Genomic DNA, 72,089 nt, shown 5'->3' on the forward strand with positions numbered 1-72,089 from the left:
GGGCTGTAGTCCATGGAGTCACGAAAGAGTCAGATGTGACTTAACAACAACACCCACAGTGTAAGGCTCTCTATGGTCCGGCCCCGCTGTCCATGGCTTCTCTCCCAGTTCCTGACCGCTTCCTATGCATGTCCCTGCCTCTAAAATTGCCCAACACCATTTCCACCAAGAAACCTTACCTGTGTCTGCCTACACCCCTATCTTATACACGGACAGAGGAATCTGGAGGGCTACAGTCCACAGGGTCACAAAGAGCTGGACTAAAGTGACTTAGCATGCACGCACACAACCACCTCCCCATCCAGTGCCTCTCTGCATCACTTACCAAGGTGTGATATACCGATCTATTCCTGTGGCTATCTCCACTCCCCAGACAGCCCCCTGAGAGTACTAACTGTATAATGTATCATTTTATCCTTCCTTGACATAGAGTGGGAGAAGGAAATGGCAACCCACTCCAGTATTCTTACCTGGAGAATCCCATGGACAGAGGAGCCTGGCGGGCTACAGTCCATGAGGTTGCAAAGAGTCAGACACGACTGAGTGACGAACACACACTTGGCATATAGTAGCTACACAGTAAATGTTGGGAGAAGAATGGGACTGACTGTGTCAGTCAGGGTGCTGGCAGGAAGAAAACGGATCATTCCAGTTGGGCAATTTAATAATGAACAGGGCTATTTACAAAGTTGTGGGCAGGGTGTGGGAAAGCACAAGGGGTTTGCAGTGCCCAGACCTGAATGGGAGAGGGTTACTGAAATCCAGAGAGAGAAAGAGAGAGACAAAGACAGAAAAGACACACACACACACACACACACACACGAGAATAGTGTGAAAAGGGCAGCCACACTGGGGCCATGGTCTTGAGTTGAGGGATGCAGCCAGCCTGCAGGGACCCCACAGGGAGGAAGAATGAGAGGGGCGTGAATAGTCCAGCCTTGTCTTCTTCCCCTCCAGTCTCCTGCCTGGTCCCAAATGACAGAAGCTAATCTGAAACCCAGAAGAAAGATGATGGGGCACATACAGGCCAGTCTTCAGGACACAGCAGAGTGGAGAAGAGTGAGAGCAGATGCATAGGAATAAACAGAAACCATCGCCGCGTCTTCTGGTCTTATTTTTTCAGACCCTTGGGTTCCTGAGTGCTACAAAGATCCCCTGTTTAATTTTATACTGTTTCTCTTCCTCTTCGACCTTTAACTAGTCCTTCTTTAACAACAATATCACTGTGTCCCTATTCTTCTCTCTAAAAGTATCTAGTTCTTGTCCCCAGGTAACTTCTTCACACCCTTAGCCCAGCACCTTCACTCCACTCTTGATCTGATTTTACTCTGCAGCAGCAGCAAAGAATTCCAGACTCCATTTAACAAAACACCTTAGGAGAATGAAAACATGGCCAAATAATATGGATGATGTTGAATCACATTGAAGTTACCAGCTAACCTGAGAAAACTTTCAACTTTTAAGTTGTCCTTTAAAGACCTAACTTTGATAAAACTTGTCACTTTGAAGAGGAAACTTTTAAATAAAGAGATTGTTGTGGCTTGGTATGAATAACTTTTAAAAACAGAGTTGTCATCTAAGTTTCCCTCAGCGGTGAATAAACAGTTTGCCACCAAAGTACTTACTCAAATACTTTGTGAAGTACTTTATAGTTATTTTGTGTGCTCAGACACGTGGTGTCCAACTCTCTGCAACCCCGTGGACTGTAGCCCGCCAGGCTCCTCTGTCCATGAGATTTTCCTTGCAAGAATACGGGAGTGGGGTGCCATTTCCTCCTCCAGGGGATCTTCCCAGGCGTCAAACCCACACCTCTTACATCTCCTGCATTGGCAGACAGATTCTTCTTTTTTCTACCTTTTTAAAAAAATTAATTTATTTCAATTGGAGGATAATTACTTTACAATATTGTGATAGTTTCTGCCATACCTTGACATGAATCAGCCATGGGTGCACATGTATCCTCCCATCCTGAACCCCCCCCCCCCCCACCTCCTTCTCCACCCCATCCCTCTGGGTTGTCCCAGGGCACCGGCTTTGAGTGCCCTGCTTCATGCATCAAACTTGCACTGGTCATTTGTCTCACATATGGTAATATACCTGTTTCAGTGCTATTCTCTCAAGTCATCCCACACTCGCCTTCTCCCACAGAGTCCAAAATCTGTTCTTCACATCTGTGTCTCTTTTGCTGCCTTGCATATAAGATCGTTGTTACCGTCTAAATTCCATATATATGCATTAATATATATTGGTATATATTATTATACACATATTAATATATATTAATATGTATTGGTGTTTCTCTTTCTGACTTACTTCACCTTGTTTAATAGGCTCCAATTTCATCCATCTCATTAGAACTGACTCAAATGCATTCCTTTTTATAGCTGAGTAATATTTCATTGTGTATATGTACCACAATTTCCTTATCCATTCATCTGGCAGATGGATTCTTTACCACTGGCACCACCAAAGATACTTTACTCAAGTACTTTTACACCAGTGCTATGAAAGGGCTTCCTGATGTGGAGGAGATGGGGTAGGGCATGAACAAGACAGCCTTCCAAAAAACCTGAGATTCTAGAAACATGTACATATTGGCGCAGATTTGTATTGTCCCTGAGAGAGTGGGGAGAGGTGTGGAGGGCCAGGGAGAGAAAACCTAACCCCCACTCAACAAAGAGATCAGGAGCCAGTGCCCTGTTTGCCGTTTAGGTGCTGATCTTCTGCGAGGCAGCGTTGCAGTTTTGTGGTGTGTACAGAAGTCCAGTATTCTAATGTAAAGTGTAATAAGCTGTTTGCTTACTACAAGCAGTAGCTTGCTTTGTGGAATAAGTGGACCATTTTTTTAAACTTCTAGATGTTGACTGTGTGTTGGTTACTCTCTGTTTACCGCCCCCCCCCCCCCCCCACCTTTCTTGGCCTTGCCCTGTGCCCCAAGAAGCTCCTGGCCCTTGGCTTCCTGCTGACTTTGGTGGCACTGGAAGATCAGAGGGCAGGAAGAAAGAGGGGTCATCGACCCATTTATCCCACCATGCCCCCTTGCTGGACCATGGTTTTTACAGTGGCTGTGTTCCTTTTCACTTCCTTCCCCAACTCAACTCTCCCAGGACGAGTAAGGCCAGGTCCCCTTGCTTCTACAGGCCTGCATGTGCTTCTTCTTGCTCCTGGTCTTCGCCATTCCTTGTGGGGTTTTTAACCTGAACAGACTGAAGAGTCTGCTTGCTATTTACCCTCTGTAAATAGTGCCTGTATTGATTCAAGTCCCTCTCTTGAATGAAAGACTGCAAACCAGCTGTTTCCTGCAGGACCATGACAGAGACAAGTGGAAAAACACTCTTGCCTAATACTCCTGTTTCCCCAGCCTTCCTGCCTGTGCTTCCTTAGGCAATGTTAAGAATGAGAACTATGCGAAGCAAGAAGGAAAATCACAAGCAGGAGAAGTGAACTCCCACATCTTCATCTCTCCTCTCCCTCTAGGCGAGAGATTTGGGAATCAAAAAGCTGTCAGATGACTGAAATAGAGTGACTCACAGCTGACACAGTGACTCATGGTATAACCCAAGCCCAGGCAATGGTCAAAGGCTTCTTAGCGAAAGAAAACTAGGGTTGCAGTTTTGAAAGGAACACAGTCAAATCCCTGTTAATGGGAGGAATATACTTTCCTCCTGTGTTGTCTTCAGGGCAAAAACCAAAGGTCTGCTTTTCTGAGGCATGTCTGAGGGAACTGCTGAGGAGATTGGCCCTGGCTCTGGCGGTGGAGCCGGCCCCTGTAACCTCCCTGAGCCGAAGCTCCCAGAGTCCATCTGCACTCAGAGGGAAGCAAGGAAGGACTTCATCTGTGTCTGGCACAGCCGAAGGAGCCCCTGTGTGGGAGGAGGCAGAAAGGAACTCTTTCGGAGGAAGTAGACCCAGGAGAAGAGGAAGATGTGTGGGGAGAGCAGAGGGAGTGAGGCGAGCACCTGGAAGAATATTAGAGTGCGTTGTTATTTCCTTCTCCAGGGGATCTTCCTGACTCAGGGATCGAACCTGCATCTCTTTCTCTCCTGCATTGGCAGGCAAATTCTTTACCACTAGTAAAAAATCTACTTAGGAAGCCCTAAATCTGCCTGACCTTTCACTTAATTTTTGAATTTGATAAAAGGAGCTGGGGGCTGGGGGCTGGACTTCAAAGTAATCAGTCTGCACAAAAGGGCATGCTGGCAGGCAAATTATCTCCAGGAATTAGTTAACCCTGGGAGGGGTGGTTTCCAGTCTTCAAGGATCCAAATGCCAGTGAATTAAGAATGCAGAAAAGAAAAGATGCTCAACATGGCTAATTGTTAGAGAAATGCACATCAAAACTATAGTGAGGTACTACCTCACACTGATCAGAATGGCCATCATTAAAAAGTCAACAAATAGTGAATGCTGGAGAGAATGTGGGGAAAAGGGAACCCTCCAACACTGTTGGTAGAAATGTAAGTTAGCAGAGCTACTATGGAAAACAGTGTGGAGGTTCTTCAGAAAACTAAAAACAGTAAGACAAAACTATAATTCCAAAAGAAACAGACACCCCTACCTTCACAGCAGCGGTATTCACAATAGCCAAGACTTGGAGGCAACCTAACTGTCCATCAACAGATGAATGGACAAAGAAGATGTGGTGTCTATAAATACAATGGAATGCTGCTCAGCCATAAAGAAAAGGAAATAGTGCCATTTGCAGCAACATGGAGGCATCTAGAAATTATTACTAAATGAAGTAACTCAGAAAGAGAAAGACAAATACCATATTATCACTTATATGTGGAATCTAAAATACGACACAAATGAACCTGCCTATGTGAGAGCTGGACTGTGAAGAAGGCTGAGCGCCGCAGAACTGATGTTTCTGAACTGTGGTGTTGGAGAAGACTCTTGAGAGGCCCTTGGACTGCAAGGAGATCCAACCAGTCCATTCTGAAGGAGATCAGCCCTGGGATTTCTTTGGAAGGAATGATGCCAAAGCTGAAACTCCAGTACTTTGGCCACCTCATGCAAAGAATTGACTCATTGGAAAAGACTCTGATGCTGGGAGGGATTGAGGGCAGGAGGAGAAGGGGACGACAGAGGATGAGATGGCTGGATGGCATCACTGACTCTATGGACATGAGTTTGGGTGAACTCCGGGAGATGGTGATGGACAGGGAGGCCTGGCGTGCTGCGATTCACGGGGTCGCAAAGAGTCAGACACGACTGAGCGACTCAACTGAACTGAACTAATGAAACAGACTCATAGATGTAGAGAACAAACTTGTGGTTGCAAAGGGGGAGGGGGAGAGCAGAGGAATGGAATGGAAGTTTAGGGTTAATAGATGCTAACTACTACCTATAGAATGGATAAACAACAAAGTCTTAATGTATAGCACTGCTGCTAAGTCGTTCCAGTTGTGTCTGACTCTGTGCAACCCCAGAGACGGCAGCCCACCAGGCTCCCGTCCCTGGGATTCTCCAGGTAAGAGTGCTGGAGTGGGGTTCCATTTCCTTCTCCAAATGTATAGCACAGGGAACTAAATTTAATATCCTGGGATAAAGCATAATGGAGAAAAAGAATGTAGATAGGTGTGAAACTGAGTTACTTGGTTGTACAGTAGAAATTAACACAACATCATAAATGAACTATACTTCAATAAAAAATAAAGACTGTAAACTTCCAGTTATAAGATGAATAAGTACTAGGGCTGTAATGTACAACATGATAAATATAATTAACTCTGCTGTATATCACATATGAAAGTTTTAAGAGAGCAAATCCTGAGTTCTCATGTTTATTAAATTTTAGATCTATACAAGATGATGGATGTTCACTAGACATAATCATTTCATGATGTATGGAAGTCAAATCATTATGCTGTACACCTTGAACTTATACAGTGCTATATATCAATTATATCTCAATTAAACTGGAAGGAAAAAAAGAATATGGAAAAGAAGAAAATATAGTTAATACAGAGAAAAGGTGTTTAAAGACACACTCCTGGACAGACTGACAAGGTTAGAATAGACAGCCTAAAATCAAGTCGAGAATTAGCAAAGGAAAGAATGCTCTGGAATGCTTATGACCAAGCTTTCTTCCACATAAATCAAATTTTATAAGCACATTGGACTATTTGGATGGGACTTTATAGTATGTGAAGAACCAGGTTATATTATCATTAACGAGGAGCTAAAAACATTGTTTACTTCTGGAAAACTTTATGGGACGCTTCATTGTTTGCTTTGTAATAACAGGAATAAGTGCTGTAATTATAGTCTTCTCTCTCACTGATGCGTTTTTTGAAGGGTGTTCACAGATGGAGTGTCTCAGAAACATATTTCCAGAATTTTGGCTCACAGATGTCAAGATTTTATTAAAGTATGGAGGGATCATACTTGTCCAAAACAGAACTCTGAAAGTAGACCAGACAGGATTTTTTTAATTGGCCAAATATTTGACTAAATAAATTTTATCTACAAATAGCTTAGACAGACCTCACTGAATCATGGAAAGCCTTGATTACAATTTCTGGAAGCAGGTAAAGCTCTGTTTTAGAGAGAAAAACCAAATGGTGTAAATCCCAACTTTACTTTTGTTCCAGAATAATTTAATATGGCTTCAGTCATTTATATATTGCTCCAAGTCTCGATCCTTGACATTCCAGTCAACATGAAGCATTTTGGAATGAGGGAACATACGCTGTTCCAGGACTTCAATCTGCTGTGTAATCAGACAATTTACATGGGTCAAAAGCTGGGAGAGAGTTTGCTCCTCTGTGACAGAATGGTTTCAGGCTAGATCAGGATTCTTAACCTGATGTCTATGGATAAAATCTGAATGGGAGAAAAACTGTACCTTTATTTTCATTCATTTCTAAGTAAAATTCAGCAATTTATTTCATTATGAATGAGACAGCAAGCTCCATTAGCATTCACAGTGACTGTGATTTTGTCACCAATAGAAACCACTGTTAGTCTCCCATCCCACGGAGTGCTGTTGCAGGCATCTCAGCTCATCATTTGTGCTCAGCACTCTTAGAATAACAACAGTTATTAAACCCGTAGCTAGATCTTATAATGCATTAATAATGAAGCACCTATAGTGTTGTATCACAAATGGTTTCCTTGTTAATTTTGATAACCCCACTTCATTGTGACTGGTTTCCTTTGTAATCAATCCCATGTTTAAAAATATTTATGCATTTTAAAACAATATTTGGAGGGGAGAGGTCCACAGCCCTTATTAGGCCTTTTAAAGGAGTCCATGGCACACAGAGGTTAGAATCCGTAAGGTTTATAAAATCTTGACCTCTAAGGCTTATGCCTGCCCTTAAATCTATATTTTGAATAGTTGGATTCAGAAAGCCAGGGGAAGGCTATCAATTAAATCAGCCTCACATCATACAAAGTGCAGTCACAATCTTTCTGTGATAGGAATACAAAAAACAACCCTTGAAGAACTTGATATATCTCTTGGAAAACAAACCTAGAAAAATCTTATATCTTCTTAACCCAATTCAGTTCAGTTCAATTCAGTCGCTCAGTCGTGTCTGACTCTTTGTGACCCCATGAATCGCAGCACGCCAGGCCTCCCTGTCCATCACCAACTCCCGGAGTTCCCTCAGATTCACGTCCATCGAGTCGGTGATGCCATCCAGCCATCTCATCCTCTGTTGTCCCCTTCTCCTCCTGCCCCCAATCCTTCCCAGCATCGAAGTCTTTTCCAATAAGTCAACTCTTCGCATGAGGTGGCCAAAGTACTGGAGCTTCAGCTTTAGCATCATTCCTTCCAAAGAAATCCCAGGGCTGATCTCCTTCAGAATGGACTGGTTGGATCTCCTTGCAGTCCAAGGGACTCTCAAGAGTCTTCTCCAACACCACAGTTCAAAAGCATGAATTCTTCGGCACTCTGCCTGCTTCACAGTCCAACTCTCACATCCATACATGACTACTGGACCCAGAGCTATTGCTAAATGCCAAGTTGTCCTGAATGTCATACTTCCTCAAGAATAAAAGTCTGTGTCTTAATTACTCTACATATTGATGGTCTGATGGTCTGGTAAATATGTTCTATAAGCATAGCCAGGTCAGGCAAGAGCATCAGGCAGGCCCTGTTTGTTATGAGTATCCTGTTGTTGTTTAGTTGATAAGTCATGTCCGACTCTTTTGCGACCCACCAGGCAGCAGGCTCCTCTGTCCGTGGGATTTTCCAGGCAAGAGTACTGGAGTGGCTTGCCATTTCCTTCTCCAGGGAATCTTCCCAATCCAGGAATCAGACCTATGTCTCTTGCATAGGCAGGTGGGTTCTTTAACACTGAGCCACTTGGGAAGCCCATGCCTCTCTATATATACCTTTTTCCCGTACTTCGGCTGTTCTCCTTTCCAGTAGCTACTTTTTGTACAAGAATGCCTAGTACTCAGACCTGCCTACTACTGTTAAGGTGCCAGATGAAGACTTGACCTTTTTTTTTAAACCCCCTTTCAGTATGGGGGCTTCCCTTGTGGCTCAGCTGCTAAAGAATCTGCCTGCAATGTGGGAGACCTGGGTTTGATACCTGGGTTAGGAAGATCCCCTGGAGAAGGGAAAAATGTTTTTGTCAAAAACAACAGGATGATCTCTGTTCGTTTCCAAGGCAAACAATTCAATACCACAGTAATTCAAGTCTATGCCCCAACCAGTAATGCTTAAGAAGCTGAAGTTGAAAGTTTCTATGAAGACCTACAAGACCTTCTAGGACTAACACCCAAAAAGATGTCCTTTTCATTATAGGGGACTGGAATGCAGAAGTAGGAAGTCAAGAAACACCTGGAGTAACAGGCAAACTTGGCCTTGGAGTACAGAATGAAGCAGGGAAAGGGCTAACAGAGTTCTGCCAAGAGAATGCACTGGTCATAGCAAACACCCTCTTCCAAAAACACAAGAGAAGACTCTACACATGGACATCACCAGATGGTCAACACCGAAATCAGATTGATTATATCCTTTGCAGCCAAAGATGGAAAAGCTCTATACAGTCAGCAAAAACAACACTGGGAGCAGACTGTGGCTCAGATCATAAACTCCTAATTGCCAAATTCAGACTTAAATTGAAGAAAGTAGGGAAACCCATTAGACCATTCAGATATGACTTAACTCAAACCCTTATGACTATACAGTGGAAGTGAGAAATAGATTTAAGGGACTAGATCTGATAGACAGAGTGCCTGATGAACTATGGACAGAGGTTTGTGACATTGTACAGGAGACAGGGAGCAAGACCATCCCCAAGAAAAAGAAATGCAAAAAAGCAAAATGGCTGTCTGAGGAGGCCTTACAAATAGCTGTGAAAAGAAGAGAGGCGAAAGGCAAAGGAGAAAAGGAAAGATATACCCATTTCAATTCAGAGTTCCAAAGAAGGGAAAGGAGAGATAAGAAAGCCTTCCTCAGCGATCAGTGCAAAGAAATAGAGGAAAAAAATAGAATGGGAAAGACTAGAGATCTCTTCAAGAAAGTTAGAGATAGCAAGGGAACATTTCATGCAAAGATGGGCTCAATAAAGGACAGAAATGATAAGGACCTAACAGAAGCAGAAGATATTAAGAAGAGGTGGAAAGAATACACAGAAGAAATATACAAAAAAGATCTTCATGACCCAGATAATCACAAAGGTGTGATTACTCACCTAGAGCCGGACACCCTGGAATGTGAAGTCAGGTGCGCCTTAGGAAGCATCACTATGAACAAAGCTAGTGGAGGTGATGGAATTCCAGTTTAACTATTTCAAATCCTAAAAGATGATGCTGTGAAAGTGCTGCACTCAATATGTCAGCAAATTTGGAAAACTCAGCAGTGGCCACAGGACTGGAAAAGGTCAGTTTTCATTCCAATCCCAAAGAAAGGCAATGCAAAAGAATGCTCAAACTACCATACAATTGCACTCATCTCACACGCTAGTAAAGTAATGCTCGAATATCTCCAAGCCAGGCCTCTGCAATATGTGAACCGTGAACTTCCAGATGTTCAAGCTGGTTTTAGAAAAGGCAGAGGAACCAGAGATCAAATTGCCAACATCTGCTGGATCATGGAAAAAGCAAGAGAGTTCCAGAAAAACATCTACTTCTGCTTTATTGACTATGCCAAAGCCTTTGACTGTGTGGATCACAATCAACTGTGGAAAATTCTGAAAGAGATGGGAATACCAGACCACCTGACCTGCCTCTTGAGAAATCTGTATGCAGGTCAGGAAGCAACAGTTAGAACTGGACATGGAACAACAGACTGGTTCCAAACAGGAAAAGGAGTAGGTCAAGGCTGTATATTGTCACCCTGCTTATTTAACTTATATGTAGAGTACATGAGAAATGCTGGGCTGGAGGAAGCACAAGCTGGAATCAAGATTGCCAGGAGAAATATCAATAACCTCAGATATGCAGATGACACCACCCTTATGGCAGAAAGTGAAGAGGAACTAAAGAGCCTCTTGATTAAATTGAAAGAGGAGAGTGGAAAAGTTGGCTTAAAGCTCAACATTCAGAAAACGAAGATCATGACACCTGGTCCCATCACTTCATGGGAAATAGATGGGGAAACAGTGGAAACAGTGTCAGACTTTATTTTTGGGGTTTCCAAAATCACTGCAGATGGTGATACAGCCATGAAATTAAAAGACGCTTACTCCTTGAAAGGAAAATTATGACCAACCTAGATAGCATATTGAAAAGCAGAGACATTACTTTGCCAACAAAGGTCCATCTAGTCAAGGCTATGGTTTTTCCAGTGGTCATGTATGGATGTGAGAGTTGGACTGTAAAGAAATCTGAGCACCGAAGAACTGATGCTTTTGAACTGTCGTGTTGGAGAAGTCTCTTGAGAGTGCCTTGGACTGCAAGGAGTTCCAACCAGTCCATTCTGAAGGAGATCAGTCCTGGGTGTTCATTGAAAGGACTGATGTTGAAGATGAAACTCCAATACTTTGGCCACCTGATGAGAAAAGCTGACTCATTGAAAAAGACCATGATGCTGGGAAAGATTGAGGGCAGGAGGAGAAGGGGACGACAGAGGATGAGATGGTTGGATAGCATCACCAACACAGTGGACACGGGTTTGGGTTGACTCTGGGAGTTGGTGATGGACAGGGAGGCCTGGTGTGCTGCAGTCCATGGGGTTGCACAGAGTCAGACATGACTGAGAGACTGAACTGAACTGAACTTCAATATGGAGTGAGTACAGGTCTCTTTCATGCTAAATATTGATGGCTATTGATCATACTAACCATGAAAATTATTAATTCTATGATCACTTAGTATGTGCCAGGCACAGTTCTGTGAACTCTCCAGACACTTATAATTTTTATAGATGGGAAAACTGAGCAACACAGAATGTAAGCTACCTGCACAAGTGTCCATGGCATAGATGAGAGGCTTGGGTTTCAAACTCAAGTAATCTGATGCTACAGCCCTCACTCAGAGACACTGTGCTAAACTGCCATAATTTATTTAACAAATTCCCCATTTGTTGATATTAACATTTATGTTACTTATAGTTTTTCACTACTAGAAAATGAATGAATGCATTCATAAATAAATAATTTTATACATTTCTGGTTGTTTCTTTAGAGCAAATTTCTAAAAGCTAAACTGCTAGGTTAATTAAAAAAACAAATTGCTAACTTGCTTCATAAAAGATTATACTAATTTGATCAGAACTATATGATCATGCATTTGCCTATGAGGCTTCCCGTGTGGCTCAGCAGTAAAGAACCCACCTGCAGTGTAGGAGATGCAGGAGACTCGGGTTCTATTCCTGAATTGGAAAGATGCCCTGGAGAAGGAAATGGCAACCCAGGCCAGTATTCTTGCCTGGGAAATCCCATGGACAGAGGAACCTGGCAAACTACAGTCCATGGGGTTACAAAGAGTTGGACGAGACTGATTGACTAACACTTTGCCTTGACTTTAGTTTGTAAAAATACTGAATCACTATGTTGTATACCTGAAAGTTATATGACGTTGAACACTTGAAACTAATGATATTGTAAATCAACTATGCTGCTGCTACTGCTAAGTTGCTTCAGTCGTGTCTGACTCTGTGCGATCCCATAGACGGAAGCCCACTAGGCTCCTCTGTCTCTGGGATTCTCCAGGCAAGAATACTGGAGTGGGTTGCCATTTCCTTCTCCAATGCATGAAAGTGAAAAGTGAAAGTGAAGTTGCTCAGTGGTGCCGACTCTTAGCGACCCCATGGACTGCAGCCTACCAGGCTCCTCCATCCATGGGACTCTCCAGGCAAGAGTACTGGAGTGGGGTGCCATTGCCTTTCAATTTAAATATACATGTACAGAATACATGCATACATGAATGGGGGATAAAAAGAATGTTAGTTCTTCACTGAGCATGAAAAGACTGAGATTCTGCAACATCTGACAGTGTTTTAGTGTGGTGAGACCTAGGAGATTATCTGGGTTACTTTAGGTCATCAACAGCATTCTCAGCTCTTTCTGAGTACCTCCTGGTTTGAGCAGGGAAACCCTGTTCCTCTATCTTGTCCTTGAGATTCTCAAGCTCCTTTCTTCTGATTGCAATCCTGGATTGAAGAAAACAGGAAAAACAATTTCCTGCTAAGCATATTTCTGTTCTCAATTTCCTTATATGTTGTAACTTTTTAGCACACATGTGATTTTGAGAATCATATGTGTCTCTTGAGAGTCCCTTGGATTGCAAGGAGATCAAACCAGTCAATCCTAAAGGAAATCAACCCTGAATATTCACTGAAAGGACTGATGCTGAAACTGAAGCTCCAATACTTTGGCCACCTGATGCGAAGACATGACTCATTGGAAAAGACCCTGATGCTGGGAAAGATCAAGGGCAGGAGGAGAAGGGGGCGACAGAGGACGAGATGGTTGAATGACATCACTGACTCAATGGACATGAGTTAGAGCAAATTCCGGGATATGGTTAAGGACAGGGAAGCCTGGTGTGCTTCAGTCCATGGGGTTGCAAAGAGTCCGACACACCTGAGGGAACAACAAAAAATGATTAATATTACCCATGCTACCTAAAATTACACTTTGCCACAGCACCTCAAATTTGCACACCATAAAGATCTATTTTCCATATGCTTCAGAAATCACTGTGGTGAGGGTTGCTTACCTGTTTTTTGAGGTTCTCCCCCCTTGTTAGACCCTACATCCAATTAATGGGTCTATTCTACCCCCCTGAGAAATTCATTCATTTCTCTCCATTTCACTGTTACTCTAGTTCCAGTCACCTTCATATCAAGCCTAGATCAGCAAACAGCCATCCAATTGGTTTTCTTGTTTCTATCTCTTCCACGCAGTGCATTTCTCTCATTTCATCAAAAGATAATCCAAAAATGTCCACCTCAGCACATTCCCCTGATTAAAAGTCTGCCAGTGGCTCCAGGTTTGGCAGTTTGGCATGACATGCAAGGCGCTTCTGATCCAGCCCCTGCTTATCCACCCCCCAATCTCACCTCTCTCCACTCTCCTCCAGCAATCTCTGCTGCCATCATCCTGAATTATTCGGCGCCCCACAAATGCCATTTTCTCCCTTACTTTTTGATCTTGGGTTTGCATGCGTTGCTGCTGCAGACTAGGATTTGGTGGCCACATGACGCCCTCTTGTGCATGATGACTCAGTCCAGCCTAGGAAGCTGCATATCAGAAAAAGCCATTCATATTGACTCAGGAATCTTTTGCAAATATTATCATGTTTTTCACGACTGTAAAATTATACAGTTCTCAGGCCTATAGTAAAATAATCCAGGAAAAGACTGAGATGAATTGTCAGGTATTTTTGGTCAAAAAAATCACATTGACAAACAAAAAAAGATTATAAGAATGATGAAATAATATTGAAAAGAAAAGAGAAATGAGAAGCATGATAAAAATAGTGCTGAGAGAAAAGAGTCCGTTAATCTCAGATCAGATTTCTCGCTTACTATGCATGGTGCTCACCCCAAACTCAGAAACAAAGAAATAACATTCCAGTTTCTCACAGGTTTGGGTTTATATTATGTTTATGATGGAAACTTGGGATAATTAAGTAGATTAAGGTTTCAAAATGAGGTATCTGCAGAAGAAGGGACATATATATATATATATATATATATATATATATTTTAAATTACTCTGCTCCTGGGTGGTTGCATAATATATATTGAGCTGACATTTCTGAGTTTGGTTTGTTGGTCATATTTTGATTAGTTAATTGCATCGTTTGTATTTTCAGATTCATAGAGGGGAAATGTAAATCTAGAAAAAGTCACTTCTTCACAATATGGTGATTAATTAAAAATCTTTCTGCACATATGGCTGTGGAGCCTGGTGGTAGAGGACAAAGCCTTAACTGTCAGGAGGGATCCTGGGTAGCAAAATCTCTCTGTGTAGATTAGTTCCAGGCCCCAGAAGACTTCTGTCTGAGCTCTGTGGAGAGCATGGGGTGTGGAGATACAAAGTGAATAAGACCTGTCTTCCCAGGGCACTTAGCAGCCACCTGAACAACTCAGTTCTGGGGGCAGGTTTGGTGTAATCTGGACTCCAGGCATCGGTATAAGCCTAGTGGAAGACTGCAGTACCCCACAGGGCTGCTGCCAACGTATTTGGTGAGAGATAAACTGCCTTGGAACCCCTAGAATTTGGGGAGTAGGTAATTTAAAGGGGCTTCCCAGGTGGCGCTGCTGCAGCTGCTGCTGCTAAGTTGTTTCAGTCATGTCCGACTCTGTGCAACCCCATGGACTGCAGCCCACCAGGCTCCTCAGTCCATGGGATTTTCCAGGCAAGAGTACTGGAGTGGATTGCCACTGCCTTCTCCGCTAGTGGTAAAGAATCCGGCTGCCAATGCAGGAGTTGCAAAAGACGCAGGTTCAATGCCTGGGTCAGGAAGACCCCCTGTAGGAGGGCATGGCAACACACTCCAGTATTCTTGCCTGGAAAATTCCATAGACAGAGGTACCTGGTGGGCTATAGCCCATGGGGCCGCAAAGAGTAGGACACGACTGAGTGACTAAGCATGCAGGCATACACACAACCTCTGCGTAAAATGGGCTCCAGGCAACAAAATTGAGCTGTTACTCAAAAGTAGATTGAGAAGGCCAGTAGTGGCTATAAATACTATAAGGCAAACTCTTCAAGTTATTTGGTATAAACCTAATCCTTCTTTATTTTTCAGTTTTCCCCCTTTATTTTGAACATATAGAATTAGAAATCCTAATAAAGATAAAATTATGTGAAAATGACTTTAAAAATTGAAGTATAGTTGATTTACAATATTGTGTTAATTTCTGCTGTACAGCGGTGGTTCAGTTATACACATACACACACACATATGCATTCTTATTCATAATCTTCCATTGTGGTTTATCACAGAATATTGAATTTCGTTTCCTGTGATATATAATAGGACCTTCTTGTTTATCCATTCTATATGTGATAGTTTGCTTCTGCCTGCATGCTCAGTTGCTTCAGTCATGTCCAACTCTTTGCAACTGTAGCCCATCACGCTCCTCTGTCCATGGATTCTCCAGACAAGAATACTGGAGTGGGTTGCCATGCTCTGTTCCAGGGTATCTTCCCCCACCCAGGGATCATGTCTCATGTCTCCTGCATTGGCAGGCGGGTTCTTTACCCCTAGGACCACCTGGGAAGCCTTTTTCTCCACTATCATGGGGCAAAAGCACCTCCTGCACGTAGAAAGAAGAGATGGCCAGTGTCCTAGGTCCTTGCAACTCAAAATGTGGTCCTTGGATCAGCTTGTGAGAAATATAGAACTTCAGGCTCCAATGCAATCTTCCTGAATCATAATCTTCATTTTAATAAGCTTCTCAGGTGATTAGCAAGCAATTTAAGTTTGAGAAGCACTACCTTAGGAGAAAAGCACCACTTTGAGGAGTTGAACACCTGATAATCACAACCTAATGACCACAGTCTGGTCAGCTGTGACTCTCCCAGATGCTCATCTAGTGCCAGGTACAGGGGTCTGTGTTTCTCCAAGGATCTGTATCTCAAATCAGTGAGATTTTTGGAAGGCTAGCAGTTATCCCGACAGGCATCCTCTAAGAAGCCTCTGTATAATTCTTGTATAAATACTATCAGTTCAGTTCAGTTTCTCAGTCATGTCTGACTCTTTGCGACCCCATAGACAGCAGCATGCCAGGCCTCCTTGTCAATCACCAGCTACCGGAGTTTACTCAAAATCATGTCCATTGATTCGGTGATGCCATACAACCATCTCATCCTCTGTCGTCCCCTTCTCCTCCCACCTTCAGTCTTTCCCAGCATCAGGGTCTTTTCCAGTAAGTCAGTTCTTCGCATCATGGTGGCCAAAGTATTGGCGTTTCAGCTTCAACATCAGTCCTTCCAATGAATATTCTGGACTGATTTCTTTTAGGATGGACTGGTTGGATCTCCTTGCCGTCCAAGGGACTCTCAAGAGTCTTCTCCAACACCACAGTTCAAAAGCATCAATTCTTTGGCGCTCAGCTTTCTTTATAGTCCAACTCTCACATCCATACATGACTACTGAAAAACAATAGCTTTGACTAGACGACCTTTGTTGGCAAAGTAATGTCTCTGCTTTTTAATATTCTGTCTAGTTTGGTCATAATTTTTCTTCCAAGGAGTAAGCATCTTTTAATTTCATAGCTTATTTCATGGTTAATTAATTTCATAAATACTATGGCTTTTTAAAAAAAATTGACTTATGTTGGAAAACAAGGTGAGATTTGGGGTTCCTAGTTTATCACCAGAGAATCACCAGAGAAATGTTAAAGTTCTTGATGAAAATATATGCATGGGACAATGACCAACACACAGAAGGTACAGTGGCATTTTGCAATGGGCTGATTATAACCTGACAATTCAAAGCAGAAACATGGTATGCTGAGCTAGATGATGTGAAAGGTCCCTTTTTCCTAAATTAGCTAAAGTATGCTTTGAGCGCTGTTTTCACATTCATTCAATCAAAACAACCTTTCGATAGAAATATTTAGAGATTCTCTCTGTGTATGTCTCTATCTGTATCTACCTATCTCTGTTTATCTCCCTATCTATAATAGAGATGCCAGATACTATGTTAGGTGCTGAGAATATAATTAGGCAAAAACTGATCTCTGCCCTCATCGAACTCACAGACCTCTCCAAGTACTAAACTTGAATCCTGGACCTGAAATCAGTTCAGATCTGAGGAAAGGTAGATCCGGTGCCTGCTTATAGCTGCAGGGGGATGGAGCCACAGGGTGAAAATGTAAAAGGAAGATACTTGAGGAAGGGTCATTTCTTCGAAAACTGATATTTTACTGAGATTTTAACATCTGAAACCTCTATTCCTAGAAAACTCAGCCTAGTCATTGTCCGAGTATCTGTCTAACCAGTCAGCAACTTCTCCTAGGGGAAGAGATAAAGAGGAAGGTTGAGAGAGGAATCACAGATGACCTTGTCTAGAATTTGAAAATAAGAGATTTCTGTGTTGCCTATAAAAGACTAAGACATTTGCTATACAGGAAAAATAAATTTGTTCAATGTTCTAAGAGTATATTATGTGCCAAGACCTTAGGACCACATCAGTGAACCAAAAAAAGAAAAAAAAAGACCAGTGCTCTCTTAAAGCTTACGTTCTAGTTGATGGAGATAGGGGGAATACAGGTTTCTCCTAAAGACTGAAATATGTTAATCTCCATGTTCCTGCCAAATACCTCAGGATCAAAGCCCTGAGTTAGAGCTGCAAGGCTGTCCCAAGCAGACAATGTCATAATTAAAGAGACTGTGTTGGCGTCCATCTGCCCTCTGGCAGGGCACAAGACAGCACCCTCCATGTGGGCACAGAGCAGAGGCTAGAGAGTGAGGAGTCTGGGTCATGCCCCTAGTAAGCTACATAATGGGATTGGGACAAAGCTTGTGAATCCAAGTCGTAAGACAGGTAGGATCATTATTATATAAACCTGGGTGACTTTTTTTTTTTCCTGTGTTCTTTCCACAGTTTTAATGTTTAAATTGCACAAGTAATATTTATTTATTTTGGAGGAAAAAGTCTGGGATGACAGACTGATTCCATTGCAACAGCTGTTCTTCATCCTCTGAAACCAAAGCTGGTCACTGACTCATCTCTCTTGCTCTTTAAGTTTCCTGAGCCACAGTTAGACTTCGTCCTTTGTGGCCCTAAACTCAAGAAGACACACATCAAGCTCTTTAAGCCCTTCTAACTAGCCTTGAAGTGAAGGGACAGTTTCCTTCTGCCTCTCCTTGGAAAAGGACAGAGCAAGTTTTGCCCAGCTCTGTCCAAAGAAATCTTCCTCATAAAACGGTCTCTCTTCACTTCCACAATCTTTGGACAGCCTCCTTGTGGGTTTTTGAGCTATATAACATGTCCTGGGTCACCTACTTTGATATCTCTGGCACCACACTTTGGATTTTTCACATCTACTATTTTACGGAGCTGGTATTCATTTTCCACAGCTGCTGCAAAGAATCACCACACTCTTAGCAGCTTAACCAACACAAATTTATTATATTGCTTTTCTGTGGGATAGAAGGCTGATACTGGTCTTACTGTCCTAAAATTAAAGGGTCACATTTCTTTCTGGAGATTTTAGGGGAGGATTCCCTCTGTATTGTTGTTAGCTAAACCCAGGGTAGGCAAGGTGCAAGCTAGAAAGCTGGAAGAAGATGCGAGGAGCCATAGGAATTACCAACAGGTTTATCCTCTCCTGGCTGGCATAGCAGCAAGGCAGCAGCAGCAGACATGCTGTCTTCTCTAGTGTTGACCCAGTGGGCACAGCTGTAACTCCACACCACTCAATGCGACTGGACTCGACTACAAGAGCTTTTCAGGTGATGCTTACATAGGTCATTGCACATGCATGGTGCTGTAAGTGATTTCAGCTGATGCATAACCATGTATCTACAAAACACGGGGCAAGAGCCACAGGCCCTGGGGGCGAGAGAGCCATCTTGGCTACTTTGCTCTTTCCCTACACCCTTCCTGCCGTTTCTAGCTTCTACCCACTCCTCAGATTCCTTGGCTGTGGCACCCTCCTCCATCTTCAAAGCAAGCAGTCATATGTCTCTCTGCGCTTTTCTTCCACCACCACATTTCTTTCTCTGACCCTCTTCTTCTGCCTCCCTCTTCTACTTTTAAGTACCCTTAAATCGCCTATCTGGATAATTGAGAATAATCTCCCAGTTTTAAGGTAGCTTTGTTATCAACCTTAACTCTATTCAGTTCAGTTCAGTTCAGTTCAGTCGCTCAGTTGTGTCCGACTCTTTGTGACCCCATGAATCGCAGCACGCCAGGCCTCCCAGTCCATCACCATCTCCCGGAGTTCACTCAGACTCACGTCCATTGAGTCCATGATGCCATCCAGCCATCTCATCCTCAGTCGTCCCCTTCAGTTCAGTTCAATTCAGTCGCTCAATCATGTCCAACTCTTTGTGACCCCCATGGACTGCAGCACGCCAGGCCTCCCTGTCGATTGGCAACCTCAATTCTCCTTTGCCATGTAAGGTAAGGTAACATATTCACAGGTTCTGAGTGTTGGGATGTGAACATCTGTGGGAGGTTGTTAGTCACCCTACCATAGTGTTTCAGTCAAAACTTTGTATTTATACAACCCGATACGATAATAATTGTGTGGTGAACATAGGTTTATGGACATAAATATTCTTTTACATCTTTTGTAATATATTGTGTTCTAATGGGTAAGAGGTTGGGCTTCCCTGGTGGCTCAGTGGTTAAGAATACACCTGCTAATGCAGGGGATACTGGTTCAATCCCTGGTTGGGAAAAATCCCCTGGACAGGGGAATGGCAACCCCATCCAGTATTCCTGCCTGGAAAATCCAATGGACAGAGGAACCTGGTGGGCTACAGTCTATAGGCTCACAAAAAAGTCAGATATGACTTAGCAACTAAACAACAACATATTGGTATACCATACATGTTTAACAATTTCTGTATTGTTGGACAGTTAGGTCATATTCTATAGTTTATCATAAATAACACTGCAGTGAACATCTCTGTTTAATTTTGGCACACATTCCCTGGTGACTTTTGTGTCAAGTAACCCACTCCAGTACTCTTGCCTGGAAAGTCCCATGGACGGAGGAGCCCGGTAGGCTGCAGTCCATGGGGCCGTGAAGAGTAGGACACAACTGAGCGACTTCACTTTCCCTTTTCACTTTCCTGCATTGGAGAAGGAAATGGCAACCCACCCCAGTGTTCTTGCCTGGAGAATCCCAGGGACGGGGGAGCCTGGTGGGCTGCCATCTATGGGGCTGCACGGAGTCGGACACGAATGAAGCGACTTCGCAGCAGCAGCAGCAAGCTGCTCTTACATTTCCCAAGACCCCTTTCCCTGCATGGTTTTGAGTTAATAAGAGCCATAAAACAATTTTTTTTTAAATGAGATCTAGATGGTAGGAATGAAGCAGCAGTCCTACGTATACCTGGAAGACTGGTGCAGGGTCAGACACTGTCGCAGCTCAAGCATATCGTCGTGGCTCTGCTAGCTCATCTTGTTAGAAGGGCCAGCAGCCTGTGGCAGCTCCAGTCAGTTCTTCACGGGACAGTCCCCGGCCTAACCCATCCAGCTCCCACCAGATCTCCTCTTTCGACTTCTCCATGTACCGACCCAGGTACACGTGCACCCTGTGGAACCATGCACTAGGTCTTTTAGAAGTCTTCCTCATCACTGAAGCAGGATGCTTGGAAGCTGTGAGAGGCAAACACAAGTTCTGCTTCTGCTCTTTCAGTGTTGACTCACCCTGCGTGTTCCCTTTTGTCCTCACTCTCCCGCTTCATGTGCGTCTTCCCTTTCTAGCTGCTGCCCTGCTGACTGCAGGCCTGGCGCCAGATGAAGAGCCACAGTCTTACACAAACTGCACAACCAGCTCCCACAACTGTGGAAGGTCTCATCTCTACACAGATCTCTCTCTCTATCACTCCTAAGTGGTTCTGCTTCTCTGATCAAACCCTAACTGATACTGATTCATAACTATTTTTTTTTGGATACATGCCTAGAAATCTGGGAGGAGATAGTACATTCCCTAAATATTTCTTTTTTGTTCATGTGTTTATTTAGTGAAATCTTTTTTGGAAAAGTTCTAGCTTGTTTCTACTCACTAGGAAGACTCAAAGCAAGGTATTTTTGTCCACACCTGCACCAGAACTTTAATGGCAAAGCATCGGACCCCTGGGCCACAGTGTGCATGGCAGTTGCAAGAATCTAGAGGAGATGAAATTAAAAGGAGGTGGTCAGACTCACTTGCTGAATCATCCTTTGATAACACTCCAAGGTGACAAAACCTTTAAGATTCTCTTTTTTGTTAAAGACATGAATATTTCCTTTATGGTCTGTCTTCTTAGGCTGGAGTCCTGTCTCTGAATTCTTAACTATTGATAGACTTTGCTTGCTCCAACTTACTCCATATACCTATTTGGACAACCATTTACCTATGATTCCTGCATTCCCACCATCTGTGTTTGATTCACCTGCCGGGACATACCATTGACATACATGGCATCATCTAGGTTTGTGCAGCACGTGATCTGTACAACTATATTCATGAATTTTAAGTTACCCCAGGCTGTATCTTCCTATTGCTGACTTGATCTTTCTATTGTTTGTGGCCGTAGCTTTTGCATGCCATGATCTGTCTGTTGGCTGGACATTCATCCATGGCCATAATTAATAAGTTAGGTCCATTCCCGCAGTGTCTTCCCCAGCCAGGAAGGCAGATTAACTCTTCAATTCAGTTCAGTTGCTCAGTTGTGTCCAACTCTTTGCGACCTCATGGACTGCAGCACGCCGGGCCTCCCTGTCCATCACCAACTCCCAGAGTTCACTCAGATTCACGTCCATCGAGTCAGTGATGCCATCCAGCCATATTGTTTTTGCTTTGGCTCCATCCCTTCATTCTTTCTAGAGTTATTTCTCCGCTGATCTCCAGTAGCATATTGGGCACCTACTGACCCGAGGAGTTCCTCTTTCAGTATCCTATCATTTTGCCTTTTCATACTGTTCATGGGGTTCTCAAGGCAAGAATACGGAAGTGGTTTGCCATTTCCTTCTTGTGGACCACATTCTGTCAGACCTCTCCAGCATGACCCGACCATCCTGGGTTGCCCCGTGGGCATGGCTTAGTTTCATTGAGTTAGACAAGGCTGTGGTCCTAGTGTGATTAGGGTGACTAGTTTTCTGTGAGTATGGTTTCAGTGTGTCTGCCCTCTGATGCCCTCTTGCAATACCTACCGTCTTACTTGGGTATCTCTTACCTTGGGCGTGGGGTATCTCTCCATGGCTGCTCCAGCAAAGTGCAGCCGCTGCTCCTTACCTTGGATGAGGGGTATCTCCTCACTGCCGCCCTTCCTGACCTTCAATGTGGGATGGCTCCTCTAGGCCCTCCTGGGAACCAGTAACTATAAAATCAGCACATCCCAGACCACTGTGGGTTGGGCCACTCCCAGGTCCCACTGTGTTCCAAGCTATGACAAACTTAGCTTCTAGAAACTCCTCCAAATCCATCTGTTAGGTGATAAATTTCTATTTGAGCTGTGTCAAGATGATAATGTAAGTCTAAAGTGCTAAAACAAGATTCTAGTAACCTGCCTCCCCTTCAGTGACTTTATAAAGGCTTTCCTTGCTTATGTACAGAGTCATAAAAACCATTGGTTTGAGGACTTTGATTTGGCTGGCTATCTCCACTATAACAACAATTGCTGGCAAAGATGTTTCAATTGTACCCACCAACTATGAAATGAGTTATAGAGTTATTTTTCATGTTTCTCGTGTTTGCACTGACTCACATCTCCCCATATCTATCTTTGTGGGAACAGTCTTTATTTGGGGACAGTTAAGCACTGGGGATTTTTTCTAATTTGCATGATTCACCCAGGCTAAACTCATGGGAAAGTGTTTTATGGAAATGTATAATGATCTGGAAGTCCAGCCTTAGCTCTCTAGTTTGACATGGACATTAAAACTGAGAAGAGGGTTTACCTGGTGGCTCAGTGGTAAAGAATCTGTCAATTCAGGAGACGGGGGTTCAGACCCTGATTTGGTAAGATAACCACATGGCAGGGAGCAGCTAAGCCTGCGCACCCCAACTACTGAGGCTGTGCTTTCGAGCCCGGAAGCTGCAGCTACTGAGCCCAGGTGCTGCAACGACTGAAGCTGTGTGCCCATGTGTGCCCTGCAACAAGAGGAGCCCCTTCAGTGAGAAGCCTGCGCACTGCAGCTAGAGAGTAGTCCTGCTCACCACAGCTAGACAAAGAGCCTGTGCAGCAAAGAGGACCCAGTACAGCCAAAAAATAAATAAATTACAGAAATAAAAAACTGAGAAGAATAGCTCCATATACTTGGTCCTTAAATAGTTTTCCAAGATTAAACTTAGAACACTATACATTAGTGTTGATTGATTGATTGTTGATTGATTCTAGAGTGGTATGATTTGGGGGACAAGGATATTTGCCATCAGTCTTAAAATTGGGGAGGAAGTCTTTCAAGTGATGCTTCTCTGTAAGTGCTAGAATGACTATTTTAGTTGTTCAGAATGTTCTCCTTATCACTAAAATCCAGCTCCAAAGACTGGGGGGATATTTTCTTTGGCTGGTTTCTATCACTGGCATCTTTAATACACCAAAAGGGAAACTTAGAACAGAATGATAGTTCTATTGATGTGTTGGAAGCAGATTTAATTAGAATGTTTTGTGCATTTGAGCTGCTTTTATCTATGACAGCAAGGCACAATTTTCCTGTGTCTCACTTTTTATTTAGGATAAAGTAGGGGTTTAAACCAGATATTCTTTGTAATTCCTCCAATCCTAAAATAGCTTAATCTTTAAAAATGGTATTCATCTGTGGCCCAAATATTTAAAATGTCTGGTTAGTGTTTTCAAGGGCAAGTGCTAAAGAGTACATACGTTGCAAAGTCAATAACTTTAACTGTCAGATTTTCTAACATAGTGTTAAGGCTATAGGTTTAGTTTGGATATATTCTATAGGATAATAGTCAAATACTTGTCCAGTTTAATTAAACATAATTTAGTCAATGGCTCAAACATAAAAAGTATAATAATATATTCAGCTGGTCAAATATACATAAATTATCTAATCCCCAAAGACATTTAAAGTCTTTGAAGTAATGTGAGAGTGTGATTTGTTTTACTTTGAAAATATTCTGCATTTGATACGCTAGTGTCCTGAATTAGAAAACCTGAACGTCGTGAAAAATCATTTTCTATTGTTTGCTTCCAAAGGAATTTACTACTATAATTTTAAAACAAGAACAGAGTTCAGTTTCAATTAACAATGTACTAAGTTAATGATTAGCCTTCCCAGGTGGCAGAGTGGTAAAGAATCTGCAAATACAGGAGACAAAAGAGACATGGGTTTGATCCCTGGATTTGGGAAGATCCTATGGAGCAGGAAATGGCAACCCATTCCAGTATTCTCGCCTGGAAAATCCCAGGGACAGAGGAGCCTGGCGGGCTACAGTCCATGGGGTCACAAAGAATCGGAGGTGACCGAGCATACGTACACATGCACGTTAATGATTAGTGTTTATGTTCTTAAGTTTCAGCTATTTTAAAGTTTATGAATCCTAAAGAAGCTGGGCTAATTTTCTATCAGAAAAATATCACTGGAAAGTGCTATTAGTTTAAAGTGCAGAGAAAATAAGATAATGTAATCTGTTGCTCATTTTAGCTATGTACCATGACACCTAATCTATTAATATTAAAGAACTTCAGGCTTGCATACTTACTTAATTTACAATAAATGATACAAATTAATTGAGTAGATTAAAATTTTGGCAGCAATAAATCTTTATAAAGTTTGGTTCTTGATAGAGAAAGAAAAACAAGATAGTCTTTCATATGTAAAGAATAACACATGGGACAATTGAAAACCAGTTTAGCTTAATATTCCATGTGTACTTAACAAAGTTCTAGTTTTTCTCCAAACCCCATAAAATCTTCTTTTTAATGAGTCTGGTAAAATATCTAAATTGCAACACTGCATCTATACTTTGTCCAAAAAAATTGTAGTATATTTCATTTAAGTTGCATAAAGCAAATATTCTATGAACATTTCATTATTTATAAACAGTATTCTTTTGAATAGAAACATGGCAGTAAAGCATGAAGACCTTGCAAACTTTGGGATTCTTAAAAACCACCTGGAAAACAAGGCAAAGACCAAGATCAGAATATGGCTTCTCTGGTGGCTCAGATGGTAAAGAATCCACCTGCAATGTGGAAGAGCTGGATTCAATCCCTGAGTCGGGAAGATTCCCTGAAGGAGGGCATGGCAACCCACTCCAGTATGCTTGCCTGGTGAATCCCCATGGACAGAGGATCCTGGTGGGTTATAGTCCATGGGGCCACAAAGAGTCAGACATAACTGAGCGACTAAGCACAGCACAGCACAGCACAAGATCATAATAGTTCCAGGAAAAGGAAATACAAATTTCTCTTAGATGTATAAAAGGCATTGTTTTACCGTTAGTACAAGATACAAATTGAAATTATGAGATATTATTTTCAACTACCTGATAGGTAAGTAGAAATGCATTTGGTGAGAATGTGAAAATATAGGCATGCTCCTGCAGTTCTGGAGTTTAAATGGATACAAACTCTATGCTAGGAGTTGGGGGAGGGCATATGATCTAAGAGTTCAATATCTAGGAGGTTATAATACAGATATACTCAGGTGTGAAATGACACTGCAATATTGTAATGACAAATATTGGATAGAATTTAAAGGCCCATCTTTGGGGACCAGTTAAATAAATTTCATAAAATAGATCCTTAGGCAGCCTTTTGAAAGAATGAAAATGCTCTTTATGTATGGATCTGGAACAATATGCAAACATATTATTAACGACTTCCGAATGGTGTTATGACTGATTAGGGGCACAGAGACCCCTTTCTGTTACAGAACAACTAGACCTTGGATAGGACCCAACTCTTTGAGGCATTGTTGGTCTCTCAAGAGATCGGGGAGGTTTCTGAAGACCCTCTCATTCCAAAAATCAAAATAAAACTAGAGTTGTTCTGAGGTAAATAATGATAGTAGTAACACTGTTATCAGGATACTGAGGCTTTGGCCAGTAGCAGATTGAAAAGAACAAACTGAGTCAAGACCCTGAAGTGACCCCAGAACAATGGTTTCTTTGCCTACCCAAAAATAAGTTCCAGGTGGATTAAAACATAAATAAGACAGAACTATAATGCTCTTAAAAGAATGGAGGAGAGTATATCACAGCCCCCAGACAGTAAAGAATTTATAAAAGATGATGCAAACAATTGCAAGTACAAAATAAAGATTGATAAATTTAACCACATTAAGATTAGGAACTTTTGTTCCTCAAAAGACTGTATTTTTAGCTATTGTTAGGTATTATTAGAATAAAAAAGAAAAGTCATGAGAAGGTATTTGCAGTACGTATAATCAGCAAAGCCTAGTGAGCATTACTATTACAAACTGATAGCAGAAACAGTCAAATAGAAAAATGGGTAAGACTTTATTTAACAGGTACTATACAAAAGATGATATCCAAATGATCAATAAACATTCTCCTTAGTAATTAGAGAAGTACACATTAAAACTACAATGGGCTACACACCTATCAGACTGGAAAAAAATTAAAAATCTGACAATATTAAGTGTTGGAGAGAAAACTGGGACAACAGGAACATCCAAACAATGTTGGTGAGATGTAAATTAGTATCATCTTTCTGAAAATATCATGTGGCATCCAATAAAGTTGAACATATTTGTACCTCCGGCCCAACAATTTAAATTCAAGATCTATACCTTAGAGAAATACATGCAGATGTGCATCTGAATATATGTATAAGAATGTTCACAGGAGTATTGTTGTTAATTGGCCCAAACTGGAAATAACCCAAAAGCCCGCCAACAGCAGAATGGATAAATAAAATTTTGGTACAACTGAATATTATACAGTAATAAACATCAACTAAAATGCAGGCAAAAGGAATAAGCTGGAGATACATAAACAAATCTTATATACCTAATGTTGAGTTAAAAAAAAAAGCAGGATACAAAACAGTACGTTCAATGTGATTATATACTTTAAGTTTAAAAAGAGGCAAAAGTAAGTCCTTTTGTTTAAAAATGCACACAGAGGCAGTAAGGTAGTACATTTATAAAGAAAAGCAGGGAAATTACTATAAGCCGTTGGATGATGGTTACATCCTGGGGGATAGATAGAACTGTGATCAGAAAGGCACACACATGTGGGCTTCTCGAGTGCTGATAATATTCTATTTCTTGACCTGGAGGATGGGTTATGTGGTCGTTTTGCGGTTATTTTTTGAATTATGATTTTTCCCCCACAATGCATGTTATACTTCACAGTTTAATATTTCAAAAAAGAAGCTAAAGGAAATCACCACTAAGATAAACAAGCCACAAGAAAGTACCAGGAATGAATAGGCAAATTTCAGGGGAAAGTAGAACTTTTCAAGTATACATGGAAAATTAAGGCCAAACACTCCAAAAAAACAAACAAACAAACAAACAAACTGACCAGATGCTGGACCACAATGCAAGTCTCAACAAATTTCAAAATAATACTGAGCATATTCTCTGACCACAGTGGAATTAAGCTAGAAATAAAATTATCAGTAGAAAATTCACACATTTGTAAATTAAGAAACACATCTCTAAATTGTCCATTGCTCAAGCAAAAAATCATTAAAGGTGCTAGAAAATATTTTAAACGGAGTAACACTGAAAATACCACCTGTCACAAGTTGTGAGCTGCAGCAGAAGCCATGCTGAGAGGGATATTTACAGCATATAAAACTCACATATTAGGAAAGAAGGAAGGTGGAGAAACTTATGGTCTAAGAATCTCTCACGAGATTAGAAAAACAGCAGAGACAGGTGCAGAGCGCCATGTAGCAGGCACGTGGTTGCTTGTGGGCCAGAGGTGGCCAGGCAAGGCCCAGACATCCTCAGGGTGGCCTTCATGTCTGGTGGCACCACGACAGCCCCTCCTATCGGTTCCTTGAGGACACTTTAACTTGTCTGAGACTTGATGGCCTAGAGAGAGGAAGAAAATTTCTTCTCTCTTAAAAATGCTAGAAGACTGAGACAAGAGTTGGGGGATTTACATAAAGTGAGGAAGATGAATGTACAGTTTCTCTCACTAATGACACTTCTACTTTGCAGTAGAAATTAGGATAACTGAGAGTATTTAGCTAAGAAACTTCAAGTGTCATTTGATACTTGCTGCTGCTGCTGCTGCTAAGTCGCTTCAGTCGTGTCCGACTCTGTGCGACCCCATAGACGGCAGCCCACCAGGCTCCCCCGTCCCTGGAATTCTCCAGGCAAGAACACTGGGGTGGGTTGCCCTTTCCTTCTCCAATGCATGAAAGTGAAGAGTGAAAGTGAAGTCGCTCAGTTGTGTCCGACTCTTCATGACCCCATGGACTGCAGCCCACCAGGCTCCTCCTCCGTCCATGGGATTTTCCAGGCAAGAGTACTGGAGTGGGGTGCCATTGCCTTCTCCACGTTTGATACTTAGACCTTTTAAATTTGGTTCTAATATCACTTTATTGTTGGCAACAATGGAACTCAGCAGCTATCTCAGTAACAGTAAGAAACAGCAGAGGTGATGCCAAACATGTTCGGCAACTCTAGCTGTGCAACATCTCAGCAGCATGGACAGAAAGTCAGTCTTACAAACTAAAAAGTGAAACACGAACCGTGGTTTCTACTAGGAAGGAAGAACTGATTGTAGTTCTTGATCATTTCAACATACAGGTGGATAATCTCGTTTCAGCTTAACACAAGAGATGAGCGACCAGTTATAGCTGTCTAAATCGAGGGAAACAAATATAAATTTTCCATGAGAGCATCCCATCTTGAGCAGATGAAGAAAGGTTGTTTGTACATTATGGAAACAAAAGAAAGAACAGGGAGTAGATAGATCAAGGAAGAGTAATTTATTGAACTAAACCACCAGTATTTAGAGAACGAAGAATATTTTCAAAGTACTGCTATTTTAAGTACATTGAAGGCTAACTTAAGATTCTTGAAACATGAAATGGTTTGGGCAGTGGTCAATGAAACAGAAAAACAATAGCATGCTATGAGAGATAATACAAAAATTAGAGAAGATCCTGCTGCTAGACTCGACAGGAAAATGAAGAACAGCAGATCAAACTTAATGAAGCAGAAAAGAAAAAATACAAGGATATTCAAGATAAAACAGAAAAGATTAGTGAAGAGACAAATGCATGAACACCAGAATGTATGGTATTGAAAGCAGATAGATGTTACTCCTAAGAAAAGAGCCTATAATGAAACTGAAGTTTTATACAATCATTCCCTAAAAAAAAAAAAATCCAAATCTGTATAGACCATTAAAGAAAGATGATGAGCAGCTTTTCAAAAGAATTGAAGAACTGAAGACAAGGTACAATCAATCTTTGGAACTTGAGCTGAAAGGCAAAAATATTACCTTGGTTGAAAAAAGAGTGTGACCTAGTCATACTGAGTCAAGTAAATCAGACAGAGAAAGGCAAATATCGTATGACATCGCTTATATGAGGAATCTAAAAAAATGGTACAAGTGAACTCATTTACCAAACAGAAATAGAGTCACAGATGTAGGAAACATATTTATGGTTATTGGGCGGAAATGGAGGAAGGATAAATTGGGAGATCGAGACCAACATATATACACTGCTATATATAAAATAGATAACTAATAAGGACCTCCTGCACAACACAGGGAATTCTTCTCAAAACATGACTTATATGGGTAAAGAATCTAAAAAAAAAAACATGGATATAGAAGCTAATACAGCATTTTAAATCAACTATATTTGAATAAAAAATTATCTAAGAAAAGAGTGTAAAGGCCTTATAGGTTCAAAGAAGTTCAGTCAACCAAGAGATTGAACAGTTTCGGCAAGCCAAAGGAAACATACCAAAATTTAGGGAGAAGAATGAGATGTGAAGTATATACTAAACTATATAATCAGAGGCACCTGAAAGAAAGTAATAACGGTTGACTAAAAGGATTTGGCCCTCACGTTCCAACCCTTCTTGAAGCCAGAGATGATGCTTATTGATGTGAACATTTTACCTATAAACCTGTAAGCTCTTCAGGCTCTTTCATTCATCTTGGGGACACTGAGCTTGCTCTAGCTATTGAACCTTGCTTAAAAGGACTTCTGCAAGCCTATTGTTGCCATAGTCATGCTGAGGAAAGAATTCTTCAGGCACGGATGAAAAGGTTTTATTCACTAGGGACCTCACAGCCACAGATGATAGTTTCTGAGTTTTGGAATAAGACGTATGGTGTTAGATAGCGCTGCTTATCATCCAGTTTCCAACAGTTCTGACAGCTTTAGAAATAGAAAATGCAGTTGTTACAAACAGTCTAACTGACACGAGAGACATAGAGACAGTGTTACTAATCAAAAATAATCATGTAGCTTGTGCAGTAATGCAGTCCCAGAGCTACCTGAGAATTGTAGCTTTTACTGCTGATGGTGATCACATCTTTGTGGGATGTTATTATTTACCTGAAAATAAGACTTGAGTTCCCAAGCAGAAATGTGGATTTATTTCAAACTGACTTAGAGAAGAAGGTTGAAAATACATAAGCCCAGATAACAAATTTTCAGCAACACTTGTCTATTCCTGAAGAGTATATTAAACACAATGAAAGTTTTCTTAGAAGTTGCCAACTACATTGTAAAGTGTTAGGATGAAATTAAGAAAAACTCTTTCTAAAACGTAGGAACTTGAGATGTAAAAGAATCCTAGTCTGTAGATGTTGAAACCTTGGAAGATGAGGTTCAAGAAAATAAAATGAAAATGAAAATTGTTGAGAAAAATATGGAACAACAAAAGAAAGCATGGAGCCTCTTAAAAGTCTGAAATAAGAAGCAGAAAACAAGTATGTTGTAATTAAACTGAAAATTAAACAGTAGCAGATCCACTTAAAGATGAATTAAACCTTGCTGATTCTGAAGTGGCTAACCAAAAACAACAGAAATGGCATTGTGAAGGAAAACAGAAAGAATGTTTGGATACTTTAAATATCTTAAAAGGTTTTTTTCAATGTGGGTTATTTTGAAAGTCCTTATTGAATTTGTTACAATATTGCTTCTGTTTTACATTTTGGTTTTTTGGCCTCAAGGTATGTGAGATTTTTAGCTCCCTGGCCAGGGATTGGCCCCACATCCCCTGCACTGGAAAGCAAAGTCAACCACTGGACCGCCAGGGAAGTCCCCTGGATACTTCAAATAAAAATAAGTGAAAACTAGATAGGAAAGAAGAAGGACTAGAGGAGAAAATGTCACAAAAAAGAAGATAAATCTGTCCAGAGAAAATAGTAGAAAAAAAGTTTAGCTGTCGTCGTGGTTAGCTAGCGGAATGTCCACAGTGCACGGGCCTTCACTGTGAGTGTCCCTGCATTTCGACATCAGTGAGGAAGATCAGGTTGCTGATCTTCGTGCTTATTTGAAATCTAAAGGAGCTGAAATTTCAGAAGAGAACCCTGAAGATGGACTTCATGTAGATTTGACTCAAATTATTGAAGCCAGTGATGTATGTCTGAAGGAAGATGATAAAGTCCTTGAAAGTGTGATGAACAGCGCGGTATCCCCCTGTTGATCCTAGAACGAGACAAGCAGGAAGCTCTGATTCAAAGCCTGTGGGAGAAACTGGTCAGATTTCAGGAAGGTGAACGTCCATCTCTGAGACTACAGTTGCTAAGCAATCTATTCCATGGGATGGATAAGAAAACTCCTGTAAGATATATAGCCTCACTATAGTGGCAGCCTCTTGAGGGGCCATCCAGTATATTCCAACTGAGCTGGATCAAGTTAGAAAATGGATTTCTGACTGGAACCTCACCGCTTTAAAAAAAAACACACTTTTTTAAGACTACGTTATGAGGCACTTGTGGCTTGTAAGAAAAGTGATGCTGCATAAAAAGTTATGGTGGAATTGTTAGGCAGTTACATGGAGGACAATGCTTCCCAGGCTCGAGTTGATGCCCACAGGTATATTGTGCAAGCATTGAAAAATCCAAATACATTCCTTTTTGATCATCTTCTTACTTTAAAACCAGTCAAGTTTTTGAAAGGCGAGCTTATGCATGATCTTTTAACCATTTTTGTGAGTGCTAAATTGCCATCATATGTCGTTTCATCAGAATAATAAAGACTTCATTGATTCAGCTGGCCTATGACATGAACAGAATATGGCAAAAATGAGACTGCTTACTTTTATGGGACTGGCAGTGGAAAATAAAGAAATTTCTTTTGACACAATGCAACAAGAACTTCAAATTGGAGCTGATGATGTTGAAGCATTTGTTATTGATGTGGTAAGAGCTAAGATGGTCTACTACAAAATTGATCAAACCCAGAGAAAAGTAGCTGTCAGTCATAGCACACATCAGACATTTGGAAAACAGCAATGGCAACAACTCTATGACACAATGCCTGGAAACAAAACTTGAACAAAATGAAAAACAGCTTTTGAGGCTTTCTGACACCTGAATTTTTACTCTGTATAATTTTGTTCTGTTTGGAAAATCTAAATCATAGTAAAACATAGGCTGAAATCTGAAAAAAAAAAGTTTAGACAAAGAAATGAATAGATTAAGACAAAAGATACAGGCTGAACATGCTAGTTTTACAGATCAAGAGGAAATAATGGGGCAGTACTGAGGAGCATGAGAAACATATCTTGATCTAGGTAATAATGTAAAGATTTTTGAAAGGTTTATTAAATTACTAGAAGAAACAAGAACTCATAGATACAAAGCACATCAATAATTTAGAAGGTCTTTGTAATACAAATTGTACTTTGACAATTTATCTCAGCCAGCCTATTTATGGAAAAATGAATTTTGTCCACAAGAATGACGCTGTTACTGTATCAGTTCCACCTGGGGAGAGAAACAAAGTTCCTTTCTATAACAGCAAGGCCTTATCCAGAGGTGAATGTTTTCCTTTTTGTTTTTCCCATGGCTTGTTTCATTCTTTCCCTGTGGTCCATTGCTGAATCTCCTTTCAGATACCTGGACAAGTCTGATGTTCTACATGATCCAGTTAACCAAAGAACATAGTGAATATGATACTCAAGACAGCAGATTCCCAGTGTTTCAATTTATCTTGCTTACCCCTCAAAGCACAAACTCACATCTGTCAAGTAAACTGACAGACTGAGAATTCTTTGAATGTCTGATCCTGAAAGAGGATAAATCACATTGCCTTTCTCACCTGTAACTCAATATGAACAAGACAAAAGTTGATTTGTAACTTAGATGCCGTGTCCTCATGTTGAAAGGTTTGCAACAGGAAAAAAATTCAGGACTATTTGATGAAATAAAATGAAACCAAAGGTATTCTAAAATAAAAAACTCTTTTATGCATCTGACCAGAATAAAATATATAAATAAGCCTAGAAAACCAACTACAATCAGTAAATTAAAATTACTTTACGAAAATCAATTTCATAGTACTGGTTTAAAAATTTTTTTTAACTGCCTATTTTAAGTTTTCTTTTCAGAAGTAAAATTTTGTATATACATTCATGTACATATCTGTTTAGCTTGGGTTCATTTCTATGATATTTTGTAAGAATTAAAAGTTTGAGCACCTAGAAACAAACAAAAAGAAATAAAACCCAAAGAAAGTGAGAGAAGGATAAAATAAAGATAAAAGCAGAAATTCATGCAATAAAAACATACATTTGATGGAAAGAATCAACACAGCTAAAAGATGTGTGCTGTGTGAGAAGTCCCTTCAGCTGTTTCCGACTCTTTGCAACCCTATGGACTGTAACCCACCAGGCTCCTCTGTCCATGGGATTCTCCAGGCAACAATACTGGAGTGGGTTGCCATGACCTCCTCCAGGGAATCTTCCTGACCCAATGATAGAACCTGCATCTCTTATGTCTCCTGCATTGGCAGGCTGGTTCTTTACCACTAATGCCACCTGGGAAGCCCCAGCTAACAGATAGTTCTTTGAAAAATGAGGAGAGTGAAAAAGTTGGCTTAAAGCTCAACATTCAGAAAACTAAGATCATGGCATCTGGTCCCATCACTTCATGGGAAATAGATGGGGAAACAGTGGAAACAGTGTTAGACTTTATTTTGGAGGGCTTCAAAATCACTGCAGATGGTGATTGCAGCCATGAAATCAAAAGACGCTTACTCCTTGGAAGGAAAGTTATGACCAACCTAGATAGCATATTGAAAAGCAGAGATATTACTTTGCCAACAAAGGTCCATCTAGTCAAGGCTATTGTTTTTCCAGTGGTCACGTATGGATGTGAGAGTTGGACTGTGAAGAAGGCTGAGCGTCGAAGAATTGATGCTTTTGAAGTGTGGTGTTGGAGAAGACTCTTGAGAGTCCCTTGGACTGCAAGGAGATCCAACCAATCTATCCTAAAGGAGATCAGTCCTGGGTGTTCATTGGAGGGACTAATGTTGAAGCTGAAACTCCAACATTGGCCACCTCATGCAAATAGTTGACTCATTGGAAAAGACCCTGATGCTGGGAGGGATTGGGGGCAGGAGGAGAAGGGGACGATAGAGGATGAGATGGCTGGATGGCATTACTGACTCGATGGACGTGAGTCTGAGTGAACTCTGGGAGTTGGTGCTGGACAGGGAGGCCTGGGGTGCTGCAATTCATGGGGTCACAAAGAGTCGGACACGACTGAGCAACTGAACTGAACTGAACTGAATGACCATAATAAACTTCTTAAGAGAGTGAACAGGTAAAAACAGAAAACATCTCATCTTACCACACAGCTTGGATCAGCTGTGAACTGAACTTTTTGATGCTTTACCTGTGGTTACCATTATTACAAATCTTTTAGATAGTAAAAGATCTCAAAGGATATTATGAGACTTTATAACTTTTAAAAATTAGATGAAAGGAACAAATTTCTAGCAAGGCCCAGTTCTCCGAAACTGATACAAGAAGAAACCAGGTAATTCAATAACTCAAATTGCATCTGCAATTTAAAACCTTCTCAATGAAAGGAAGGGTTTGCTTCTACTATTATTTTTTTGTCTTTCTCATTGGTCACCTTGTCCTTCTTTACATGTCTAATAGTGTTTTATTATATGACAGACTTTGTATATGAAAGAAGGCTCCAGCTGATACCTTTCTTAGGCAGATAGATTGAAGAACAGATCACCTCAATAATCCAATCAGTGATTGAATTGATTCAGAGCTTTTAACTGAGAGTTTGTATAATCTCTGTTTCCTCAGCCCTGTAGCTCTGTCCTTCAGATGTCTGAATTTAGCTCTTTAGTATCCAACCCCATTGTTGGAGACCAAATTGTGCCTCCCCCACCCCCACCCCGACCACCCCCCAACAAATTCTTATGCTGAAGTCCTACCTCTCAGTCATCAGCATGTGACCGTATTTGGAGGGTCTTCAAAGAGGTTAAAATGAGTTCATCAGGGTGAGCCCTAATGCAACGTGATGGATGTCCTTATAAGAAGAGATTAGGACACAGACATACACACAGAAAGAAGGCCGTGTGAAGACAGGGAGACCACCATCCATAAGCCAAGGAAATAGACAGTATAGAAACCTAATCCTGCTAACACTTCGATCTCGGACATCTAGCTTCCAGAACTGCGAGAAAACAACCTTTCCTAGACTACCCAGTCTGCGGTATTCTGTTATGGCAGCACTTAGCAATCTTGCTGAGCTTCCCCAATGGCTCAGCAGGAGACACAGGAGGCAGGGGTTCTTTGCTGGGTTGGGAAGATTCCCTGGAGAAAGAAATGGCACCCCACTTCAGTATTCTTGCCTGGGAAATCCCATGGAGAGCAGAGCCTTGTGGGCTACAGTCCAAAGGGTTGCAGAGTCAGACACGACTGATGACTAAGCACAGCAAGCTACACACGCATGGACAGAAACCTGAGGGAGAGCCTAGTTGCGAATCTGTGAAAGCCTCTAGTAGGATTTTTTTTCCCCCTATTAGCATTTTTTCCTCTAAGCACCGCAAGACAGTGGAGATGAAAATCTGCCTTTCTGACCAGCACCCAGCCTCACATCACCCTCAGGAAATGTCTCAGGGGCATTTAGCATTAGCCTTGCATTTGGGCTTTTCCACTTTCTCATTGGTCACTTCAGCTCTGTGTGACTGCCAAAATTCTGCAGGTTTCTTTTGCTTCTAGTACAGTCTCCCTGCCTAAATCAAGCCCACCAGAGAAAATAAAAGACAGTCACTAGTTCACCTAGGATGGGTTCTTACTGTTGTGGAATTTTAGTTTACCCATTCCTCTGCTCCTCACCTCTCTGATAGCTTTACAAATATAAATTTGCAATTTATCCATTTTATTTTCTACTTGTTGCCACAAAAGCATTGGAATACTGCAAATTGATATATCCTATTTAGAAGCTAAGGTTTTTATTAAACAAACTGAGTCCAGCAAAATATAAAGGGATATATCACAACCAAGTTGACTCTACTTCAGGAATATGACTGTTTCAACATAAAAAATCAATGTCATTCACCATGTTAACAGGAGAAATGAGGAAAATTTATGATTATTTTAATACTGTAAGCATTAATAAATTTCTATATATAGTCATAAAGAAAACTTCTTAGCAAACTATAGATGGAAGGAAACATCTTTAAATTGTTAAAGGGTATTTATGAGAAAGGGACTTCCCTGGTGGCTCAGTGATAAAGAATCCACCTACAGTGCAGGAGTCTCAGGAGATGTGGGTTCGATCCCTGTGTTGGGAAGATTCCCTGGGGGAGGGCATGACAACCCACTCCAGTATTTTTGACTGGGCAGAGGAGCCTGGTGGGCTACAGTCCATAGGGTCACATAGAGTCGGACACAACTAAAGCAACTTAGCACGTAAGTACACATTTACGGAAAAACGAAGCTACAGGAAACAGTACTTAATAGTGAAATATTTCACTTTGAAACAACGAATATACTGAAAGTCCTACTAATACAATAAGGCAAGAAAAATAGATAACAGGGTTAAAGGTAGAGGAAATAAAATTGAATCCTTTGCATTCTTAGAAAATTAAATCCACAGATTGATACTAGAATTATTAGGTGAGGGCTTCCGTGGTGGTCTAGTGGTTAAGAATCTACCTGCCAGTGCAGGAGGCACAGGTTCAATCCATGGTCTGGGAAGATCCCACATGCTGCAGAACAACTAAGCCTGAGTGCCACAACTATGGAGCCAGCACTCTGCAGTTTGGGATCCAAAACTATTGAAACCCATGCACTGCAATAAAGAGTAACCCCTGCTCTCCAAAACTAGAGAAAAGCCAGCACACAGAAGTGAAGACCTAGCACAGCCAAAAATAAAAATAGATAAATAAAAAGAATTATTAGGTGAGTTAACAAATTTACAGGATACAGATTGCCATGCAAAAGTCAATGAAGTTGTCCTTGTTGAGCATCAAACCATTAACAAATGAAATCTAAAAAGATACCATTTATAATAGGATTAAAACATACCAACCACCTACAATAAACCTAAAGAAAGATGTGGAATACTTCTATACAGAAAACCTAAAAACATTTTTAGAGAAATTGAAAATGATCTAAATAAATGAAGAGATATACTCTGTGATGTATCAGAAGATTCAAAGTAGTAAAGATGTCATTCCTCCCTAGGTTTACCTGTAGAGTCAATGTAGTCCCAATCAAAATTGCAATGAGTTAATTTTTGTGGAATTGACAGGTAGATTCTGAAGTGGAATGGGCTTCCCTGATATCTCAGTTGGTAAAGAATCCGCCTGCAATGCAGGAGACCCCAGTTTGATTCCTGGGTCAAGAAGATCTACTGGAGAAGGGATAAGCTACCCACTCCAGTATTCTTGGGCTTCCCTGGCGGCTCAGTTGGTAAGGAATCCGCCTGCAATGTCGGAGACCTGGGTTCAATCCCTGGGTTGGGAAGATCCCCTGGAGAAGGGAAAGGCTACCCACTCCAGTATTCTGGCCTGGAGAGTTCCATGGACTGCATAGTCCATGGGGTTGCAAAGAGTTGGACATGACTGAGCAACTTTCACTTTTTCTGAAGTGGAAGGATAAAGAATATGTCAAGGATCAAGAATAAGCATGTGCTCCTGAGAAAAATGTGTGAGGGCAAAGTCTGCTGAATATTAAGATGTAAATCTAATTAATACAGTATGATATTGGTGAAGACATCAACAGAGAGATCACAGAATGGAGCAGAGTCCATATATAGACACCTGATTTAAGACAAAGGTGTCACTGCAAAAGTGGTGGTGGATTAGATTTTCCTATGAAAAGGGGAAGAAAAGAGACACCCTGCCATCTCACACCATAAGCAAAAATCAATTCCATGTTGATTGTAGCTTCAAACATAAAAGATAAGGATTAGAAAGAGCCCAGAAACAGACTCAGAAAGTGGATGAGAGATTTACTTCTTACTTTTGAACGTTTTTAAACTTTTGTGCCTGCAGTGGGACGGTGAGGTAGTTACCCTCTTACAACACATCTCAGTGATGCTAAGATCTAGACTCCTTTCTTGAAATACAGACCTCAACTTGGGAGAGACACCTTCAGAAACCACTTCAAAATAAGTTCCTTCCTTTGTGATGAGGACTTTGAGGCCCAGGAGCTTCAATGAACTGTGATTCCCAGGTTTCTTCTCCTTAGTCATGTACTAACAGAGTCCTATCCCAAATGGAGCATTTCCAGCTGCTTCCAACACCTTGGATCCTACTCCATTAAGGACATTCCCTACTCCTCTTTCATGAGTCTGTACTATTTAGCTGCTAAAAAAAAAAAAAAAGAACTTGGCAAATTCCCCTCCTTTCTAATATTTAATCTGTTGATTCTCCTTGGATAAAAAAAAGAATTTGGCAAATTCTCCTCCTTTCTAATATTTAATCTGTTGATTCTCCTTGGATCACCAATATATTTTTGAAAACTTCAAAGGTGAGTAAATGTCCTAGGTATTAACTGTAGTACTATATCCCAAATGATACTGCTTATTAGAATGACTGTCAGTGAATATTCACTCTTGAATTCACCTAAATATAACATTTCCCCTCATCAGAATTTTAGATTAATATCAGCAGATACACAAAGTCTTATTTCATTAATCTGTATGTAATTTTATTATTCATTGACATGGACATTTTATTACTAACTACACTGCCTGGTCTAACACACGTTTCTTCTAGCAGGTAAAAGCACAATTAACAATGCTGTTCTTTGAAGACAGAGCACCTAATGAGTTCAATGATCAAACTTAGGAGATAGCCACAAAAGTTGCTGTATCTAAATGTTTCAGTCCTTATTTAGCAGGCACGTCCTTGCAATGACTCAAAAGCATTCTTAGACATGTCTGTGTAGTCCACTAAGTTTAAAATGGGTAACAATTATTTATCAAAACACATTATCAAAATTCTAAGATAGATTCTGAGACAGAAAAAGTTAATAATTGCTCACAAAGCCATACAAGCCTCTATCACAGGCACTATTTTGCCATCACCCATTAGAGTCCAGAACAGGCAACTCCATGGAGACAGAAAGTCGAGCAATAATCACCAGGGACTGGGTAAAAGGGAGAACGGGAATTACTGCAAATGTAGACAGAGTTTCTCTTTGGGGTGATGTAAATGTTCTTGAATTACATAGTGATGATAGTTGCACAATTTTGTAAATATACTAAAAACCACTGACTCGTGCACTTTCAAAGAGTGATTTTTCAAAAAGATTATTTGGCTGCACTAGGTTTTAGTTGCATGGCATACAGGATCTAGTTTCCTGATGAGGGACTGAACCTCTGCATTGGGAGCGCGGAGTCTTAGCCAGTGGACCACAGGGGAAGTCCCTCGAAGAGTGTATTTTATAGTATGTGAATTATAGCATAATAAAAGTGTTATTAAAAGATCAATATCCTCTGTGCTACACAGGGAACTATATTGAGTATCTTATAATAATCTGTAATGGAAAAGAATCTGAAAAAGAATATATGTGTGTAACTAAATCAATTTGCTGTATACCTGAAACTAACACAACAGTGTCAATCAATGATACTTCAATTAAGAAAAAATCAGTATCTCTCAACTGTAAAAATCAAAGAACTATCCAAAACTCAATCCTAATTAAATTAATTATTTAAAAATTAATCAAGGCTTAACCTTTTAGAAGGAATAAATAAGTTCTGTTATTTGACATTATTGAGGAAGACTGGTCTGTTAATTAAAAAGGAAGTCATTGTATAAAGATGTATACACAATTTGTAAACATTTTACTCCAACTTAAAACATAAAAGGGTACACATTCATTTAACTATCTTTTATAGAAGGCCAAGAAGTTTCCTTTAGGTTTGATTTTGCTAATTTGTGTTCTCTGCTATCTTTCTGACATAGACCACACTCACAGATATCATTTCCAGGATTGGTATTTTTATTCATTTATTTTTTATTGAAGGATGATTGCTTTACAATGTTGTGGTGGTCTCTGCCATACATCAACAGGAATCAGTCATAATTATACATACATCCCCTCTTGCCGCCCTCCTTCCCCATTCCATCCCTCTCTGGCGTCGGTGGGCTCCCTGCCTTATGCAGCAGGTTCCTGCTGGTTATTTATCTTACACAAATAGTGTATACATGTCAGTGCTACTTTCTCAGTTTCTCCTGGCCTCTCCTTCCCCTGCTCTGTCCACAAGTCTGTTCTCCATGTCTGTGTCTCTATTTCTTCTCTGTAGATAGGTTAAGTAAGTAAGTAAGTAAGTAAAGTCGTTAATCAGTACTATTTTTCTAGATTCCAAATATGTGTGCTAATATATGATATTTTTCTGAGTTACTTCACTCTGTGTAATGGGCTTTAGGTTCATACACCTCACTACAATTGACTCAAACCAGAACTCAGAGACATACTTGGAGAAATCTGAGTTCAGAATCCTTCTGTTTTTTTCAGTTCCCCCTTTAGAAACACACTCCGTGCAAAATCAGATTCTCTTGGCCTCACTGCTCTCTTGTTCCAGCCCCTGCTACCATCACCATTCCGTGTGGATGGACTCTTGCAAACTTTGTGCTGGCACAACCTGCCTAACAACCTCACTCATATCGTGTTGCTCTGAGTTCCCTTGCTTCCTGCCCTTTGATGTCAAGGTGGACTCAGCCTTGTGCAGTCCGGAAACTCATGGGAACGTGTGCTGAGTGTGAGCTTTGAAGAGTAGCAGGTGATAAGAACTGGGAGGATAAATTATGATCCATTTTGCCCCATCTTGTCCCTCACCTACTGCCTCAGGGGTTTCTGTGGCTTCTCAGAAGTTGATTCATGAGATTAAGCATTTAGTTGCTCTTAGCCAGCTTGATATTAGGTTTCTTTCTGTGTCTCCTTCATTCCTCCTACCCCTCATTCCTGCAGGGATGTCACTCCTTATCACAGAAGCAGCACAGAAGCTTTGTTTCAAGCTCTGTTTTTTGAAACATTTATTTATTTATTTTTGGCTGAGCTGGGTCTTCGTCGCCGTGTTAACTTTTCCCTAGCTGCAGTGCACAGGCTTCTCATTGCAGTGCTTTTCCTGTTGTGGAACGTGTTGTGGTGCACAGACTTAGTTGTTCTGCGGCATGTGGGAACTTCCCTGATAAGGGATTGAACCTGTCTCCTGCATTGGCAGGCATTTTTTTTTTTTAATCACTGAGCCACCTGGGAAGCCCCAGGCTCTATTTTTGAGGGAACCCAAGGCTAAGACATCTCTCAATCTTTCACAGCTACTTTATCCACTCCTTATTGAACAGCAATTTTTAGTGACCTGATTATAGCATGTTTTTTGAAAGTATATAACCTTTTTAACAGTAAAACCAAACTTTCTTTTTTAAGTCTGTTTCATGGATTAATTTAATAAATAAATTATGTAATGACAGTAACACACATAGCTGACAAAATGAGGTTTAGAAAGAGCTGGCCCTTGGTAGGTACACCCATGAATATGCTGGAAAGCAGTCATGAGTCTGCAGATTAATTTTTTCATTTTTGTCCACAGAAATTATGTTTTTAAAAACTAAAGTGTAGTTGCTTTATAATATTGTGTTAGTTTCAGGTGTTGTTGTTCAGTCACTAAGTTGTGTCTGACTCTTTGTGACCCCCATGGATTGCACATACCAGCCTCCTCTGTCCTTCACTATCTCCCAGAATTTGCTCAAATTCATGTCCATTGAGTCAGTAATGTTATACAACTATCTCATCCTCTGCCACCCCTTTCTCCTTTTGCCGTCAATCTTTTCCAGCATGAGGGCTTTTCCAATGAGTCAGCTCTTTACATTGGGTGCTCCAAATATTGGAGCTTCAGCACCAGCATCAGGCCCTCCAATGAATATTCAGGGTTGACTGGTTGGATCTCCTTGCAGTCCAAGGGACTCTCAAGAGTCTTCTCCAGCACCACAGTTCAAAAGCATTAATTCTTCAGCACTCAGTCTTTCTTATGGTCCAACTCTCACATCCGTACATGACTACTGGGAAAAAACAACAGCTTTGACTACACAGATCTTTGTCAGCAAAATGATGTCTCTGTTTTCTAATACACTGTCTGGTTTTGTCATAACTTTCCTTCTAAGGAGCAAGTGTCTTTTAATTTCATGATTTCAATCAGTGTCTGCAGTGATTTTGGAACCCAAGAAAATAAAGTCTGTCACTGCTTCCACTTTTTCCCTTCTATTTGCCATAAAGTGATGGGACAAGATGCCATGATCTTAGTGTTTTGAATGCTGAGTTTCAAGCCAACATTTTCACTCTCCTCTTTCACTTTCATCAAGAGGCTCTTCAGTTCCTCTTTGCTTTCTGCAGTTAGAGTGGTATCATCTGCATATTTGATGTTGTTGATATTTCTTCCAGCAATCTTTATTCTAGACTGTGAATCATCCAGTCCAGCGTTTCACATGATGTGTTCTGCATATGGCACTTCCCTAGTGGCTCAGACAGTGAAGAATCTGCCTGCAGTGCAGGAGATCCGGGTTCAGTCCCTGGGTCAGGAAGATCCCCTGGAGAAGAGCATGGCAATTCACTCCAGTATTCTTGCCTGGAGAATCCCATGGACAGCAGAGCCTGGCAGGCTACATTCCAGAGGGTCACACCAAGCCAGACACGGCTGAAGTGACTTAGCATGCAGATGCATTCTGCACATAAGTTAAATAAGCAAGATGACAATATATAGCCTTGTCATACTCCTTGCCCAATTTTAAACCAGTCAGTTGTTCCATGTCCGATTCAGGTCTCTGGTTTCAGGTGTACAACAATGTGATTCAGTTATAGATATCTATTTTTTTTCAGATTATTTTTCATCATATATTATTCCAAGATTTTGAATATAGTTCCCTGTTTTGTACAACAAATCTTTGTTGTTCGCTGATTTTATGTGTAGTAGTTTGTATGTTGGAGAAGGCAACGGCAACCCACTCCAGTACTCTTGCCTAGAAAATCCCATGGACAGAGGAGCCTGGTGGGCTGCAGTCCATGGGGTCGCTAAGAGTCGGATACGACTGAGCAACTTCACTTTCACTTTCATGCATTGGAGTAGGAAATGGCAACCCACTCTAGTGTTCTTGCCTGGAGAATCCCAGGGACAGGGGAGCCTGGTGGGCTGCCGTCTATGGGGTCGCACAGAGTCGAACATGACTGAAGTAATTTAGCAGCAGCATCAGCAGTTTGTATGTATTAATCCCATACTCCTAATCCCCCTCTTCCCTTTGGTAACTATAAGCTTGTAAGTCTATGTGTTTTGTTTATAGATTCATTTGCATTATTTTTTAGATTCCACATATAAGGGATATTACATATTTGTCTTTCTCTGTTGGAGCTACTTTACTTAGTATGATATCCTCTAGGTCTATCCATGTTGCTGCAAAAGGCAGTATTCCATTCTTTCTTATGGCTGAGTAGTATTCCATTGTATGTTTCCTATGTCTTCTTAAACCAACTGTCTGTTGATGTCCTGTTATTGTAAATAGTGCTGCTATGAACACTGGGATACTCTTCACAAATTAAGAGTTTTCATCTTTTCCAGGTATACGCCCAGGAACGAGACTGCTGAATCATATGGTAACTCTATTTTAGTTTTTTAAGGAACCTCTAGATTGCTTTCCATAGTGGCTACACCAATCTACATTCTCACCAACAGTATAGGAGAGTTAACTTTTCTTCACTCTCTCTCCAGCATTTATTTGTAGGCTTTTTAATAACAGCCATTATGACAGGTGTGAGGTGATACCTCATTGTGGTTTTGATTTGTATTTCTCTAATAACTAGGGATGTTAAGCATCTATTCATGTGCCTATTGGCTATCTGGATGTCTTCTTTGGAGAAATGTCTATTTAGGTCTTCTGCTCATGTTTTGATCGGGTTTTCTGATACAGACTTTTATGAGCTGTGTGTAATTTGAATATTAACCCATCAGTTGCATCATTGCAAATATTTTCTCCATTCCATAGGTTGCCTTTTCATTTTTTTTTTTTTTTTTTGATGGCTTCCTTCACTGTGCAAAAGCTTTTAAATCGATTAGGTCCCACTTGTTTATTTTTGCTTTTATTTCTATTGCCTTGGGACAATATTGCTATTAATTATGTCTGAGAATGTTTTGCCTATGTTTTTCTAAGAGTTTTATGGTGTCACATCTTATATTTAGGTCTTTAAACCAGGTTGAATTTATTTTTGTAGATGGTGTGAGGAAGTTTTCTAATTTCATTGACTTATGTATAGCTGTCCAGCTCTCCCAACACCACTTGCTGAAGGGACTTTTCTACCTTGCATTTCTTGCCTCCTTTGTTGTAGATTAACTGGCCATAGGTGTGTGGGTTTATTTCTGGGCTGTTTCCTCTATCCCATAAATCCCTATGTCTGTTTTTGTGCCAGTAGAATGCTGTTTTGATAACCGTAGCTTTGTAGTATAACGTGAAGTCTAAGAGTTAGTTATGCCTCTAGCTTTCTTCTTCAGGATTGTTCTGGCAATTCTGGGTCTTTTGTGGTTCCACATTATTTTAGGATTATTTTCTCTATGTGAAATATGTCCCAGATATTTTGATAGGGATCACATAAAATCTGTAGAGTGCTTTGGGTAGTATGGTCATTTTACTATATTAATTCTCCCAATCTGAGAGCATGGGATACCTTTCCATTCTTTGAATCATCTTACATTTCTCTGATCAATGTTTTATAGTTTTCAGTGTACAGGTCTTTCATCGCCTTGGTTTACTTGCTAAGTTGTGTTCAACTCCTGTGACCCCATGGACTGTAGCCCACCAGGCTCCTGTCTATGGGATTCTCCAGGGAAGAATACTGGAGTGGGTTGCCATTTCCTTCTCCAGGGGATCTCCCCAACACAGGAATCAAACCCGGGCCTCCTGCATTACAGATTCTTTACTGACTAAGCTACGAGGGAAGCCCTTCATCTCCTTGGTTAAATTTATTCTTGTTTTTTTTTTTTCTTGATGCAATTTTAAACAATTTTTTTGAAACTTCCTCTTTCTGATATTTCATTGTTAGTATAAAGAAATATAATGGATTTCTGTATATTATTCTTGTATCCTGCTACTTTTCTGAATTCATTTATTATTTGTAATAGTGTTGTGTGCTGGAGTTTTTAGGGTTCTCTAGATAGGGTATTTATCATACCATGCAGAATAATTTTGCCTGGCCATTTAGGAAAAAGTCTGGAAGCTTCTTAAAAGGTTAAGCATATACCTAATATATGACTCAACCATTCCTTCCTTAGTATTTAGCAAACAGAAATAATGCCTATGTCCATACAAATTTGTCTGCAAATGCTCACAGTAGCTTTATTTGTAGTAGCCAAAAAATGGTAACAACTCAAATGTACATTAGCAGGTAAATATATTAACAAGTTTTGATTATGTAAGTATAATGGAGTGCTACTTAGCAACAAAAAGAAATAAACCATTGATACATGCAATACAAATGGATATCAGAATAACAATACTGAGTGAAAGAAGCAGGAAAAAAAAGTACTTACCATGTAACTTTTAAATAAAATTCTAAAAATTCAAACTAATCTCAAGTGACAGAAATGGATTAGTGGTTGCCTTGGAAGGGAGAGTGGGCCCAGAGAAGCAGGAGGGAAGGATTACAAAGAAGCAAGAGGAGACTTTTTGAGGTGATAGATGTATTCATTATCTTGATTGTGGTGATGGTTTCATTGGTGCATATATGTAAAAATTATCAAATTGTACACTTTAAATATTATAATTTATTGTATATACATGATACCTCAATAAATTTGTTTAGAAAATTAAAAATTTACACATGGGCAAACACATGAAAATGTGCTTACTATCATTAGTTAATAAAGAAATATGAATTAAACCACACCAAATATAGCTGTTGGGGAAAGCATACAGCTCATTTAATACGCTTTCATGTTAGCATCAAAAATTCACCTGACTTAGAAATAACATGAACTGGTAACTGTTACAGAAAAAGCTCATATTCTGTTTTATTACAGTGTTTTGGTGCCATCCTGACCAGTACCAGCAGTCATGTGGAAGAGTCTAAAACATCTCTTCAGCAACTCAGGTTTTTTCTAAGATGTTGGTCTTCATTATAGGAAAAAGAGTTCCTTGGTGAGTGATGTATTCCATGTTTGAGAAAGAATAACTCAAGCTGAGTTTTGGGTTTCTTTACTGTTATCACAAAGAAAGAATGTTTTCAGCAGTTCCTTGCAGGAGGTGGTGTTAAAAAGGATAAAGGGGTAGATCTGACAAGAGGGCTACTAGGCACAAGTAGAAATAGTCAAAGTATCAACTGGAAATAATACACCCACCACAAATACTAAGATGAAAAAGATTAACAAGCAGAAAGGTTGGAGAAAATGTGGAGCAATTGGAAATCCCCATGGTTACACGCATGTAAAATGGTACAATCCTTTGGAAAAAAGGTCTGGCAGTTTTTTACGAAACTAAACATATACCTAATCAAGGACCCAATGATTTCACACTTAGATGTTTACTCAAGATGAATAAAGACATGTGTTTACACACACACACACACACACAATTTGTACAAGAATGTTCACGGTAGCTTTTCATAATATTAAAAAAAAAAAAAAGAGGAAATAGCCCAGGTATCCATCAACAGGAAAGTGGAAAAAAATACTCAGCGATGAAAAGAAATGAACCACTGATACAGGCAACATGAATTAATCTCAAAAACATGCTAAGTGAAAGAAGCATTATACTTTGTATGATTTCATTTATATGAAGTTTTAGAACAGGCAAATTTAATCTGTGAGGCAAAATAATCAGAACAGTAGTTATATCTGAGAGGTAGGTGGGGACTGCCTCGGTAGGGGCATGAGGAGACTCTGGCATGATTGTACTGTTCTAAATTTTGAATAAGGTTTGGGTTGCATGAGGTATATGGATTTGTGAAAAAAAAGTCAGCAAATTTATATACTTAACATTTGTGCATTATGTTGCATGTAAATGTACACTGAAAAATTAAAAAATTAAACTATAATCAACTATATTTATATAATAAATATAAATGAAGTATTAAGGGGATGTATACTGATGTCTGCAATTTATTTTAAATGCACCATAAAAATAACATGGATGGATAACTAATAAAACATGTAGAATAAAATGAATAATCCATGTGGTTGGTTACTTGGGTATTTACTATAAAATTCTGTCAATTTTGCTATATGTTTGAACATTTTTATAATAAAATGATGGGGGAAGATTCCCAGGTCTTATCTTCCTATTAATACCCTTGGCCTGGAACAAATTATTCTTTCCATAGGATAGAAACTCTATAGAAACTTAGGGACCAGAAATTAACCCCTGCGTACTTTCTGGGACTCTAAAAGGTAAGTCATACATGTAAACATTTTAAGAAAGGTAAGAAAATATAATAATATTGAAAAGGAAGCCAAGTTACATTACATTACATACTGGTGTTTATTATCACCACAAAATCAGATGAGAGTATTACTTTTTGTACTTTTTAAAAAACTGACTTTTTTCGGCCATTGCAGGAAGAGCTATCTTTTATGTCAAGTTATAGATATGAATTTCCTAAAGGAAATCAACCCTGAATATTCATTGGAGGGACTGATGCTGAAGCTTGAAGCTCCAGTATTTTGGCCACCTGATGCAAAGAGCTGACTCATCAGATGCTGGAAAAGATTGAAGGCAGGAAGAGAAGGGGATGACAGAGGACGAGATGCTTGGATGGCATCACTGACTCAATGGATATTAATTTAAGCAAGCTCTGGGAGATGGTGAAGGACAGGGAAGCATGGCACGCTGCAGTCCATGGGGTCGCAGAGTCAGACACGACTGACATCTGAACAACAATATATGAATAGGCCAATGTGACCAACTTTGTCCAGAATCTGGATATCTAATCATCATTTTAAAAAAGACTTTTGAGCATTTTCCTATATACATAATATTATCATTGTTAACATGCTATATATGGGATAAAATAACATCCTTTGCCTTTGGAGAGCTTTAGAGGAAATTTGGTGGAAGGTTGCATCAAACAAATCTAAATTCATCTCCCATCTCTGCAGGACCTTGGGCAAATTAACTTCTGTGAGCCTCAGTTTCCTCATTTGTAACATGAGGAAGGATAATATACGTCATACCTCATATGGTTAATCTGAATCTTAAGTGAGACACTTCATTTTACATGTATCACAGTGACTGACAGAAAGTGAAAGTTGCTCAGTCATGTCTGACTCTTTGGGACCCCACGGACTGTACAGTCCATGGAATTCTCCATGCCAGAATACTGGAGTGGGTAGCCTTTCCCTTCTCCAGAGGATCTTCCCACATTAGGGATAGAATCCAGGTCTCCCACATTGCAGGTGGATTCTTTACCAGCTGACCCACAAGAGAAGCCCGACTGACAGAAAACACTCAGTAAATACGTTATCATTAAGAATAACATATGCACAAGAAACAAAACATTCAGCTGATGGAAAATGTAGAATACCTTAGTTTGTTTAAATAGAGCGGTATCATCTTCAGATAGTTCTCAGATGCCTTTGTGAATAGATGAGTTTCTACTTTTAAAAAAAATCTGACAGGACTGAAGTCTTAAGACATCCTTTTCTGAAATGCTTTTGGAAATGGAGAGCAGGCTTTCTGCTTTTACATAGCACCACACCTGCTTTAAAACCTACACACACTGGTTTTTCTTTTCTCTGATTTTTTTTTTAAATCTATTTCCTCTTATCGGACTTGTTTTTCAAGATATAAATTCACTGGACAGGACTGTTTAGATTTAGCTCATGTTTTAGTTGGAAGTTTGGGGCAAAATTCTAGCACATTATAAGTATCCAACTTCTTTGTAATCACAACTATACCTCCAAAATACTCTGAAAGCTTGAAATATGAAATAGTACTACTATGTATGCTATTGAGAATGGATTTTTCAACTAGTAGATATAAAATGATCAGAATTTAATAGATGAAGATAGTTTTATTATCTTGCTCATGAGGTAATCACTTCTACTTTCCCAAATGATTATACGTAGGAGCAGACTCGGCAAGATTTATTTTTAGCCAACATATAAATACTTACCCCTGTTCTAAAATGTTGGCAATCTTCTTTTCTATTGCACAAATGACAGTTTTAAGTTTGCTCCCTTTATTGCTTTTAAATTTATGGACTCTTTTACTAATATCTTGACTTTGTGAATAGCTAACACCTTTCTCTCATCAGCCCTGTTGAGCACAATAAGCTTAAAATTTATCTGCAAACTTCAAGGGCAGGGCAGAATTCACATTATTCTTAACATACCAAGCCAAAACTGAAGAACTGGGTAATTTTAATATAAATCATCCAAGCTAAAATCCCGTATTTTAACTTTACATTTGAATCAGCAATGATTTTTACTGCTGTTTTCTCCCCTTCTATTTTTACCACTTTTTTTTTTTTGAGTCTGAATCAGAGAATGTGCTAAACATGTGGCTTGCAGGCAACCGGATTTCTCTAGTAGGAAGCACAAAGAAACATTTTCTCCCTTTACTTGGGTTGCTTTTATTTAACATTCTTAAGAATGATTATCTGAGTTCAAGAATCATATTTCCATCGGTTCTAACAAAGAAGAAAAAAAATACTCATTCCACAATTAAGATAGAACCAAAAGCTTTTTCTAGCTGTCAGTCAGTCTCCAAACTAATAAAAACTCCTGGGACTTTATCTATTCTTCCCACAGGGAGCAGAGCTGGTATAACCTAGGAAACCTTTATCTTACCGCTTCGGTGTAAAAATATTGTCTAAGCAGAACTGGCAGATTCACCAAATAAATAAAATAGTGAAATGAGTACAATATTTTTAGATGTATTGACAGCTAAACAGGCTATGTATGAGAAAAAAAATCACTTAAAGCTTGCTTGAATTCTTTTAGATTAGTCTAACAGAAACACAAAAAAACCAATGGGAACATCAAAGAGAAAAAAACCATGGAAAAGTCAACTTCTGCTACTATATATAATACCAAACACATATACATATATATATATTTTAAAAACCATGATGACAGTTTTTTTTCCAAGTATGCTTTCATATTACAGATCTCATCTTCCATCCTTCAAGTCTGGTTGACAGGATATAGGATCTCCTGCTGTATGTTTTGTATCCTTCTGTCTCTTCCTCCTAGTTTCACCAGTCAAAATTCCATGCCATCCTTTAATAACCACGCTAAACAGCCCCTATTCAATGACCTCCAAATAATCAGAATTAACTTTCCTTCTCTGACCTTTAGTATTTTATATTTGCATCACCACCCACCTAAAAAAATGCAAAATGCCAGGCTTCTTGGGATGTTATTGTAAAAACCTTTATACAAAGTGAAGTCTTGACCACCTTGTATGGCCAGAGTTTAAAAAAGAAGTCACAATCGTCAGAAGTCAACACAAGACCTTTTCTGGAAAACACTGGAGAATATACTATGCAGATGATAAAAAAGAGGACTGGACATGGCTCCTGGGGTGTTTGGCTAGAAGTCTCCTAAGTTACATCTCAAAATCTAAAATTATTGTGATCTGTTTTACTCCTTTTGTCTGTGGTTTCCTCTTCTTCCCCGGGGTCACATACCATCTGGTAAACATAGCAGCTGAAGACCCTGCTGGGCTTCTGCTCTATGTGTAATACCAAGTCTCTGTCAAAGTAGACTTCATGGCTGTACGTCTGCAATGAAAACACAGGCAAATAGGATTTCCTCTTCACATAACCATGTTCAATACTGTTTCACTAAGATGTCACAGCATCTTTAGGGATGCTCAACTATATACTTGAAGGCAAAATAGTTGCCAGAAATAGTTTATTTTTCATTATTTGTGGATATGCAGATGACTTACGAAAAAAGCATTACACAAAATATTAAGAATGAAGAGTCCTGGACTTAGATGTCTCAACACCCAGATTCTATTGCCAACATTGCTACTATTTCACTTGTGACCGTGGGCAAGTTGCTAAATCTTTCACATTCTCCACTGATAAAACAATGATTGGATAAAGTGACATCTGTTCCTTACAACTTTTATATTCCATATTACTCAGGAGAGACAAATGCTTCCAAGAGTGCTTGAAAACTCTACATGATTAGAAGTCTCTATTAAGTAACTGTGAGGATTCAATACAGAAAACAGAATTTTTATTTTTCAAAACATTACCTAACTTGTAAAATGGGAGGAAATCAGACTGTGGTCAGATAATATGTCTCAGGAGAAAACATGAAGCTTTAAGACCACTGGTAAGCAGGCATCCTCTACTTTCTAGGGGAGAAAGGCTAAAGAACTCATTCTGTCATGTGTGTAGGAAAATCTCTTTCACATGGTCATTGGTAGAGATAAACCTGGACTGATATGAACACAGTGACATCTGTTCCAATGAAAGTCAGCTATAAAGAAAACTCTCAAAACTTTGTATTCTGTGGACTCTACTCACCACATCCCATGACTCCATGAGTGGAATACTTTTAAGTAAAGTTCCATATTCATTACAGTGGAAATCCAGGTGAGCTTTTCCTTCAGCATCTATTTGAGTAACAGCTACCACAGAAAGCAAATCCAACTCATCTTCATAGTCGACAATTTTGAAAGTCTTACGGAACAGAAGACAAAGTAAAATAAATGAGGGGCAAAATCCAGTTTTGATTATTTCTACAGTTGTGGCTTAACTATTCTAACATTATAAAACTATGTAGAAAGAAAAAGAATGGGTGGGAGCATAGATAGAAATGTTATCTCCAAAGGCTGAGCTGATTTACCACACCCTCACACCTTCTTCCTCTGGGCCATGAACATTGACAAACACATCTAAGTCTAGTAAGTGAAACATAAGGCGAAAGTCACAATCATCAGAATATAACTCAATAATTTTCTCAGAAGAGATTTCCCTAGGAAGCGTGCACATCAACACAACAAAAAAATAAGCTAATAATTGCTTTTTCAAATTATTTTGGTCCTATGAACACTTCTACAAGCAAAATCTCATGAATAATTTCAGTATGAAAGGAGAGGATGATGGGGATGCCCTGGTTCAAACAGCTTGCACAATTCTACTGACTAAGGTTGCATGGAGCTTCCTGACCTCTATCCCAGGGCAAGTTCATGCTAGTTTGGTTTATTCTTTCTGGCTAAAGTCATACCTCTTGTTCTGGGTCATCATCCAGAATGGTAAAACTTCTTTTTACCACCCGTCCAGAAGCTGTAACAGTGGGTAGGTTTTCATTCTATCACATGGAGAGAAATAAAAAGCTATGACAAGTACCGTTATATGTAGTTGATGGCAAGACTAAACAAATTTGTTAAAACTAACCAATCCTTCTCCAACATCCATAAGTCTTTCCTCAGTTGAGAAAATTCTGAATCAGGTTCCAGATCCTCCAATTAGTAAAAATACTTAATTACAATAAAACTTCTAAAGAATAAAATACCAAAATAGGCAAAAATAAACATAGAGATTACAGATTTAGTATGTGGCTTGCCCTTCTGATTTCTGCCTTAGTATAGTATAGCAAATACAAGAGTGGATCTGTTTTTCTCTGCATGATTTTCTTCATGTTCTTAATTTGTATGCTAAAGAAAAAGAATCATTTGGAATTAAAGAATGGTGTGTGATTTTTTAACCCAATCTACCCTAGGTTTGCACAATTAATTAAACCTAAAGGTCAATAACTTATCAAAAAAATTTAAAGAGAAACCCAGAAAGGAAACAGAAATAAGCAAAAGACAAAGTCAATATAACTGACTCTTTTCAAATCTCATAGGTACGTGGGGCTAAGACTGGCTACCCATATAGACAAAATGAACAGACTTTTACAGGACTGTGTTGTTCTTTTCAGCCACACTAAAAGGCAAACACATTTGCACATTATATTCTTCTATAGACAGTGATATACAGAGGATTTTAAAGTACTGCTGACTTACTTTGTTCTTCTCTCTGTTGGCCAAAATGACAAAATCTTCAGAGATCTGATGCTGGGCACTATTATTTTCTACTTCACTTAGCTTTAAAACTCTGAAAAGGTAAAAAGGATTCTAAGAACCTAAGACGTCAACGCAGCATCAAAGTGTCAAAGCTGAGCTACTGAAAAGAAACTGAACAAATGAAACTTATACTAACATCCCTGAGTCAGTTCTCTTCTCCTCATTACTCCAAAATATTAATATCTGATTACTTAAGTGTCCAAAACTTTCTTCAAATTTAGAGATTTTGTTAAACAAAAAAACCCACTGGACTTGTGGCAACAGGTGCTACTGAAGCAGCTTGCTGAGGCTTACACTAGCTTCCATGCTGAAAGTCATTCTAAAGAACCTCCTCTCTGCATCCTGCAGTAAGTCTTCAATGTTTCAGCATTAACAGTGGCATTATAGTAGATACTTACATTTTTATTTCTGAAGACAGAATTAGTTATCAATGAACAACACTAAACGTTAAATATAATATAGACTGCATTAGCAACTTAGTCTAAGTTTTCATGATAGAGTAATATTTTAAAACTGCAAATGACTTAATACTTTTTTTGTCTTAGCATTATATTTGAAGATTTGGGTTTTCTGAGTGTAAATGGCCTCACAGATCAAGCTTGTTAAGCAAGTGAAAATAAAATAATTTTCTCACCACCCACACAAATCTTTTCACAGCATTAACGAGCATCAAAAGCACAATGTCCTCAAATCTTAAGAGTCTCAAGTGCAAGTGAAGAGAGAGCAGGGAGGAGCAGCCCCTGTGGCCAAGGAGAGCTGAAGGCCTTCAAGTTTTGCAGGAGACAAAGAAATCAGATTATATTTAAACCTCTTAATTAGTTATCTTAATTACTGCCAATATTTAAGAGTGCTTATCTTTTAAAACCTGGCAAAAGGACAACACTCTGTGAAACTTATTTTCTTAAACTCAATATAAAAGACGGGTGGTAACAAACAGGAAGAGTGAGATTTACTGAAGCTGAACTATACTTTTTATGACATTCTGTTAAAAGTTAGTAATCTTTCTTTCATTAAGTTCCTTCATCCTCCTATAAACTGATCTAGAGCAGACTAATTATCATGAAGCATACAAAATAAAGAATGCGGACGTTGCCCTTCTTATTCAGTAGATACTCATCGAGCACTTACTCTGCACAAAGACCTGTGCTCCTTGCCAGGGTTACAGGTGTCAGCAAGACAGACCCTTTCCCTGTTACGGAGTTCATGATTCCAAAGCAAGATGTTTAAACAGAGAGCCAAACAAATAATTAGTTTGAATTTCTATCAGTACTGCAGAAGAAGATTGCATAGTGGACACAGTGAAAATATGATGGGGGAGCTAATCTAATGAAGGGTACCAGGGAAGGACTCTTTGAAAAAGGGACATTTAAAGGGCCATAAAGGATGAACAGAAATTAGGCAGATAAGGGAAACAGACTCCAAGCAGAGTGCACAGGCCCTCAGCTTTCTGAAAAGGCAGCATGACTGAAGTAAACTGAGTGGGAGGAATCTTTTAGATTGGCTCACTGTGTTGGTCTTTTATCTTAAGTGCAACAGGAAGCCATAAAAAGGTTAAAGCAGAATTCACATGGTTACGTTTCCGTGTTTGTTAATGTTTCTAAAAAATCACTCGCGCTGCTAAGAAGAAAACAGACGTCGAGAGTAAAAAGTAGACTCTTGGAGTCTGGTAAAAAGGCTATTACTATAGTCTAGGCTAGCGATGACAGTGGTCTAGCCAAGATGTGACAGTGGCCAAGGGTAGAAAGAGGCAGATTTAAGACATGTCAGCAAAATAAATGTTAGTAGCAAAATAAACTGGATTGATGGGATATGTGGGGTGTGTGTGTGAGAGAGAGAGAGAGAGAGTATACAGGCAAATGCAACTGAGTGTTTAACAACATGGAAACTGATGAAAACCAAGAAGGTAAGAAAGTGTTAAGAACGAGTCCGGACTTATGACATAAGCTCAGATGAGAGGTTTAGGGAAACATAAAAATTTTTTGGAGTTTTGGTGTATACATGATCTTCGAAGCCAAGGGAATAAACAGAAGAATCAAGTAGAAAGGGAACAAGAAAGAGGGGAAAGAGGGTCTAATCCTGAGGACATCTAACAATTAAAGTGTGGGTTAGAAGAGGAAGAACATGAAAGGATATTAAGAAAGATCAGAGAGGGAGGAAAATACTCAAGAGCACTGTGGTGTCAGGGAAGCTAAATGAAGAGTGTTTTGATTACATGAAAGATGTGGGTAAACTAAATAAAATAAGGTTTACTTCAAACGACCTGCTACTTCTCCAGCAGTAAGACTGTCTTTTAGAACAAAGATAAATCATCTCTCATTAATCTTGGAGAAATGAATTAAGACCTGATGTGAAGGAACCAATCTGTGATCTCCTTTCCTTCATATGTCATCCCTTATCCATCAAAGAACTTACCCAAATATAGTATTTATAGACATTAAGGGTAAGGTTGAAAGTATAAAGTAACATTTTCTAGATGCCATTCTCTGAGGAAGCACCCTACAAGCAGCTAATAATTTCCACGGTTGGCTCAGTAGTTAGCTGGCAAAAATACAGTTGCCAATAAATACTACCATAAGCTATTTTTAACTTTAAAGTAACTAAGGAAAATACTCACTTGACCTGATTTGGGCCAACATGTATTATTCTGCCAGAAGCATCAGGGTGGAAGTAGATCCAATCAGATTCTAAAGAACAACATTCCATTTCTTGGATCCCATTTTTTGCCTGAAGTTGGGACAAAATATTGAAAATAAAAATTAAAGGAAAATAAAATAATTTTCAAAACCAGTATCAGTGATAGTCAGTAAGTTAAAGGTATAGGAAGAGAAAATATGAACCAGCTGAACTGGGATGTATATTAGGGATAAATTAGGATACTCAAGCTTGAGAAATCCACAACATTTAAATACAGAAATTTCACAGATGTACCATGCACCGTGGTAACTTAAGTTACCATATCTCAAGCATCTAGTATGTCTCTGGCACTGGATTACATGTTTTCTACTCATTATTTCTTTTGATCTCAGCAATTCTTGAAGCATATATTGCTATCCTCATCGTATGCATGAGGAAACTGACGCACAAAGAGGAAAAATCATCTGCATAATGTTCTGTACCTACTATTAATAAACAGCAGATTAGCCTTCAAGGTACATGGATTTTCCCTTATTTAACTGTCGTAATTATGTACTTGCAGTCTCCCACAACTTCTTTCTCCCTTTCCTATCCTGAACAAATTGTCAATCAGAAGAGTAGACAGCACAAAAAATAAACATGCAATGAAACAGGTCGGACAGTCTCCTTGCGTAAGTCGGATATTAAACTAATGCTAAGGAAATGGTCTAATACTACCTAGCATTTAAGTTAAGTAGAGAGATTTGTTTCATACTAGTATATTTAAACATTAAAATAAAGAAAGAGATACTGCCATATGGATCACATATGTAACAAATGTTTTACGTTACACACAGGCGCACTGGGGACTAATACCATCATGGATACATTAACTTTACTGGCTTTATCCGAGTCATTTAATTTCTCCAATGTACAATGAAATGACACCTTCTTCTTTATTAGATACTCAAAGTTTCTGACATATAAAAGTATTAATTCCACAGCATATACTGACAGGACACTCTGTTCAAGGTATGACACGAGGTGTTAATACCTGACATGCACTAAACATAATCTTGGTTATCTAGAAGCTCATATTCAAGAAGGGAGACAGAAACAGAGTAAGGCTGTGGAGAAAATAAAGTAGTCAAGCCATACACAGGATATTATCAAGCATCCAATCCAGGTAAGCAGAATTTCAGGAGCTTGAACTCTGCCTTAAAATGAGAAAGTGGCTTGAAAGAAGAGATAGCACAATCAAAAGCACAGATATGTTTGTCCGTATAGCATGCATGTGCAAAAACGTGAGTAGCAGACAAAATTAAATTGAGAAGCAGAGTGTCCAGTCATGAGACTGGAGAGGCAGGCAGGGGCTACATCGCAAGTACTTTGTATGCCATGTTTTTTAATAATTGGAATTTAGCACATTTTATGTATCAAATTAGCACAGGTATTTTAATTTTTCAAGAACCTAATGATTTCTAAGAGAAATGGTGGCATGACTGTATTTTACCTATAAGAACATCAATGAAATTAAACATCTTGGTTGCAACCACTGACTTCCCTAATGGTCCAGTGGTTAAGACTCTGTGCTTCCACTGCAGGGGGTGTAAGTTTGATCTCTGGTTGTGGAACTAAGATCTTGCCTGTGTTACGCAGCATAGCCAAAAAAAAAAAAGGTTAATGTGTCCATTTTGGCATTATGTCCAAATGCTCCTTCATGTAACATAAAACTTAAAACACACACATAAACATGTACACATAACCCATATCTTTCTTTAGGAGACTATTCTCTTTATTATAATATCTAAACACAACATGCGAAAGAAACATTATCTCTTTTTGTGTTAAATCCTAGGCAGCATTATTATCAGCTTCTGGAGTTATTATTTGCTTGAATGCTAGTTTAAGGCTCAGTTTAATAGAAAGTTACAGGTCATTTTCTGAATTCTTCAGTTCCCCTGCACATATGTTTTTGGGTTACCAACTTTTCTGACTGACAGGTGCAGAAGTAACGCACATACGCATCATTAAGGTAATGTCACTGCAACGGGGTTGTCCAGCAAAGTTCTGAAAACTCCCGTGGATTCAGCAATTATTTATGAATATGCTAAAATACAGATATGACTAAATGTTACAGTTAGTAATTATGCAAACAGAGTACTAGAGAGCCATGCTTGATGTAGATATTGAAGGCCATTTTATACACACACATAAAAGAATATATTATCAGTTCTTATTTAGGAAGAATATGAACTATGCAGGGTTTGACTGGATAGAAATTTCAACGAAAAAGCAATATGACAGAGTCCTTGGTGGCTGAAGGATGTCCACTGCTGGGATATGAATAACCAAACCACAAACTTGTGGTAAACAGTCCCCAGAATTCACTGGAAAAGAGGATGTCACTGGGCTAGGCCAAAGAGGAGGTGCTGCATGTGACAGGCTGATGAGAAAACCGAAGGGAAGAATGCTTCTGCAAAAAAAAAAAATCCAAAGATACTACACACAATGTTTCCTCGTGGCCATGATCTAAAGGGAAATGGATAAACAGACCCGAGACTGTGCAAATCTTTAGGGTGGTGAAAGGTGACCGGTGACTCTCAAAGCCACTGGGTCCAATAGAGACTGACTGAGAAAGATTCTGGAAGAGAAGGGTGTGGAATAAGCTGAGTCTGTCTCACAAAAAGTTAATTTGATGTATCAAGAGGTTCCAGAACTAAAGTAAATCAACAATATAAAACAAGGATATAAAAAAAAATAAATGAAACAAGGATATATAAACAACAGTATAAACCCCCCTCCCCTGTGCACTCCCTCTTCTGCACTCATCTCAACCACTGTACTGAATGGACTGCATTTTACTTAATCTACCTATCTGCTCTGTTTTGAACTTGTGAGAAGGGACTGTCTCCAGCCAAGTCTGGCATATAGTAGGTCCTCAATAATGTTTACTAAATGATAAATCAATGCCTAAATCATTTCTAAAAAGAAAATAAAGAAAATTAATTCAAAGGGTAAAAATTTCTATTGTCTTGCTATATACCCTTTCTTCCTATTCTGCCATATATAACTTTAAAATATCCTTGAAAACTTGTTGTTTCAGTGCTTATACTGTGACCAACAAAATACTATCTAATTCTGCTCTGAAAAACCAAGAGCAACAAACTGTGAAGAAGCAGAACCAACAACATATTCCACCAGTCATTTCAGGGGCAGCCTGAACACATTCCACCAACGATTTCCACTATGGAGCTTCTGAGATGCTTTACGTGAGGGCAAGGAGATGGTAAGAAGAAAAACTAATACATCTTTGGTGCCCTGAGAATTTTCAAATGTTAATAATATTTTAAATTCTGGGTAGTACATACAAGTATTTGCTATATTCTTTGTGTTCTCCTGTACTTTCCACTGTTTACAAATTACCGATACAAATTGAAAAGTAATTCCTGGGAACGTGGACCAATTAGAGAAAGTGAAAAGTGAAGTCACTCAGTAGTGTCCGACTCTTTGCGACCCCATAGACTGTAGCCTATAGGCTTCTCCATCCATGGGATTTTCCAGGCAAGAGTACTGGAGTGGGTTGCCATTTCCTTCTCCAGGGGATCTTCCTGACCCAGGGATTGAACTGGGGTCTCCTGCATTGCAGGCAGATGGTTTACCCTCTGAGCCATGAGAAGCAGAGCATAAAGAATTTCTGATATTAATTTACTACTAAAGCCTGACCACCATGATTTACCAAGGAATTGTCCTTTAGGGCACAAATATGGAAAACTCCTTTCTGTTTCTTCTTATTAGGTGTAATGATGTAGTGCCAAGGATGGCCTCCAATCTGAAAAGCATTCTCCAGCGAGGACACCTCAAAGAGCAGTGGCGGTGTATCTGCAGAGATGGGCGAAAGGAATTTATTAGCTTCTTTGTTCTGGTAGCTTTGGAACTTTCATTAACTGAATTCAACCTTTCTATGCATGTATCATCTATTAATTTCTACCAATGAGAAATGGGTATGTTCAAGGAAATAAAATACAATCTGGAAAGAGGCTTACTGATAAGAAAAGGCAAGTAGCAAACAGCTGCTAGGTTATAAGTCAACTTTCTAGACATCCATTTTCAGGATATGTGTGACATGCAACTGGAGGGCAATAAAGTGGGCTGAAGGTGCCTATGATGGCAAAAAAATGACAAGGTACACCTAATAAAAGCAGTTGCCATTTAATAAGTACCTCAGTTAGATACTATTTCCAACTCTCATAAAAATCCAACCAGGTATTAGGTTTAATAATTCCTTCAAACGTGAGGAAGAGATCTTTCATATTCTAGACTAACAGGTTATATTTAGCAAACTTTACAAGAGAAGTTGCTTAAGTTGCTGAAGTTTATGCAGTAGAAGTGATATTAGTCATAGTGAAAGTAATCACTTAGGACGGGTCTTGTCACAGTGGAAGTTTTATCAAAGGAGAGCCACTACTACTAGTATTAGACAAGTTAATTTTAAGGGAATTTAGATATATCTTGTCAGCAACTGTCTTTTGGAGGTTGACACCACAAAAGGACTATCTGTTAGTGCTTCCTAGTCCTCTTCTTTGATGATACTTAATTTTATACGGAGTGTAACAGACTTACTTTTGGAGACAAGCATAAACAGAAGGTGCTGCTGCTTCTGAAGACTAGAATTCTTTGGGGAGAGCCCTTATGAGGATACCGCTTGGCCTGTCTGGGAAGGTGTCTAATCTGAGTCCTTTGTTTCTAACTTCAGAGTCTAATCTTTGGTTTATGAGGCCACCACCATCTGTAAAGGGACTTGTCTTAGGGAGAGCATTCACTACAGAGTCACATGTTACATATAGAAGTGTGTGCCTGGTTAGGCCTCTGCATAAGGGCAACTTACTACTTAAAGCTACACAAAGGAGAAAAACAAATAATGAAATGTGAGTTCACAAACTGAAGTCTTCAGGAGAAAGAACAGACAGATACAAACAAATCAAGTACATTTAAAATACCCTTGAAGAAACCTTTCAAGGAAAAGGTGATATTCTTAATATATAAAGAGTTTTTTTTTTTAAGCAATAAGAAAACTATTGACACCCAAATAGATAAATGGGCAAAATACATCAGTCAGTAAATTATGAAAGATAGATAAACATCATATGTGATAACATGGTGGCTACCAAATGATGGTGGATGAGGAAAAGAATTATGAAGAGAAAAAAGTATAATGAGAGTTTGAATTGGGGGTTAAAAATTTAAGTAGGGAAGTTGTAGAGAATATAAAATAGGAACTCATAATGAAAAAAAATTAATGCAAAAAGATGTATTTAAGAAGAAATACTTTTCCTAGAAGTTGCTAAAAATGGCCCCAAAGTAGCATCAGGACTTGGCTTGCTACAACTCTGGTGTGTCACCGTTAGCCCCAAGATCCCAAATTTTGGTCTCTAATTCTATTCTCAATTGAAAGGGCTAGGAGTTTGCAAAGAATGGCTGATTTCACACCTGCGATGAGGAAATCTCAGTATTATTAATATTACAGGAATGTTCTTGTACTTTTTTATAAGCACAGAAAATTTTAAAAACCTAAATGTCCATAGTAAACTGGCTAAATAAATTTACAGTTTATGCATATGAAAGTGAAAGTTACTCAGTTGTGTCCGACTCTTTGTGATCCCATGGACTATTCAGCCTATAAAATTCTCTAGGCCAGAAGACTGGAGTGGGTAGCTTTGCCCTTCTCCAGGGGATCTTCCCAACCCAGGGATCGAACCCAGGTCTCGCACATTGCAGGCAGATTCTTTACCAGCTGAGCCACAAGGGAAAGTTACACATATAATGGTACATAAATTAAGTTCTTAAAACCTCGAGGAGCTTAATTAGCATGTGCACACATATAGAGAGGACTACTCTTTGGCAAAGATAATACGACAACTGCATTCAAAAAGTATCGGAAAAAAATATAATGAAAACTAAGTTTTCCTTCCATGTGATTCCCTCAAAAGTAACTATCATTTATCATTTTTCTGTGTGTCCTTCCAGATACTTCAAGCAATCCTCAAAGCATGTGCTCACATCTATATTTTTAACATATGCATATGAATATAACACAAATGAGGCTTTTTATACACATAGTTTTGCACTCCTTTTTTCACTTACCAACAAATATTGGAAACTTCTCTATAAAGGAGCAAAAATAATTCCTATTTCTTTTTAATAATTAAGTTTATGACACAGCCAAACAATGAAAGAATACCAATGTCACCTATCAATATATATACTGTTTCCATTCTTTGGTTGTTAGAAAAATGTTATAATTATATGTTTGTCATTTTGTACACATGTGAATATATCTGGGATAAATTTATAAAAATGGAATCGCTCAAGGAATACATGCATTTAAATTTTTGAAATATATTGACAAATTGTCCTCCACAAGGGATTCCAACAATAAACAACAGTGTCTCTTCTATACTTTTACAAATGCTGTTACCTAACTTTTTGATATTTGAGTATCTAAATAGAAGTATCTCATGGTAGTGTTAACTTGCACTTCTCTTTATCAGTGACATTGGGCTTTGTCCTTTCCTAATTAAAAGTCACTTATAGTCCTCTTCTTCTGCACAATATCCTTTGCTCATTTTGTTGTTGTTGCTACGTTGTCATTTCTTCTTATTGGCTTGCAGAACTCATATATAATGAGGCAATTACCCCTTTATAATGTATGTTGCAAATATGTCCCCTATTTGTTGTTTGAATTTTGGTTGGTTTGTGTGTGTGCTTTTATTTACTTTTATTTCTGCTTTTACCATGAAGCACTTTTTATGTAGCCAAATTTAGCAATCTCTTCTTTAATGGCCCTGTGGTTGTGTCAGAAAGGTCTTCTCAACTCTGCGATAAAAGGATTCTCTCAGTTTTCTCACAGAACTTTAAAATCTTTGATCCACCTATTGTTTCTTTAGATGTAAAGAGACAGGACTCCAACTTTATTTTTTTCACAAGACCATCTATTAAATAATCCAAACAGAAATTAATATTTGTAATATATTAACATTTAAAAGTGGATTAGGCTACAGATAACTATATGCAATGAATCTAAAAATTATATGGTGAGTGAAAGATGCCAGACAAAATTACATATCATATGCTTCCATTTATACAAAACTCTAGAAATCTAGAGTGAAAGAAAGTACATTCACTGGTTGCTGAAGGCTGGGGATGGAAGGAAATTGACTGGAAAGGGCACTGGGGAACATTTTGGAGTGATTAAAATATTCTAAATCTTGATTGTGGGAGTGGTTTCATGGATATAAATATTTGGCAAAACTCAAATTGTACAGTTTAAATGGCTGCATTTAAGTGCATGTAAATTACACTTCAAAAGAGTTGATTTTTGAAAAAGTAAGTTACAAAACAGTGTTCACAGTATGATTCTCTTTTGGTTTTAGGCATATATACATTATAAGATTACCCAAAAAACACAGAGGTGATAGCAGCTAATGCCATGCAGGATGACTGTTGAGTGTTTTAAACTTTCTCTATTTTATCATTGTTTCCCAATTCTTCTATAATGAAAATGAACTCCTTTGTCTTAAAAAAGTTACTTAAAGTTAAAATAAGTATTATTTTGTATAGGTTTTAATGATCCTGAAAAACAAATCTAGAGAAATAAACTGGATTTCAGTCAACATAGTCTGAAAAAAATACATAGTTTCCAATATAATACATTACTCTTCTAAGCTAAATGTCTAACAATTACTGTATTGTTTTACAATGGCACATGATTTCATAGATCATATTTTCCAATGTTATTGTTTTAAAGCTGATAAAAATGAGGCCCATAGAGGTTAAGTAATTGCTCACTACCATACCACCAATTAGTAGTGGAATTTCATTCTCATAGGAGCAGATCAAGATTGTGATCCCAAATTCAGTCTTCTCTCTGTAAACAGGGACCAAAATCACAGCACAATCAGAGGCACCATGAGCTTTCTTTATTACCCCGTTCTTTGTTTTACTTGCTTATTATCTGCCTTTCAAAGAGAACAATGCTACCATTTAGGGAAACTCTCTTCAAAATAATACATATTAGTTATCACTGGAGTCTGTAGTTTTCAAATTCTTAACAGATTCTTGCCTTCTGTATTAGGAAATGGCAATCCACTCTAGTATTCTTGCCTGGGACATCCCATGGACAAAGGAGCCTGGTGGGCTGCAGCCTATGGGGTCACAAGAGAGTCAGACATGACTGAGTGACTGAGCACACACAGGAGGTACTGCTAAGGCTGCTTTTACAAAACTGCCTAATTCAGCTCACCCAAGACGCCTAAGAATTTGAGTAATTTTTTTAAATTTTATTTTGAGCTTCCTGGATAATTGGCTATACTGAACTCTCTCAGTCCTCACACTTTGTTATTTACTAATAAAAAGAACATTTCCTTTCTCACAATTAAGTCTTTCATTTGTTTCTTGATCTGTTGATGATGTAATATTATATAATAATAGAAAAAAATTGTATTTTGGCTCATATTAGAAAAACCCTTGGAGTTTTACCTAAATACGTTTATTGATTAGAAGTAAATGTCTGCAACATGATAAAAAATACTTTTTAATGAACTAAGAATAAAGATAAACAAACATTAGGATAACAAAATATATTTTCTTTTTAAATTTACTCATGATTTTTATATCTATCTGTATTAAGATAGATGCAGATTGTATTGATGAGATGAACTCTGGTCAGTTATGGTTTATCTGACATACTTTGCTCAATTTTGTAGCAGTTTTCTTTCCAACAAACTGCTGAATTTGATAAGCTAATTAAACATAGAACATTTTTATTATACTTATAAAATTGTATATAATTTTCTTTTTTGTGCCTTATTGATCTTTAAGTTGGATAAATTTCACTGAATTGCAAAACTTGAAGTTCTAAAGGAGCTAAGGTATTATCATTTGTTGCAACTTATTATTCTGTAGATAAGGAAATCAAGACCAGAAAGGTAAAATCACTTGCCAAAGGTTACAGATCTCTGGCCAAGCAAGGCCCAGCATCCCCAGGCCTTTATTTCAATGAATAACAGATTTCTGTGAACACTTATGCAAAAGCAAGGAATACTCTGCATAGGAGCAAAATGAATTGAATTTAGGAAAAAAACATTTGGATGATTACAATTAATCACTATCAATACAACCACTTAATTTTTAAGGTGAAAAAAGTACTATATTGTAGCCATACCTGTGATTTTAATATTACAAGGAATGCCAAAGGGAGCCTCTCCTACAGTTCCAGTAGTCCCACCCCATCTGCATGCACACCCTAAGTCAAGTTTCTGTTGCATGAACTAAAAACAAAACAAAACAAAAATGGTGGCTTTAGCACCTACTTATTTGCTGTCTAGAGAGAGAAAAAAAAATCAAATTCACATGTATATGACAGAGGAAATGTCTTTAGTTATTTAAGGGCCTTTCTATTTCTCTTCCCGCCCCTCTTTTAAAGGTTACTTTGCCTTTCTGCATTTGTACAGTTTTGTAGAGCTGAAATCTATACCAGAGCCTTATGTTAAAAATATCTCCTTAAAAAAATATCATACCTCCATTCAAATCTCAAGTTAATCTGAATATGGCAAATTTGAATTTTCTCTACCTGCTTGGTGATGGCTTGGAAGCTATAAAGTCTGACCAGTCCTGAGCTGTACATCACAATCAGTATTCCATGAGACAAGGTGGCATCTGTGATGTTCCCGAAAATCTGAGGGGAAAGGTAGACATCACCTGAGAAAAGACCAGAAGGCCAATCCTCTGAGTTTTCACCGTGGTATGTGTATCTGTTTAATATTCAGTTTACCACTACAACACTGCTGCCTAACATTCCAACTTCATTATAATTTAGGAACTTGGAGCTAAGGTATTGTTAGGGGTGAGTGCTAACCTCCAGGGTCTGAAACTGAAGTCCTAATGGGAATTTAATATATATCCTTCAAAATGATGCAGCAGCTTTCATTTATTCCAGTTTTTTCAAAATCTTGTAATAACAAATCCCTTGCCCTATGGACACAGGTGTAAACTGAGCCCATTTAATTCTACCATGCAATATTTGCATGGCTGAATGAATACCGGGACCTATTCTTTATAAAATATTATTTATAAAGGGACCTTTTTCAGCTAGTGGTGAAAAGATCTGATCTAAGAAAGTAATTCTAATAAAAAACAGCCAACTTGAGAATTTTATCATTACCTTGTTCTTTAAACATCTACTACTATTTGATTTTTTAGTCATATAAAAACCAAACATGTTAAAGACCAAATACACACAGAAACATTTAACCTAGCTGATCTTGAGTAAGGCTTTGGCTCCTTGTTCCCTGTCTCTGTTCTGTACACTGGATCCTGTTGTGATGCTCCACAGAGCTCTGATAAAGAACTTGATTTTGTGCCTCTGTTAATATTTAACAAAAGCCAACCAACATAGGCAAATGTTCATAGCAAGGAAAGAACAAGTAGAAATTAACTGAAAATCTGTTTCTGTTTCCACTCAAGATAAATCACTTAGTAAAGGTTTATTACCCCAGCAAAGAGCTTAAAGTACATTCTGAACCTGGCCCCCAGGTAGTCTTATTACGCATGGTAAGTGAAAGATGTACTTTAGTTTCAAATAACCACAATCAAAATCAAATCCCTCAGATGATTATCTTGATGTAAGAATAAATAGAAACAATCTATAACTCCATTCCTGTTGTAGACTGTAATAAGTATACACAATTACTTAATCCACAAGCACAAAGAGAACAATTACATTCATAAGTTGTGTTTTTTGTCATCTTTTAAAAGGATAATTATGGTTGGCTTTGTTTTTGACTAGCCCATGACTTTCTATTCCCTGATCCTTGTTCCCCACTTTCTAAAGAGGGATTTGTGTAATTCAAATGTATTTTCAAATAATGAATGCTAAAATAAAGTAGCCACTCTATTTTAAAATGTGGTTTAATCTCTAGAGTCAAATATAAGTTCAAATTCCAGTTTTTCCATTTACTCCCTTTAGGATTTCGGCAGCTGCTTTTAACTTCCTAATTAAAAACTTTACCAAATACCTAATCAACAATTAAACAATAATATCACATCTTAATGTCAAAAAAATTAATATTATAATTAAATGAGAAATGAGTTCTTACCTTTTTGTTGATCTCCAGAACCCCTATGAGTGAAAAAGGCAGCACACGGAACACTGCAAGGTACAGCAAAACAGGCTGCTGAATGCCTGCCTGAAAGGAAAGACTAACATCACAGACAGCTCTCAGGAATATATTCAAACCACTATTTTCCTAGTGGTTACCAGTGGGTAAAGGGGACAGGCAAGGGATAATACAAGAATTAGCGCATTAAGAGGTACAAACTACTACGTATAAAACAAGCTACAAGGATATACTGTACAACACAGGAAATAACCCAGTATTTTATAATAACTATAGGTGGAGTATGGGCTTCCCAGGTGGCGCTACGGTAAAGACTCTGCCTGCCAATGCAGGGGACAGAAGAGACGCGGATTCAATCCCTACGTGGGGAAGTGCCCCTGCAGGAGGACATGGCAACCCACCCCAGTATTCTCGCCAGGAGAATCCCATAGAAAGAGGCCCCTGCCGGGCTAAACAATCTATGGGATCACAAACAATCAGACACAACTGAGTGTCTGAGCACATAAATGGAGTATAACCTTGAAAAATCATGCATCATTGTACTGTACACCTATAATGTACATAATACTGTGAACAACTATACTTCTATGAACATTTTTTATAAAAAACTTTTAATTAAAAAATAAAAGCACTCTATTTTCATCAATTGAAAACCATCCTCTATCAAACTGTAAAGCTACTTAAACAGGAAAGCCTACATGTTCAAAATATGTCCACTAAACCTTTAGCCCTTCAGACACAACAAAATACACACACACAAAAATCTATTAAAGCAATCATAACAGTAAGCATTTCTTAACACAATATACCTTGTAAAAAACATACTTTATATAATACATAACAAAATGTATGTATGTACTAGGTAATAGATGTTATAAATTAATATATTGGATTATAATATAACACAATTTAATTTTTATTGTAAATTGGAATTCTCATCATCAACAGCCTAATCAAAAGACACAGCATTATCATGGTATATCATTTAACACTACACTAACATGGCTAAATGAAATAGAAAAAATATCAACAGTTAAAACGTGAGTGATTTATCTGCTTGAAGAAGGTAGCTTCTTTACTTTGAAAAATAAGGTTTAGTGAATATTTTTCTGCTATGGAATGGAAAGTAATCGTTGTACTTCCCCAGGGTGGCTTGAAGAGAATATTTTAAATTGGTGGTAAATAATTTTGATACCATGCTTCAGAAATCAAAGATCATTAGTTCTCTCATAACGAATTTTCAGACAAGTTTCTCTGGAAACAAATTATTTTACTGAATTTTTAAAGATGCCTACCTGCCGGGCCAATGTTGAACCTTTGTTCTGAGCTGACTTGACAGCAATGACTTCTTGCGGAGTGTCCCAGCTCAAGTATCTTTTAAAAGAATAAAGAGAAGTTTACTCATTTGGGTCAGTTTCCTTATACTTCAAATCAAAATATAATAGATATTTTATAAGTGAACAGTTTTTCAGTTACTTAAATTATAAAAGTAATTAATTAAAAAAAATAAACGAATTCCCTGAAGATTCTCATATGCATTTATTACTATATATATATATATATATATATAATTTTAATCCTTCTGGAGTCTCAGTGAATAAAAATTGTGTTTGACCTGTCAATATTCAAAACTTAGAAAACCAAAAATCATTTCTGATGTAAAACAGAAATTACAAAAAACATTAAAAATGTTACACTCACATTTGGCATGCTTATATTCATTCTAAAAATTTACATCTAATTTATAAAACTGTGAGTTTATAAGTAACAGTTCTTAGATTATACTAGGCAGGTAATTTAACTGCAACAGACTAGCTTTCAGAAAAATCTACCAAAAAAATATATCCCACATAAAAAATACTATTTGTAAAAAGTAAATTTTTTTAAAAAAGGGTATCTGACAACTACTAGAGGTTAGTTACTTATGAGGAATACAAAGGTAGATGACAAAGGGTTAGATCTTCAAAAGCAGTCATGAGGAGAGATAAATAGATTTATAAACTGAGATCCACATATACAATAGAAAACTTAAAAAAAAATCTTGAAATATCCTAGACCATAAATCTCAATTTTTCATAATCAAATTTTAAACAATAGAGTCACAGTTAATACCTGAATTTGCAATATGAAGCAAGATATATTTTCTCAAGGACTTTTCCCGTAGTTGCTGATATACGAAGTAGCCAATTATGAGCAGTCAGTGCTATGAGTGAGGACTTATAATCTGATGGATTGGGAAGCATTTCTCCCTTAAAAGAGATAAAACTGAAACTGCTTGATCATGAACAATCTACAGTAATCCATATCCAAAGAAAACAGCTAAACAAATAGTCAAGTAAATTTTAAAAAGAAATATTAATGCAAAAATAAATAAGATGAGGAAAGATTAAAACTGTGAGAAATGATTTTCATTATTAATTTATTAAGTCAGCTTATTCACATAGAGTGCTTAAGCAGTACGTGAAATAATTATTTTTTCATTTAGTCACCAAAATTGTGCCTCTTTTGTGACCCCATGGACCGCTGCCTGACAGGCTCCTCTTTCCATGGGATTTTCCAGGCAAGAATACTGGATGGGTTGCCATTTCCTTCTCCAGAAATAATTATTAATTATTAATAATTAAGTATTCAACAAATGTTAGCCAATCATCATCATAATAACAACAGTAATACAAGTAATACTAATAATGCTGCTATGATAACAATAGAGTTCTTAAAACCAAGTATGACATTAGATAGCATAAGCGATTAAGAGTTATTTTCTAGAACAGAGGTTTCTTTATTCCAAGACTTGTTTTCCGATAGAAGTTAAAATGGGAAAAAAGCAATTTATCCCACTAGTCACTGTGGCTCTCCTCTAACTCCAGATGGAAAGCTAACATCCAGAATCACAGCAGCCAAAGAAGAACAGAGATGGACCTAGTTTTAAAGATAATCCCTGACTCCAATGAACTACCCTCCAAAAAAGGCACATCTGCCACTGAGGAGCTGCCTTAGGGTGGAAGTTTAAGGCAGGAAGAGAAAGAGAAGCCAAGGGTTCTACTTTGATTTGTAGAATAAAAAGCGAGTTGAAAGATGAAAGTTAAGAATAGAGAAGTTAACATTAATCTGATGTTGCTTAGGCTGAAAAGTGAATAGAAAAGAATGCAGGCACATTTATTTTACTTACACACCTTAAGACCTGTCACCTCTTTCGAATGTTAGGGAAAGAAACAAGGTCTTTGTGTGTGTTTGTTTCTTGGTTGTGAGTGTGTGTTTAAACTTATTAGCTACTCAAGTCTTACACTAAAATCATAGGCAATGATGTAAATTTTTTAATTCTTTGATGTCTTACATAAGTATTATCTCAAGGAATTTTTAAAGTTTTAAAAAATGTATCACCCATATCTTGCCTATTAAAAAAAAAAAATTAGGTAGCAAACATAATAGGTTTGAACTATTTTCCTAAACTAAAAGTTGTATTTCACACAGTCTCAGAAGAGAAGGGTGCTAGTTTAAATTTAGTTTCACAATGAGTATATTAACAACAATACTATATGCTTTGTTGTTTTTCTCAATGGAAAATCTTGGTTCACTTCAAATAAGAGCAAAATGTTCAAAGAGAAGTGAGATTAGGAATTAGGTTATTGGAAACTTTATTTTTGTAAAGATTGCTCTAAATTTTTGTTGCTTCGCATTGATGTCTTTCAAAATTTTTCTCAATTAAGAAATCTGTCATCCTCTTCCCCTCATCAATGAAAGTGGATTAGAAGGCTTTAAATAGTTATTTTTAACTTTCAATAAGGAGTTGGGGAAGAAAATGTAGATTAAAAGCTTCTTATTTTTAAAAAGGAAACTTCGATGAAAAGAGAGTAACTGTCCAGGGAAAACTACAATTTTATGTACAAACATGCCTTTTTTTTTCCTTTTAAAGAATTTTAATAATAAATGCAAAGCATAGTCTATTAACTTTAAACATTATTTTTGGTCATATATTCTATTTTTCCTAAAAAACTAAACAGCCAGATTGAAAGACTGGATTAACATGCTGCAGTACTCCTTAAATGTTTCTTATAACACTGATACCATGGAAAATTAATAGTTAGAAATATAACTCAAAATAGGAAGTTCTATGATCAAAAGAGTTGGGAAAATGGTTTGACAATAACCATGCACATTAGTATTATTAGAAGTATTAATAGTACTAAAGGCTCTGTGAAGTAATTCTACAAATAAATTTGTTTCCCAACTCCTCTAGCAAGGACAAGATGTTAATATCTTATGAAAAAAATGTTCTGAAAAATACACACAGGGGCAATATGGATATGATGGAATGAACTTATCTATTATTTTATTTTTCATTTTTATCTTATTATTTCCTAAGAAGATTAATAGAGGAAACCCATAAGAATCCACTTTCAGAGTCATGAAACATAACTGCTGCCCTAAATATTTTATTGTCTCAATATATTAAGTAGAATAATCTCTTAAACACTGAGAATAACTACAAACTAGCTTATATTGCATATGAAACCTTTAATCAGTTCATAACATTTTCTTAGTTCTCAAGATTAAAAAATGGTATTAAAAGTTAAAAGTATATTCATAGTATTAACATATAATTTTTTAAGACAGAAGTTACTTCATGAGGAAAAATAAAAATAAAAAATATGCTCTCTTTTGCTTCCTTTCAAGGTTTAAGAATCACTATGTTACTTAAACGTTTTATTTCTTTACACAATATATTAACAATAAGCAGTTCTTCTAGACTACAAATGCTTTAGAAACATGCTATAAAAGCAAATCTTACCACTGGGCATTCCCA

At 38.5% G+C, this 72,089-nt stretch overlaps 1 protein-coding gene and 2 pseudogenes across 2 annotated transcripts in view; 2 read left to right on the forward strand and 1 right to left on the reverse strand.

Annotated features, from left to right (window-relative positions):
* Nucleotides 1–16,793: 16,793 nt before the first annotated feature.
* On the forward strand, nucleotides 16,794–33,304 carry LOC138076268 (structural maintenance of chromosomes protein 6-like; annotated as a pseudogene).
* On the forward strand, nucleotides 31,465–32,529 carry LOC138075538 (eukaryotic translation initiation factor 3 subunit M pseudogene; annotated as a pseudogene).
* A 16,876-nt stretch (nucleotides 33,305–50,180) lies between the features above and the next one.
* The window catches only part of DCAF17 (DDB1 and CUL4 associated factor 17), a 25,555-nt gene continuing 3,646 nt past the window's right edge, over nucleotides 50,181–72,089 (reverse strand). Inside the window, exons 3-14 of one of the 2 annotated variants that reach the window (XM_068968609.1) lie at nucleotides 72,075–72,089; nucleotides 69,398–69,534; nucleotides 68,581–68,659; nucleotides 67,265–67,354; nucleotides 65,740–65,844; nucleotides 65,332–65,437; nucleotides 59,848–59,990; nucleotides 56,110–56,219; nucleotides 53,436–53,526; nucleotides 52,655–52,738; nucleotides 51,952–52,107; nucleotides 50,181–51,192 (exon numbers count right to left, since the gene is read on the reverse strand). The exon at nucleotides 72,075–72,089 is cut by the window's right edge and continues 76 nt beyond it. In XM_068968609.1, the coding sequence (XP_068824710.1) occupies nucleotides 51,025–51,192; nucleotides 51,952–52,107; nucleotides 52,655–52,738; nucleotides 53,436–53,526; nucleotides 56,110–56,219; nucleotides 59,848–59,990; nucleotides 65,332–65,437; nucleotides 65,740–65,844; nucleotides 67,265–67,354; nucleotides 68,581–68,659; nucleotides 69,398–69,534; nucleotides 72,075–72,089 (1,284 nt within the window). In that variant the 3' untranslated portion in view covers nucleotides 50,181–51,024. The remainder of the gene's footprint in view (nucleotides 51,193–51,951; nucleotides 52,108–52,654; nucleotides 52,739–53,435; nucleotides 53,527–56,109; nucleotides 56,220–59,847; nucleotides 59,991–65,331; nucleotides 65,438–65,739; nucleotides 65,845–67,264; nucleotides 67,355–68,580; nucleotides 68,660–69,397; nucleotides 69,535–72,074) is intronic. The other variant, XM_068968610.1, reaches the window with a different exon arrangement.

Source organism: Capricornis sumatraensis, chromosome 3 (assembly GCF_032405125.1).
Source record: "Capricornis sumatraensis isolate serow.1 chromosome 3, serow.2, whole genome shotgun sequence".
Taxonomy (NCBI): domain Eukaryota; kingdom Metazoa; phylum Chordata; class Mammalia; order Artiodactyla; family Bovidae; genus Capricornis; species Capricornis sumatraensis.